This window comes from Phalangium opilio, unplaced genomic scaffold (assembly GCF_054372755.1).
Source record: "Phalangium opilio isolate 3A_F unplaced genomic scaffold, DU_Popi_V2 ptg000087l_1, whole genome shotgun sequence".
In the NCBI taxonomy this organism is placed as follows: Eukaryota; Metazoa; Arthropoda; class Arachnida; order Opiliones; family Phalangiidae; genus Phalangium; species Phalangium opilio.
Genome location: NW_028324192.1, coordinates 938470 through 1010558, shown reverse-complemented (window position 1 = coordinate 1010558; position 72089 = coordinate 938470). Strand labels below are relative to the sequence as shown.

General features: G+C 37.7%; 3 long non-coding RNA genes across 5 annotated transcripts; 1 reads left to right on the top strand and 2 right to left on the bottom strand.

Moving 5' to 3' along the window:
• Positions 1 to 38593: 38593 nt before the first annotated feature.
• On the bottom strand, positions 38594 to 39097 carry LOC149649728 (uncharacterized). Its single transcript, XR_016371607.1, has 4 exons — positions 39074 to 39097; positions 38944 to 39002; positions 38814 to 38887; positions 38594 to 38743 (listed from the first exon to the last, which is right to left on the bottom strand). It is a non-coding gene; the product is annotated as an uncharacterized LOC149649728 (long non-coding RNA).
• A 687-nt stretch (positions 39098 to 39784) lies between these two features.
• On the top strand, positions 39785 to 40567 carry LOC149649727 (uncharacterized). 2 transcript variants are annotated; one of them, XR_016371603.1, is made up of 2 exons: positions 39785 to 40089; positions 40198 to 40567. It is a non-coding gene; the product is annotated as an uncharacterized LOC149649727 (long non-coding RNA). The 2 variants fall into 2 exon arrangements; XR_016371604.1 differs by having other exon boundaries at positions 40194 to 40567.
• A 342-nt stretch (positions 40568 to 40909) lies between these two features.
• Positions 40910 to 41599, bottom strand: LOC149649726 (uncharacterized). Of its 2 annotated transcripts, none has more exons than XR_016371606.1 (2): positions 41347 to 41599; positions 40910 to 41242 (listed from the first exon to the last, which is right to left on the bottom strand). It is a non-coding gene; the product is annotated as an uncharacterized LOC149649726 (long non-coding RNA). The 2 variants fall into 2 exon arrangements; XR_016371605.1 differs by having other exon boundaries at positions 40910 to 41238.
• Positions 41600 to 72089: the final 30490 nt, after the last annotated feature.

The following is a 72089-nucleotide window of genomic DNA, read 5'->3' as shown; positions in this document are numbered from 1 at the left end:
TACCATTATAATTATAATTATATATATCACACTATTTAACACTTGCAACAGCCATATAGGAATCGAAAAATCTTACCCCTAATAATACGCCATTACTTAAAATGATTGAGTGTTTTGTGTCTTTTATTCCATGGTCTTTATAGAGAATCGATTTCAACTCGCTATACTTAAACAGTTCTAGGCTGAAAACATTACAAACAGGAAATTAATTACTAGTGTAAGTAACATAAGAACGGTAAATGTGCCACGCAATAAAGTACGAAAATGGAGGTAATTCTGAGAAAAAAGTCTTTCCCCCCCTTGAACTCTACAATAAAACCTTAGATATTTCGCAATCTTTCTCCTCCAGAAGCGCACAAATTGTAAACTTATCTGTCTAAACCGCACCTTTTCTCCCTTCAAAAGACTTCATCTCTTTCTCCCTCGTCAGGCCCGTCGTTACCTTGCGCAGACTTCTGTTACACAAGTTTGAACAAACTCCTGTTATAGACGTGTCCTTACATGTCTGTAACACTAGTTTGTGCCCACGTTTGTGACACGAGTTTGCGTACAGGTCTGTGACACGAGTTTGCGTACAGGTCTGTGACACTAGTTTGCGTACAGGTCTGTGACACGAGTTTGATCACACGTCTGTGACACTAGTTTGCGTACAGGTCTGTGACACTAGTTCGCGTACAGGTCTGTGACACTAGTTTGCGTACAGGTCTGTGACACGAGTTTGTTCACAGGTCTATGACACTAGATTTTCTACACCTCTATGATGCACAATTTTGCGATCACGTTCATGACACGATTTTGAGTGTGACGTACTTTATGTACGGTCCCAACTTCCTGTCAAGGATTCTTTCCATGGATGAAGTGCACTTATAACAAATATTAACCACTTTCGCGCACTTATAACAAATAGTTTAACCAGTTTCAAAGGCGAGGTAAGTCAATTTTTTTTTATTTCTTTGACTTTTAGATGGTATTTTGAACGGCTAATATTGGGGTAAAGAGGTAAAATATCAGCTAGAATATATCTTACGCTTAAGTCTGGAAGTGTTTTAAATCCCGAACCAGTTTTCCCCATGTTTATAATTACGTTTATTTTAATATTACGTAATCACAATTTTTATTTGTTCAATTTGAATAGTTTTGTATGAAATGCAGTGTGTTTGAACAAGTAAATAAATGAGATCACCATGCATTTCCACATATTTCAAGTACCTGATCTCGCAGTATAAACTAACACTTAAGAACAGTGATTTTATTTAGAAATTCAACTCACGTTACGTTTGGAATATTTGACAAAATGTACGAAAATTGCGTGACCCAATATTGTGAATAAGGAGAAATCTCTTTGTTGTTGTACACAATATGTTTATATTTCTTTTCATCATACTGTTTAAAAAAAACGAAAAAAATATATTTGAAACATAATTGTCAAGTTATTGTAATTATTTTATTAAAAATTAAGGTCTGAAGCCGTCAAATACGAATGTAAGACATCCCCCAGTCATAATCCTCCCCATGATAGCCAAAAAGGACAATCCCCTGCCATATGTGACAATATCCCCCGAGTGGATATCGATGATAAAATATCCCCAGCCACAGGACAAACCGGGTTTAACAACTCTCTTAGACAGGATTTGACACTGACTTTAATGTATAAGGGCAAAAGGAAATTAATAAAAACTGTCATTGTAGACAAAGACCGGAAAGTATAAAAGATAAGTGTAGAAAATTAACTGCCTGAAGTACAGATATTAAAATTTTCACTTTTGAAGACATGATTATAAAACATCAATTATTTAAAAAATTCCTATCTTACTTTTTTTCACCAAAATTACTTCAGTGAAATATTTTAACAAGAAACATGCGAATCATTATAAAAATAGTACGCGTTTACATTTTAGTTTCTATCAAAAATTTACAATTAGGTAGAGAATTTGGCCCTATAAAGAGAATAAAATGGACAGGAAATCGTTGAGACCTGATAAAATAAAAACTGTATGGAAATTTTGCAAAACGTATTCTTCAATCCATCAATTGTAAAGTTTTCGATGTATTAAATATTACGTGCTGTATAGTTCTCAAAGATCACGATCAATCTAAAGATCTTTTCGACACTAATAACTTAACCACAATGAAAAGTCCTAAATGATGCGAATGTTTCTTGTTAAAATGTTTTACTGAAGTAATTTTGGTGAAAAAAGTAAGATGAGAATTTTTTAAAATAATTCGTTTTATGATCATGTCTTCAAAAGTGAAAATCTGAATATCTGTACTTCAGGCAGTTAATTTTCTACACTTATCTTTTACACTTCCCGGTCATTGACTAAAATAACAGTTGCCACGTCAGTCTTCTTTTACACTTCCCGGTCATTGACTAAAATAACAGTTGCCACGTCAGTCTTCATTTTAATTAAAAATGTTTAGAAAACAGGAGAGAAAAAGTCTAAGGGCGTTGCGCGCCTATCGGTAATCCAGCTTAACTACCAGCCGTCGGTAATCCTGCTTAATAACCAGCCGCCGGTAATCTAGCTTAATTAGCAGTTGTCGGTAATCTAGCTTACGCCCATCCGAAGTCGGAAAAGTGCTGTTAACTCATACCATAGAACTAATGTATTTCCTTTACGAGCTCCAATGTGGTAGCGGATCTTGCCTTAATCGCTTTCTATCCACGCTTGTTTTTCGTGTACCCAAGGTTTACTCACAAACACACCCACACACACCCCCACAATCCATCAGCGCAAGGACTAGTTTTGATTATATAAACACACCTAGCGCTTGCGCTGATGGATTGTATGTATGTGCAGAGAGAATTTTACACATAAGGACTGGGAGTGGAAGAGTAGGTTTTCTAGAGTGCCTATAATATTTGACTTTCTGTTCCCGGCGGCTTGACGTCATCTCTGGCGTCTGCTTATGCATTGTTTTTTTTGTCGGTTGAGAGCTATGTCCACGATAATCCTTGGTTCCGAAGCCTGTGAAGGTTTGTACTGTTTTAATTTAACAAACGGTTACTAACCTAATGTTTTAATTTAATTATACACTATATATTTAAACAAATTAAAAATTGATATTTTTTGCTATAACCAATTACTCAATTCGTAATAAACAACAATATTTACATTATTTGACTTAAATTTAGCTTGTTTAATGATCCTAAACGAGTATTATTTCCATCATAATCGTCGATTAATACATACTGATTAATTAAACGCCCTTAGTAGTATAGTTTTCAAAACAAAACTTGCCGATGGAAAGTAGTTAACGCGTTCTAACCTTAAAGCAGACGACAAAAAACATTATCCAATCCGTGACTTTGTATTTCAGCCAATTACTGAAACCTGAACTAGAAACCTCAAAAAGGTAGCCACACTTTTCAAATGCACTGTCAAAGGCTTCGTCTTCCACTCCTTATGTGTAAAATTCTCTCTGGTGTGCGTCTGGGTGTGCATGTGTGTGTTTGTGGCCCCGGGTACACGAAAAACAAGCGTGGATAGAAACCGATTAAGACAAGATCTACTATCACCATGGCGCTCGAAATGTGAAGGAAATTGCGAACCAAAGTACTTTAGCGCTATCATATAAGTTTACAGCAGTTTTCCTGGTTGCGGATAGACGTAAAACAAGCCTGTCGGGACCCTTCCCTTCAGTTTTAATCGGTTTTTAGCCATAAGTTTGAAAGAATTTTTCGATTACGTTCTGTGAGTGTGTATGTTGTGGATGTTAGATAGACGATAAGACCTTCTTATCTAGATGTGGTGAGAACTTAATGTACATGTACCTAAACAGTTGGACCATCTCAGATATTACTTTAGCAAGTCAGAAAAGCGTGTATTCAGATGAATTACAGCTTAATATTTTTGTAAGAGATGAGTACAAGTTGGGAATCCAAAATAAACCTCTCCAAGTCGAGACGCAATTTAGAGGCTATTTTTAAATATTTAAATAAATATAAATGATATTTATTAATTTAATCGTCATTAATTTACCTTAATTCTAGTTAAATCGTTTTAAGGAACTTGATTCCTAAAATCATTTTAAACATAGCTATTGTTGACGTTTGAACTCAAGCGTAAGCCTCTTTAATTTTTTTTGGAAATTTAGGGTATATAAGGCTACTGATTCACAATAATTGATAGGAAAACCCGCAATGACTCTGCAAAGCATATGAAACGCGCCTGCAATGATCCTGCAAAGAATCTGAAATGCACCTGCAATTATCCTACAAAGTATCTGAAACGCACCTGCAATGACCCTACAAAGAATCTGAAATCCACCTGCAATGATCCTGCGATGTATCTGAAACGCGGCTGCAATGATCCTGCAAATCATCTGAAACGCGGCTGCAATTATCCTACAAAGTATCTGAAACGCGCCTGCAATGATCCAAAAAAGTATCTAAAACGCGCCTGCAATTTTCCTACAAAGTATATGAAACGCGCCGGCAATGATCCTGAAAAGTATATAAAACGCGCCTGTAATGGTCCTGAAAATTATATGAAACGCTCCTGCAATTTTCCTACAAAGTATCTGAAACGCGCCTGTGATGATCCTGAAAAGTATCTGAAACGCGTCTGCAATTATCGTAAAAAGTATCCGAAACACGCCTGCAATTATCCTACAAACTTAGAAATTTCTGACTGTAACATGCATACAATATATTTGGAAGGTACAGTACTTGTAATGAGCCTACAAACATCCTGATTTCTTACGGGAGTTACTATTTCCCCTCTGTTTTCTAGCTGTAAGGTAACTATTTTATGACTCTAGAGTAGCTAAATTTTGTATACTGTTGTACTGAGTTTTCCAACGGAAGATATTTTTTCTGCAAAACGTCTAGAATGTTCTGCATTGCTCTCTGGAATCACCTTAATTTTGTCTGAAATTGAACATTTTTCAGGTTTATTCCAGTATTTTTCCATAATATTCCAGTTTATTTGCAATATATTGCAGATTCTAAAAAATCTAATTAACAGCAAAAATGCAGCCGTAAATTTTTGTACGGGCGGCGTTACGCGATCGCTCGGAGTTCCTTTTTTGAAATTATTCTTAAAAACTTAACCTAATTTGAATATTAAAATCAATGGGAGGTATTTCCTGAATTTTTCATTATGCATACTGGTCTCATGATTAGTAGAAGAATCGATAAAAAACACTTTAATTTCCACTTCTCGCTCTCTTTAAGAGTAAACTCGCGTCTTTTGAAGAGGAGAAGCGGTTTGAATATATTTTTATTTGGGCCATGATATCATAATATTTAGAACTCATATTAATTACGTCTAGGTCTTCAGCCCGACTCATTGCAGCCTAGTGAAAATCTCATTCATGATAGCATATGCGCTTCACGAGATCCCTTCAAAGAGACAAGTTCGATTAAGAAATAACTTCAGAGGAGATGGCTTCTATGCTAGGAACGTTCTCCTTTAGCCTCCCGCGTTTAGCGCAAATCTCAGGCCATTGAAAGATTTTTATTTTAGAAGCAGAAATAGGGAACAGAGTAATCTGGGCGCGCGTCGAAGTTCCGGACCCCTTCCTCGGGACGGTGGGATATGAAAGAAGAGGCGGGTCATAGCGACAGAGGTAAAAAGGAATTACGTATTTTTCACTGTCCCAGTCAACAACGTCATAAAAACCTAGTTTAAGTGAGCCAATCTGAAGTTTTTTATTACGTGTTGGAGGGAGGGGCTCTATACTGGGCTCTGAGTCGGACTGAATTAGACGCTAACCGTTCTCTATTCCTACCTCTAAAATTAAATCTATCTCTGTTGAGGCCTAATAATAAAGCCGACCGCAACCAAAGCATAAGCAAAGGCGTATTGCACAACTGACGTTCAAAGCTACCGATGGAAAAGCCTAAAAATTAAATAAAAAAATGAATCCCGGTAACAATGATCACAATTGAAAATAACAGCTAACAGCTAAAACGAACCCGAACGGTTAACACTTGAAGTTGGTCTCTCTGCGCTGCTGGTCTGCTACTCCTTTCGTTTATTTTCAATGGCAAAAATACTAACTTTGGGAGGTATTGGGATATTAGGCCATTTTGTGTTTTAAGACTTTTATTGTGTGGGAAAGAAAACGACCCTGTTTAAAGAAACTTTGGATAATTTTTAATATTTAGTTAAAAGTTGAAATTTATTTATAAAATTTGGACGAAAATTTTCAAATAACAAGACTTCCTTTGAGTTTCAAATTAAAGAATGTTCGTGTGCTTTATTGGATTATTTTATACAAAAAAGACAATCACTTTCAGTTTCAATTGTTGCTTTTATTGGACATCCCCTAGCCGTTAAAGGAAGGATGAATAGGAAAAATAAAGTGATTTTTTGATCGATTTTTCTTATTGTAAGACCATTATATGCACAGTGAAACATCCAGGAAATACAGTCTCCGAATGATTTTAAAATTCAAATTAGGTTCAGATTTTAAAGATTATTTGAAGTAAGCACCACTGACTAATAGCTTAACACCCTGCCTTCCTGTTAACAAAATTTCCGTTGCACGCTCTATATCTCGCGCCACGATAGTCACATCGCAAGCAACTTTTATTAAATCTCGCGATAAATTTCATTCGGCATGAAGCGGCCCGAGAATTTTCTCAATAGGAAGGCAGGGCGTTACGCGATGGGTCGGAGGTCATTATTTCAAATATTCCGTAAAATCTGAACCTAATTGGAGTTTCAAAACCATTCGGAGATATTTCCTGGATGTTTCACTATGCAGAATGGTGTTATAATTAGTAGAAGAATCGATAAAAAATTATTTGATTTTTCATTTCACCCTCGCATTAAACACATTCTTAATCGTATTCTAAAGGACAGACATAAACTCTAATGAAATTAGGAGGTAAAGCATTGTAATATTAAAAATAGAGATGCGCCCTGTTCGCTGGTATTTTTTTCTCCGTATGAGTAACCAGCCCACGTCGTGACCGGTATTAATATTAATAACCTGATAGTTTTTCTTGACTAACTTAAAACATTGTTTTAGTGTATGGTTTCAGGCTCAGCAGGACAATTGTCCAACCCATACGTCCCGACTCGTTGCAATATTTTTGGAGAACGAAGGAATTAACGCTTTGGATTGGCCCGACTTGAACCCGATATAGCGTTTATGTCTGTCATTTAATAAAAGATTAAAAATGTGTTTAAGGGCTACGGGAGGTTAAGTAAAATATTAAGCTACAATTGAAACTGAAAGTGACAGTCTTGTTTGTAATAGATAGTTCAAGAAGGCAGACTGTATTTCCTGGATGTTTCACTATGCAAAATGGTCTTATAATTAGAAGAAGAATCGATAAAAAAGTCACTTTATTGTCCTCTTCATCCTCCCTTTAAGGGCTAGGGGATGTCCAATAAAATATCAAGCATAATTCAAGCTGAAAGTGACTGTCTTGTTTGTATAAAATAGTTCAATAAAGCACACGAGCATTCTTCAATTTGAAACTCGAAGGAAGTCTTGTTATTTGAAAATTTTCGTCCAAATTTTATAAATATTTTTCAACTTTTAACTAGTTATCAATAATGATATTAATAATTATCCAAAATTTCTTTAAAAAGGCTAGTTATCTTTCCTACACAATAAAAGTCTTAAAACACAAAATGGCCTAATATCCCAATACCTCCCAAAGTTAGTATTTTTGCCATAGAAAATAAACGAAAGGAGTAGCAGACCAGCGGCGCAGAGAGGCCAACTTCAAGTGTTTACCGTTCGGGTTCGTTTTAGCTGTTAGCTGTTATTTTCAGTTGTGATCATTCTTACCGGCATTCATTTTTTTCATTTCATTTTTAGGTTTTTCCATCGGTAGCTTTGAACGTTAGTTGTGAAATACGCGTTTGCCCATGCTTTGGTTGTGGTCGGCTTTATTATTAAGCCTCAATAGAGATAGATTTAATTTTAGAAGCAGGATTCGAGAACGGTTAGTGTTTAATTCAGTCCGACTCATTGCCCAGTATAGAGCCCTCCCTCTAACGCGTGATGAAAAGTTTAAATTTTCGTATTTCTCAATTAAACTACGTTTTGCTGACGTTACTGACGGGATCGGCAAAAAATACGTTATTCTTTTTAACCTTTGTCGCTTTGACACGCCTCTTCTTTCTTACCCCTCCTTTCCGTGGAAGGGGGTCCGGGAATTTGACGCGTTCCTAGATTACTCTATTCTCTATTCCCACTTCTAAAATTAAATCTATCCCTGGCCTCACATTTGCGCTAAACGCGGGAGGCTATAGCCAACCTCAGGCTCCGTTTAGCGAAGCTCAATCGCGTAGCGAACATTCCTAGCATAGAAGCCCTCTCCTCTCAAGTCGTTTCTTATTTGGAATAGTCGAATATGTCTATTTGAAGGGATCTCGTGAAGCGCATACGCCATCATGAATGAGATTTTTTCTAGGCTGCAATGAATCGGGCTTAAGACCTAGACGTAATTAATGAGTTCTAAATATTATGATATCATGGCCCAAATAACAAAATTTTCAAACCGCTTCTCCTCTTCAAAAGACGCGAGTTTTCTCTTAAAGGGAGTGGGAAGTGGAAAATAAAGTGATTTTTTTTATTGATTCTTCTACCAGTATGCATAATGAAAAATTCAGGAAATACCTCCCATTGATTTTAATATTCAAATTAGGTTAAGATTTTAAGAATAATTTCAAAAAAGGAACTCCGACCAATCCCGTAACGCCGTGCCTTTTCGTTAACAAAATTTTCGTGGCACACTCCATGTCTCGCGCCACAATTGTCACATCGTGCAAATTTTTTCAAGTCTCGCAATAAATTTATTCAACACGGACCGTGCCAAGAGAAAATTGTTGATAAAAAGGCGGGGCGCTACGCGATTGGTCGGAGATCCCTATTTAAAATTATCCATGAAATTTCAAACTAATTGTCGTTTAAAAATCGTTCGGTTTTATTTCCTGGATGTTTCACGATGCAGATTGGTCTTATAGAAGAATTAATAAAAAATTACTTTATTTTCCACTTCACCATCCCTTTAATGAAAGTCTGATTTGCTTCAAAGTATTGCGCCAAAAGACCAATCATATATATATGCATAAAGTGTCATAACATCTAACGAGCATTATTACGACAAAGATTCGATACTCGATTATGAATTATCGCCAATCTATCCAAGTTTGCCAGATTTTGAATAAAGGCTGATTACTCGTGACCTATTCATCCGAATTGAATTTGGTGAACACTTCTCAAATATGAATCGACCCCAAGGATTCCGAAAATCGCATTTATATCCTCGAGAATCCAATATTTTCAAAGTTGATAATTTTGACATTTCCGGTTTCCGGTATAAGTATGCAAAGGACAACTTTGGAACGGGTATAAAATGAAAGAGAAATGCAAAACCTTTATAACGCACTTTATTCCAGAGCGCTAGCTTGAATAGTTTTTGAAATATAGTAAAATATGTGCGAAAAACGCAACGCGCAAAGACTTTTTTAACAGTCTGTACATCTACGATGAGGCTCTTAGTTTGACCTGCCCTGTTGTAGTAGTAGTAGACGTTTTTAATATTTCTAATTTGTCGTTCGCATCTTTTTCCCAATTACCAATATAAACGCTTATATCCCATTGGATAGAATCCGTTGGGCAGAATTTCATTGGGCAGAATCCCATTCGACCGACAATCCCATTCGATCGATGACGCGGAAGCCCATTCGATCGATGACGCGGAAGCCCATTCGATCGAATCCCATTCGGCCGAAAATCCCATTCGGCCGAAAATCCCATTCGACCGCAAATCCCATTCGGCAGAAATCTCATTCGGCAGAAATCTCATTCGACCGGAAATCCCATTCGACAGATTGGTCATGTGAACGCATCCCATTCGGAATAAATTAATTCGTCTATATCCGATTCCACACACCGAACCTAACTGAACCTAACCTAACCTAACCGAACCGAACCTAACTGAATCCAACCAAACCTAACCTAACCTAACCTAACCTAACCTAACCTCACCTCACCTGACCTAACCTAACCTAACCGAACCTAACCTAACCTAACCTAACCTCACCTCACCTGACCTAACCTAACCTAACCGAACCGAGCCGAACCGAGCCGAACCGAACCGAACCGAACCGAACCTAACCTAACCTAAGCTAACCTAAGCTAACCTAAGCTAACCAAACCTAACCTAACCTAACCTAACCGAACCTAACCTAACCTAATCTAACCTAACCGAACCGAACCGAACCTAACCTAACCTAACCTAACCTAACCCTAACCTAACTTAAGTTAAGCTAAGCTAAGCTAACCTAACCTAACCTAAGCTAAGCTAAGCTAAGCTAACCTAACCTAACCTAACCCAACCGAACCGAACCGAACCTAACCTAACCTAACCTAACCTAACCGAACCGAACCGAACCTAACCTAACCTAACTTAACCTAACCTAACCTAACCTACCCGAACCGAACCTAACCTAACCTAACCCAAACCTAACCTAACCTAAGCTAACCTAACCTAGGCCAACCTAGAAAATAAGAATATTTTGGAAAAGGCCCATGTTTATTTTTCAAGGACCTTAATAAATATAGCATTATAAAATGCGAAATCGCACCAATGGGAAATTCGCTCCAACGAGACTTCTGTCCAATAGGAATGGGAAGTCTGCTCAATGGGAATACGATAAATTGCGAAATCGCGCCAATGGGAAATTCGCTCCAACGAGACTTCTGTCCAACAGGAATGGGAAGTCTGCTCAATGGGAATTAGATCCATTGGGAACAGCCGGCTAGCTTCGGTCAATTAGAACAACTTATTTTTTATTTCGGTCCAATGGAATTTCGTTCTAACGGAATTCTGTACAATGGTTATATACCATATAAACAGATCTTTATTTCGATTACGCCCCAATTTAGTTCATTTTCAGATTTCAGAGAACCTTATTTTGAACAATTTCTCCTTTCTGTATTTGGTTTTGAACAATAATTAGACCATGAAATGTTATGTCAAGAAGTGATATCTAGTTTATTAGGGAGAAGGTATGAGGTGTCTAAGTATTCGCCGGGCGCCATAGTCCCATGCAGCCCCCCTTTCAAAATACCAGGGGGAACGTAAAAGGTAGGGGGCCGGGCGCTATTTCGCTAGCTACACTCTCCTCAGTCGGACAAATACAACTGTAATTTTCCCGTCCTCATTGGCGTCGTCACGCTGACGTGCACCAGTTTTCAAGAACCAACCAGTTGCTGTTGGTCTGGTTGTTGTAATTTAGAGGCGGGGATTAACTCCGGACCTACGTTTGGACTGGAGATAAAGAGCTGGAAATGTGGAGGCCAATTTATACCTTCTCCCTAATAACACTAGATATCGCTTCTTGATATTACATATAAAGCTTCAAATACACTGATTTTAAGGTTATTCGAATGCGAAATATTGTTCAATCGTTTCAATAACATTTGAGCAAGAAAAAACCCTCAATTTTACTCAAATATTTTGCAAAATTTACCGCAAATAATGTTATATTTCTTAAAAAATATTGTGGCATTATATTTGAACTTTACACAAGTGTTAGTATGGGTAACTATTTTTTGTTATACTTTGTAACTAAAACAACGGACCCCACGTTTTTTATGCAAATTATTTAGCGTGTAGGGTCACTTTAACATTATTTTCAAATATGAGATAACTTCATTTTGACCAATTTCGTCATTCTGTATTTGGCTTTGTCCAATAATTAGACCATAAAATATTTTTTGGCCAATAATAGGCTTAATGAAATACTAACCATTGTTTTTACGTTTTGCCACTCTTTAGAGTGGAAAACGTATTGTTCCGATCTCTGTTGGCTGGACGGCTGGCTGGATATGTTGTGACTGGAAATGTTGTGACCTGATGAATTTTGACATAAATATTTCGAATTTTAAATTTCCCGCGAATTTTCAACTCGAAATTCACCCGTAGTTTACGTTACACCTCATAGGTGGCGTAACATATTTAATTTCAATTGAAACTATTTTCCCGTCGGTGCCGGGCCTCGAACCTGCGATGTCCCAATCCATACGAGACGCCAGTGAAGGCGCCCGCGCGTGCTACCACGAAGCTACGCTCGCCTAGTACAAAACCCGAGTTAAGTTAGACTGTAGAGTAGAGAGAGGTAGACGTATGTGGATCCCCACCCACCCACCCTCCCCTTCCCGACGCGCGCCAACCAGCTGCAGCTGGATTTTGTAAGTGGGAGAGGAGAGAGAGTAGAGAGCGTAGCGCGCGTTTGTAAGCGGGAGAGGAGAGAGAGTAGAGAGCGTAGCGCGCGCGAAATATTTTTAGCAATTCATAATTGAAATCTATGAAACATACTCATTTAAAGTTAAATAATTATAATTAGTTAACATGATTATTATAATTTAAAAAATTATATTATTTAAGTAATAAATTTAACGATAGTTGTTGAGAGATTCAATAGAGGGCAACATGAGATGTCATAAATACAGAGTCACCCAAACCCAAATTCATTTCAGTTCGGCTCTGCGTTAACACTGAACCAGCTCCGATTCCCCTTCGTCTTGTGCCGACGTCATTTTGGTAGATATAGGGTCGTCGGTTTAACGTGTTGTTTACCCAGTTTTTAAGAATAAAACGGTTAGAATTTGTTCTTTGAAGAGTTGTAGAAGCTGCTCAAGTAAAACAGATAACGCGCTTCTTTCGAATACCGGGCATTTTAAAAAACCAAGGAGAAGCATCGTACAAATTATCCGCTAAGCGACGTAACCTTTGGTTACAAAAGTTGGGCCTTGGACCTGAGTCCTTAAAAGAACAACCCTTCAATGTTCAATGCATTTCGTCTCGGGTAAGTAGAATGGTTTTATGATAATACCAATTTAGAATAATATTTTAGGTCATGATGTTACATATTAAAATAAAAATTCATTTGATTGGTTGTCCTGTTTGACCATACTCTGACTCACCCAGACTGGTTGATAATAAATATTATTGGTAAGATCAGTTACTCCATACTGATTTTTGTTATATATTATTAGCTTATTTTGAAACTCTTTGGTATTTCGTAATTTAGACTCTACATCTGAAGCTGATGATGTATTGTTAGAAGAAGAGATTTGCTCTGAAGCTGAAAATGAACCAGTGATAGGAAATGTTGGCCAGAGTTTACAGGATGTGTGATATTAGCATGTCAAATTTTTCTGTTGACAAATGTACCCAGACACGGCCAGAATTGAATGTAATGGACCGTAGCACCCAGTTTTATGTTAATGAATTACATTTAAGTTGCGGAAACTATTTTAATCAATATTTTCATAGCTTTTGTCGTCCATATCGGCAGAGTTTATTTGAAGGATTTCTGAAAATATAACCCTTAAAGGACGGCCAAACCTGAACCTAACCAAACCAAACCTTAACCTAACTTAACCTGAACCTAATCAAAATTTTGGAAAAGGGGCAATATTATTTCGGAACTTAAATGAAGATAACAAAATACAATATCTTGGAAAAGGCGTAATATTATTTGGGAAGTAAATGAAGATAAACAACAATATTATGGAAAAGGTGTGATATTATTTGGAAAACTAAAATAATCTAACCAAACCCAACCTATAATATGAAGGGTAAAATATTAAAAAACATGGAAAATATATATTTTAATTAGTTTCCACACCTTAATTTTAACAAATTAGCTTATAATTAACTATGAATAAATGATATTTATTGAAAAAGTTAAAAAACTGTATTTAAAATGCGCGAGCTAAAGTAAAGTTTAGCCCCATACTCACCCAGACTGGTTGCCAACCCCAGAACGTATCAAACAAAAAGTATTTAATTATAATTTGGAATTTCAATTTTAATGAAACCTAGTTTTTAAAATACCCATTGAGAGTCTGTAACTAAACGTTAACGACCTCTAGTCTCTGCCAAGTGATTTAAATTTCAGACCTTCTCTTTGGGTATGGGGGAATTCAATTAGCTAGATCTACTAAGCTTTGTCTATGAAGGGTTTTCCACACTAAGCCTGTGGCTTGTTTAAAGGTGGGTCCCTTTGCAATGGATAGAGGGGTGGTGGCTAGCCCCTATCCCACAGCTAACCTACAGCGCCCTATACTAACTATTACCGTTAACCTCTGCAAGTTTTGATGGAAAGGAGAAACCGGGTTAGACCGCGGAGGAAAACTCCTTTTAACCAGCGGGGAGAGAACTTGCAAACTCTACGCAGAAGGATTTGTTCCCAGATTTTCACCCGGTTTCAAAGTCCGGGATCGAACCAGGATCTTGCTGCGAGGCGAAAGCGCTAACCGCTACGCCACCCCACCTCTTCAAACTGACATCATATTTAAATTAAGTTATCATTCTAAAAACTTAGTTACTCAACTATAAATAAAAGGGTATTGAAGGTTAAAATAACGTTACCATGAATAAATCAAATAAAAATCTACAACTTAAGCTCCTCAAAAAATGAACATTAAGATAATGAGGGAGAATACATAGTTTACAGACTAGTAGGATTCATACTATTTACACAAGGAGGCCTGACTCACTGGGTGAGTTTAAAGCTGGGCCTCCTCGCGTAAATGGTATGAATACTCCTAGTCTGTAAACTATGCAACCTCAGCAAGATCAAATTTTCAAATCTAGCTATATAGCCAGCCATCTATTTTTAGCATTATAATTTAAATTAATTGATCGTGATGATTTAAAGTTAAATAATTATATATTGCTAATGTATTTATTACTTAAGTAATTTTATTTAATTTAAATAGTAAATTTAATGATGGTAATACTAATTAAGGGTTCCATGAGAGGGTAGAATTTTTTTAAAAATTCAGTAATGTTTTCACCAGGGATAAAGGAGGAGCGTGAGGATATTTGTTTTCACGCTTAGAGGATAGGCAACTCCCTATCTCCGACGGCAGCTTATTCGATATATATAATCTGTTCCTGCTTTGGTTGTCAGCACGCGCAAACCCAGATTTCTATGTTGAAGCGGCTTAGTGGCGATCATTAACGTAGCTTTGTGCTTGCAGACAACAGACAAAGGAAATACTGATTTACATTATTTAAAACCTCGACATTTTAAATCGTGAAGATGAGTATTTTTTTGTCTGTTGTCTCGAAATATTTTCGTATGTTGTCAGCACGCAGAACCAAAGCTGTAACACATTAAATATCGAATAAGCTGCCGTCGAAGATAGGGAGTTGCCTATCCACTAAGCGTGAAAAAAAATTTCCTCACGCGCTTCCTTTATCCAGGTTTTTACTTTTGCGCGTTTTAGAGGTTCTGCAAAATATAGGTCCGACCCTCTGGCTGGCTGGCTGAGCGTCCCTTCAACCGCATTTCTAATTCTAAAACTGTTTTAAACCAAAAAAGATAAATGCTTTTATGCATATAAAATAGTTCTTAAATAAACTTTTTTGGCGCAAATATTAGTGCCAAATATTATGAGATTTTTGTAAGGTATAGGCCGGGGTCACCTTACAATAAATTTAGCCAGCCTAGGCAAAACGTTTTATGGCCGGAGCCATCTTGTTTATTCAGTAATTTATAACGTTAATTTTTCTGTCAAACCTATTTAAGCTTTAGAATCGGTAAAAAAATAGGTTAATCTGAAAATTTAAGCAAATATTGGATTTTTAGGCATAAATTTCATATTTCATTTTTAATGTTAAGTTTAAAACTAATTTTGGCCTATTTCTTTCATCCCAACAGATTTACCTACGGATACTTCTCGTGGATAATCTTGACCGTGACGTCAATTAACACCCCAAAGTTCCAAAGTTCAACCGTGACACGTGGCCTACCAACCTTAGTGGGAGATAAATTTAGTGAACTCTACGCTCAGCAGAATATTTTTTATTGATCTTCATTGAAATGCGGTTAAATCGACCGACATGGAAATATTCGTCGGTGATTAAAATTATACATTAGATAGAAATAAAATAGAACGACATAATCCAAACCGTTGGCAATTACTTGAGTGTCAGATATGATAGAGTCATTGAAGTACCGCGACAATATGAAGAAGTAACAGTCTTTAGTTGAGAGAGGAGGTCGATGGGACTAGCGGTTAAATTCTTTCCTATCGATATCTTTCTTATTTGCCTGGTCATTCCGGCCACTTTGGCGGTGACCTTTGAACTGGAAGGTTCCCTAACATCGTACGCGCAATTCCGCAAATAGTACGTGGCCCAAAACGGGACCCTATCCCTGGAAATCCAAACCAAGGACCCTAACGGACTCTTGTTGTACACGGATGACGGTGGTCAAGGTGATTTCTTCGAACTTAAACTTGTTGAGGGCTCGGCGCGACTTCGATACAAGTTGGGCGGACGCGCTGACGTCATCACGGTCCAGAAGAACCTCCAGGACAGTCATTGGCACCGGCTGGAAATCATCCGGAACTCTGAAGAGACCTCGCTTCGCGTCGACGACGAGACGCAGAGCAAAGTGGCCCGAGGGAACTTTGCCTCCTTTGGCGGCGCTAATTACACCGGAAATGGTTTCGTTTACGTCGGCGGTGTCCCCACTTCCTACGGGTCCATGTTGAGTAATCTCTCGCTCTTGTCCGTGTTCTACGAGCCGCATTTTCGGGGTTCAGTTCAGAATTTCGTCTTTGCTAGCGAAGAGAATCAACCTTCACGGAAACAGGACATGATCGGATTCTTGGGTGTCAGAACCAACAAGTTGGACGCCTGCGAACATCACGTTCCTTGTCAACACGGTGGCATTTGCGTCAGTACCGACAGCGGAGCCATTTCCTATTGCCGGGAGGTCGATTATGACGGATCGTATTGCGAAAATGGTAAGCTAAATTTATCTGCTTTCGTTTTTTTCGATATTTTCTTTGATAATTATGATATATCGATCATTTACACGTACAATTCTCATGGTCTATAGTCAAACAACACGGTAATAGTTACGATAAATATCGCCATTATCGTATGCTTTAACAAATGGTATCGCGATACCATATATCGATTAGACAATAGCTACAATACATATTGCCATTATCGATTGCTTTAACAAATGGTATCGCGATACCATATATCGATTAGACAATAGCTACAATACATATTGCCATTATCGATTGCTTTAACAAATGGTATCGCGATACCATTTATCGATTAGACAATAGCTACAATACATATTGCCATTATCGATTGCTTTAACAAATGGTATCGCGATACCATTTATCGATTAGACAATAGCTACAATACATATTGCTATTATCGATTGCTTTAACAAATGGTATCGCGATACCATATATCGATTAGACAATAGCTACAATACATATTGCCATTATCGATTGCTTTAACAAATGGTATCGCTGTAATGAATATCCCGTTTTCGACAGAAATCTGTAATATGAGTTACGATAAATATCGACTTACTAAAATGGTATCGCAATGTTCTATAGCGTTACTGCGCAGATTAAAATGTCGCGATATGCACAGCGATTTTACGCCGCGTTTCACTTGTATATCGCAATCTCGTACGATATGTGCCACGATAATGGATTGACAATAAATGCAGCTCGATAAGACAGGTTGTAAATTATATTTTGTACCGACGTATGGTATCGCAATGTTTTTTATCGTTACTGCGCAAATTAAAATATCGCGATATCCAAAGCGATTTTACGCCGCTTTTCACTTGTATATCGCAATCTCAAACGATATGTGCGGCGATAATGGATAGACCATAAATTCAGCGCAATAAGACAGGCTTTAAATATTCCGCATAGTCGTTTGATATCGTAATCGCGAAAACAGAGAGACATATCGTCGTATAAACCAAGGCCTTTTAGTTCACTGATAATTTGTGTACTTCAAAATAGACCGGAGTGGAAAACGTATTGTTCCGATCTCTGTTGGCTGGACGGCTGGCTGGATATGTTGTGACTGGAAATGTTGTGACCTGATGAATTTTGACATAAATATTTCGAATTTTAAATTTCCCGCGAATTTTCAACTCGAAATTCACCCGTAGTTTACGTTACACCTCATAGGTGGCGTAACATATTTAATTTCAATTGAAACTATTTTCCCGTCGGTGCCGGGCCTCGAACCTGCGATGTCCCAATCCATACGAGACGCCAGTGAAGGCGCCCGCGCGTGCTACCACGAAGCTACGCTCGCCTAGTACAAAACCCGAGTTAAGTTAGACTGTAGAGTAGAGAGAGGTAGACGTATGTGGATCCCCACCCACCCACCCTCCCCTTCCCGACGCGCGCCAACCAGCTGCAGCTGGATTTTGTAAGTGGGAGAGGAGAGAGAGTAGAGAGCGTAGCGCGCGTTTGTAAGCGGGAGAGGAGAGAGAGTAGAGAGCGTAGCGCGCGCGAAATATTTTTAGCAATTCATAATTGAAATCTATGAAACATACTCATTTAAAGTTAAATAATTATAATTAGTTAACATGATTATTATAATTTAAAAAATTATATTATTTAAGTAATAAATTTAACGATAGTTGTTGAGAGATTCAATAGAGGGCAACATGAGATGTCATAAATACAGAGTCACCCAAACCCAAATTCATTTCAGTTCGGCTCTGCGTTAACACTGAACCAGCTCCGATTCCCCTTCGTCTTGTGCCGACGTCATTTTGGTAGATATAGGGTCGTCGGTTTAACGTGTTGTTTACCCAGTTTTTAAGAATAAAACGGTTAGAATTTGTTCTTTGAAGAGTTGTAGAAGCTGCTCAAGTAAAACAGATAACGCGCTTCTTTCGAATACCGGGCATTTTAAAAAACCAAGGAGAAGCATCGTACAAATTATCCGCTAAGCGACGTAACCTTTGGTTACAAAAGTTGGGCCTTGGACCTGAGTCCTTAAAAGAACAACCCTTCAATGTTCAATGCATTTCGTCTCGGGTAAGTAGAATGGTTTTATGATAATACCAATTTAGAATAATATTTTAGGTCATGATGTTACATATTAAAATAAAAATTCATTTGATTGGTTGTCCTGTTTGACCATACTCTGACTCACCCAGACTGGTTGATAATAAATATTATTGGTAAGATCAGTTACTCCATACTGATTTTTGTTATATATTATTAGCTTATTTTGAAACTCTTTGGTATTTCGTAATTTAGACTCTACATCTGAAGCTGATGATGTATTGTTAGAAGAAGAGATTTGCTCTGAAGCTGAAAATGAACCAGTGATAGGAAATGTTGGCCAGAGTTTACAGGATGTGTGATATTAGCATGTCAAATTTTTCTGTTGACAAATGTACCCAGACACGGCCAGAATTGAATGTAATGGACCGTAGCACCCAGTTTTATGTTAATGAATTACATTTAAGTTGCGGAAACTATTTTAATCAATATTTTCATAGCTTTTGTCGTCCATATCGGCAGAGTTTATTTGAAGGATTTCTGAAAATATAACCCTTAAAGGACGGCCAAACCTGAACCTAACCAAACCAAACCTTAACCTAACTTAACCTGAACCTAATCAAAATTTTGGAAAAGGGGCAATATTATTTCGGAACTTAAATGAAGATAACAAAATACAATATCTTGGAAAAGGCGTAATATTATTTGGGAAGTAAATGAAGATAAACAACAATATTATGGAAAAGGTGTGATATTATTTGGAAAACTAAAATAATCTAACCAAACCCAACCTATAATATGAAGGGTAAAATATTAAAAAACATGGAAAATATATATTTTAATTAGTTTCCACACCTTAATTTTAACAAATTAGCTTATAATTAACTATGAATAAATGATATTTATTGAAAAAGTTAAAAAACTGTATTTAAAATGCGCGAGCTAAAGTAAAGTTTAGCCCCATACTCACCCAGACTGGTTGCCAACCCCAGAACGTATCAAACAAAAAGTATTTAATTATAATTTGGAATTTCAATTTTAATGAAACCTAGTTTTTAAAATACCCATTGAGAGTCTGTAACTAAACGTTAACGACCTCTAGTCTCTGCCAAGTGATTTAAATTTCAGACCTTCTCTTTGGGTATGGGGGAATTCAATTAGCTAGATCTACTAAGCTTTGTCTATGAAGGGTTTTCCACACTAAGCCTGTGGCTTGTTTAAAGGTGGGTCCCTTTGCAATGGATAGAGGGGTGGTGGCTAGCCCCTATCCCACAGCTAACCTACAGCGCCCTATACTAACTATTACCGTTAACCTCTGCAAGTTTTGATGGAAAGGAGAAACCGGGTTAGACCGCGGAGGAAAACTCCTTTTAACCAGCGGGGAGAGAACTTGCAAACTCTACGCAGAAGGATTTGTTCCCAGATTTTCACCCGGTTTCAAAGTCCGGGATCGAACCAGGATCTTGCTGCGAGGCGAAAGCGCTAACCGCTACGCCACCCCACCTCTTCAAACTGACATCATATTTAAATTAAGTTATCATTCTAAAAACTTAGTTACTCAACTATAAATAAAAGGGTATTGAAGGTTAAAATAACGTTACCATGAATAAATCAAATAAAAATCTACAACTTAAGCTCCTCAAAAAATGAACATTAAGATAATGAGGGAGAATACATAGTTTACAGACTAGTAGGATTCATACTATTTACACAAGGAGGCCTGACTCACTGGGTGAGTTTAAAGCTGGGCCTCCTCGCGTAAATGGTATGAATACTCCTAGTCTGTAAACTATGCAACCTCAGCAAGATCAAATTTTCAAATCTAGCTATATAGCCAGCCATCTATTTTTAGCATTATAATTTAAATTAATTGATCGTGATGATTTAAAGTTAAATAATTATATATTGCTAATGTATTTATTACTTAAGTAATTTTATTTAATTTAAATAGTAAATTTAATGATGGTAATACTAATTAAGGGTTCCATGAGAGGGTAGAATTTTTTTAAAAATTCAGTAATGTTTTCACCAGGGATAAAGGAGGAGCGTGAGGATATTTGTTTTCACGCTTAGAGGATAGGCAACTCCCTATCTCCGACGGCAGCTTATTCGATATATATAATCTGTTCCTGCTTTGGTTGTCAGCACGCGCAAACCCAGATTTCTATGTTGAAGCGGCTTAGTGGCGATCATTAACGTAGCTTTGTGCTTGCAGACAACAGACAAAGGAAATACTGATTTACATTATTTAAAACCTCGACATTTTAAATCGTGAAGATGAGTATTTTTTTGTCTGTTGTCTCGAAATATTTTCGTATGTTGTCAGCACGCAGAACCAAAGCTGTAACACATTAAATATCGAATAAGCTGCCGTCGAAGATAGGGAGTTGCCTATCCACTAAGCGTGAAAAAAAATTTCCTCACGCGCTTCCTTTATCCAGGTTTTTACTTTTGCGCGTTTTAGAGGTTCTGCAAAATATAGGTCCGACCCTCTGGCTGGCTGGCTGAGCGTCCCTTCAACCGCATTTCTAATTCTAAAACTGTTTTAAACCAAAAAAGATAAATGCTTTTATGCATATAAAATAGTTCTTAAATAAACTTTTTTGGCGCAAATATTAGTGCCAAATATTATGAGATTTTTGTAAGGTATAGGCCGGGGTCACCTTACAATAAATTTAGCCAGCCTAGGCAAAACGTTTTATGGCCGGAGCCATCTTGTTTATTCAGTAATTTATAACGTTAATTTTTCTGTCAAACCTATTTAAGCTTTAGAATCGGTAAAAAAATAGGTTAATCTGAAAATTTAAGCAAATATTGGATTTTTAGGCATAAATTTCATATTTAATTTTTAATGTTAAGTTTAAAACTAATTTTGGCCTATTTCTTTCATCCCAACAGATTTACCTACGGATACTTCTCGTGGATAATCTTGACCGTGACGTCAATTAACACCCCAAAGTTCCAAAGTTCAACCGTGACACGTGGCCTACCAACCTTAGTGGGAGATAAATTTAGTGAACTCTACGCTCAGCAGAATATTTTTTATTGATCTTCATTGAAATGCGGTTAAATCGACCGACATGGAAATATTCGTCGGTGATTAAAATTATACATTAGATAGAAATAAAATAGAACGACATAATCCAAACCGTTGGCAATTACTTGAGTGTCAGATATGATAGAGTCATTGAAGTACCGCGACAATATGAAGAAGTAACAGTCTTTAGTTGAGAGAGGAGGTCGATGGGACTAGCGGTTAAATTCTTTCCTATCGATATCTTTCTTATTTGCCTGGTCATTCCGGCCACTTTGGCGGTGACCTTTGAACTGGAAGGTTCCCTAACATCGTACGCGCAATTCCGCAAATAGTACGTGGCCCAAAACGGGACCCTATCCCTGGAAATCCAAACCAAGGACCCTAACGGACTCTTGTTGTACACGGATGACGGTGGTCAAGGTGATTTCTTCGAACTTAAACTTGTTGAGGGCTCGGCGCGACTTCGATACAAGTTGGGCGGACGCGCTGACGTCATCACGGTCCAGAAGAACCTCCAGGACAGTCATTGGCACCGGCTGGAAATCATCCGGAACTCTGAAGAGACCTCGCTTCGCGTCGACGACGAGACGCAGAGCAAAGTGGCCCGAGGGAACTTTGCCTCCTTTGGCGGCGCTAATTACACCGGAAATGGTTTCGTTTACGTCGGCGGTGTCCCCACTTCCTACGGGTCCATGTTGAGTAATCTCTCGCTCTTGTCCGTGTTCTACGAGCCGCATTTTCGGGGTTCAGTTCAGAATTTCGTCTTTGCTAGCGAAGAGAATCAACCTTCACGGAAACAGGACATGATCGGATTCTTGGGTGTCAGAACCAACAAGTTGGACGCCTGCGAACATCACGTTCCTTGTCAACACGGTGGCATTTGCGTCAGTACCGACAGCGGAGCCATTTCCTATTGCCGGGAGGTCGATTATGACGGATCGTATTGCGAAAATGGTAAGCTAAATTTATCTGCTTTCGTTTTTTTCGATATTTTCTTTGATAATTATGATATATCGATCATTTACACGTACAATTCTCATGGTCTATAGTCAAACAACACGGTAATAGTTACGATAAATATTGCCATTATCGTATGCTTTAACAAATGGTATCGCGATACCATATATCGATTAGACAATAGCTACAATACATATTGCCATTATCGATTGCTTTAACAAATGGTATCGCGATACCATATATCGATTAGACAATAGCTACAATACATATTGCCATTATCGATTGCTTTAACAAATGGTATCGCGATACCATTTATCGATTAGACAATAGCTACAATACATATTGCCATTATCGATTGCTTTAACAAATGGTATCGCGATACCATTTATCGATTAGACAATAGCTACAATACATATTGCTATTATCGATTGCTTTAACAAATGGTATCGCGATACCATATATCGATTAGACAATAGCTACAATACATATTGCCATTATCGATTGCTTTAACAAATGGTATCGCTGTAATGAATATCCCGTTTTCGACAGAAATCTGTAATATGAGTTACGATAAATATCGACTTACTAAAATGGTATCGCAATGTTCTATAGCGTTACTGCGCAGATTAAAATGTCGCGATATGCACAGCGATTTTACGCCGCGTTTCACTTGTATATCGCAATCTCGTACGATATGTGCCACGATAATGGATTGACAATAAATGCAGCTCGATAAGACAGGTTGTAAATTATATTTTGTACCGACGTATGGTATCGCAATGTTTTTTATCGTTACTGCGCAAATTAAAATATCGCGATATCCAAAGCGATTTTACGCCGCTTTTCACTTGTATATCGCAATCTCAAACGATATGTGCGGCGATAATGGATAGACCATAAATTCAGCGCAATAAGACAGGCTTTAAATATTCCGCATAGTCGTTTGATATCGTAATCGCGAAAACAGAGAGACATATCGTCGTATAAACCAAGGCCTTTTAGTTCACTGATAATTTGTGTACTTCAAAATAGACCGGAGCCTCCGAAATGAAATAGGCCTATGCATGTCAAATATTATGTGGGGAATATCCAGTTTGTTAAGGAAAATATTTTCACCACATATGTGTACGAGATGGCGCTCATTTTCCGTTGTGACAGGGGTCTTCCTTAAATTATCGTTGATATTTTAGGGGTCAGTCATAAATTTTTTATGATAGAGAAAAGTTTCATCCTAAAACTAACGTAAATGTTTTTGGGGCTATTCACTTTTTATTGAATCTTTCGGTTAGATTGCATTGATGACAACAAAATAAATTATTTCAATTAAAGTAATTCAGTAAGAGTAATAAAAACGTATACTTACAACCCGCGACCTTGGCCCAAATACTTAAGCAGTCGACAGGGTCACGGGGTGGTTGAACTTTGTTTATTTTACGGTAATATAAGCGCCCCCAAGCGTAAAACCACGGCGATCTAAATTGGTTAAAAAAATATTCTGGCTTCGCGACACGCATGGGCCTAGTTCATTTCGGAGGCTCCGTTCCCACAGGCTAAATTTAACTCATTATTATCCAAATTATTTTTTAAAAATATAATTAGAGGTGACATTGGAAATCAAAAATAGGCTTTTGTATATAAGAAATCTTCCTTGAAACAGCGAAATTGAGTGACGTAAAAGATGGGGGGGGGGTAATTAGGCAAGGCAGTCGGTGTCACGGGTTTCCAGGCATTTCGTGAATATCAAATGCCGCGACAACGAACTAATTAATCACGCGAGGAACGAAAGAAGCGGGGCCTTAATTCCCACGCTAAAAAAAATGGGTCCCGGAAAAAAGTAGTCTGTCGAGGTAGGTGCAAGGTGCAGGGGGGTGGGGATAAGGGTTCCCAATAAGTGATTACCACCATGGCCCCGAAACTAATTAATTGTGCGCGACTTAAAAAGGCAGCTCGTAGGTCCTTCTTGGGACACGAACCGCAAACACACCACCGCTTCACTCCACCTCGCCCCCCTCTCACACACAAACGGTAAAGTGCCAATTCCAACAAAAGTTCATAGGCAAAAACCAAAAGTGTTCTTCGTTGAACTTGCTCACGCCATGCAATTTGAGAAACTCCCTTTAACTTTCAGGACAGTGTTGACCTCCAGCTGCGAATGAATACCTTCACCATGAACCTTCAATCTAGAACTAGGACCAGAAACTGGGAGGTTTTTTATCTGCCTACAATGTCTTGCGCAGTTGCAAGCCAATTTCGCAGGGTACGCGCACCGCGGTACAACGTAAACAAACGTGACGGTTTTGGGAATTGTACAAAACGTATTTTTCCCCATTTGAATTTCCTTGAATCACTTTCACAATTGCCAAACGCGTAAATCTTTATTTTTCCGATTTTTAATTACTTTACTTTTAAATAGATACAAAAAAAATGAACATTGGTCCCAAGGCTTAGCGAGATGAGACCAAGAGGCCATTTTACTTGTTTACATTGTACCGTCTTTCTCCAAGACCTTGTCGTCTGCTAGCTTTTTATTTCTTTATTATTTGGGACAGTATTGCATGAAAACTTTAACAGGGGATCCGCCATTAGGATTCTGGTCCGCTATATAGAAGGTACATTCATACGCCTTCACGACCGTAGCACAGGGAAAAGAGCGTGAATAGGCCCAATATATTAGCACCAAACATTACTTGGACCGGAGCCTCCGGGATGAACTAGGCCCATGCATGTCAAATTTTATGTGGGGAAATATCCAGTTTGTTAGGAAAAATATTTTCACCATAGATGGCGCTCATTTTTCCGTTGTGACAGGGGTCTTCCTTAAATTATCGTTGATATTTTAGGGGTCAGTCATAAAATTTTTATGATAGAGAAAGGTTTCATCCCAAAATTAACGTAAATGTTTTTGGGGCTATTCACTTTTTACTGAATCTTTCGGTTAGATGGTATTGATGACAACAAAATAAATTATTTCAATTAAAATAATTCAGTAAGAGTTATAAAAACGTTTACTTACAATCCGCGACCTTGGCCCAAATACTTAAGCAGTCGACAGGGTCACGGGGTTGAACTTTGTTTATTTTTCGGTCGTATCAGCGCCCCCAAACGGGAAAACACGGCGAACTAAATTAGTTAAAAAAATATTCTCGCTTCGCCACACGCATGGGCCTAGTTCATCCCGGAGGCTCCGGTTGGTTCAGCTAGGGGTTTATAGAAGGGTCTTTCGCTTCTCATTATACATTGTGTCTACAGCTAATGGCTGGGAACTGTAAACGAAGTATACTTTCTGTTTTATCAATGGACTTTTGGTGCAAATTGAAGATTAAGATTTTTCAATTATTATTTCTTCTATTATAGATCTATTTCGTTATCAAAAAGGGACAATGAAATGTGTTCATTTATTTGTGGGGGAAAGTAAAGGCTCTTTCAGACGATCCAACTTTTTGACTCAGCTTGATGGGTCAACTCGAGTTGAATGAACTAGTTGGATCGTGTGAATAGACGCTGGATGAGTTGAGTCACCAAAAAGGTTGGCTAGGAAAAATTGGATCAGTGATCCAATTTTTGCTGACTCAACTTTTTAAGTTCATTTCTCCAGCCAATCAAAATGAATTACAAAAAAAGCCTTTTTCGCGGGTTATTTCGTAAGTGCCAAGGTAGGTGGCGCTTAAAAAGTTCCATTTGGCGGTAAAAGTTTAGTCGTGTGAATAGGAAGGATTTATTTCACTTTTCCCTTCAAAAGTTGGGCCCATCAAGCTGAGTCAAAAAGTTGGATCGTCTGAAAGAGCCTTTAGACCATGAAAAGTAATTGGGTTGTAACTTGAGGAAACTCAATTAGTTGAAGGGATAGTAGCGTTTTAGAAAGTATTACGACGATCCTGTTCTTTCAAATAAGAAGCCTTTGTTGTGTAAATGTCCTACGTTTTGAGAAATATCCATTTTGATATTAGGCGTTTGAATAATCTTTGATAACTTCATTGTTATGACGAAAATATCTTTGAAGCTTGCAAAAATGTGAATTTCCTTTCTACTCTCCTCATTTTAAAAATTTGCGCTATCCAAGTTTATCTCGAAAAATATTATCATGGTAGAATCCATGGATATCTTCGGTCTTCATGCAACGTAAAGATGTACTTAAGAATGCCTGGTACACCAGGAAAAAATCCATTTAAATTAAGTTGTAAACAAAATTATCTGATTTGACCAAATTTTCGGTTTAAACCAGTCGAAAATATAAAGATGCTTCCAAGAAGTGATATCTATAGTTTACTAGGGAGAATGTATAAATTCGCCTCCACATTTCTAACAGCTCTTTATCTCCAGTCCAAACAAACGTATACCCGGAGTTAGTCCCCCCTCTAGATTACAACCAGCATCTCATTGGTTCTTGAAAACTCTTGCACGTCAGCGTGGCGACGCCAATGAGTACGAAAATTACAGTCGTATTTGTCCGACTGAGGAGAGTGTAGCTAGCGAAATAGCCCGGCCCCTACCTTTTACGCCCAACCCCCTTGTATTTTGAAAAAGGGGGACTGGAGGGACTATGGCGCGCCAATACTTAGGCATCTTATACCTTCTCCCTAATAACACTAGATATCACTTCTTGATGCTTCTAGGCTAAGAATACTTACTTGGTTCATCAGGAAAAGCCTATTCAACTTAGTTGCTATAACAAAATTAACAGTTGTCCCTTGATGGTAAAACTAAACGGAGACTCGGACAATGAAGAATAAAAAGGTTGGGAGATTTCTCGTTAATGAATTGCTGGTTGCGCCCGATTTTTTTAGTCAGTTGCTTTTGTTCCTGCACCTTTCCCATTTCCCTTTTTAGGAATCTGACTCTGTTTTTCTGTAGAGTTAATGCTTTTAGCTCGTCTACCCCTCCTTAGTCTCTGTCCTGTCGTGTCTTGCAGTGTGTGTCCTGCTGCATGGGCAAAGGCCCACGTCGCTTTAGCTCTAAAAATCTCTTAGTCTCTATTGTTTTGGAGGCATTTTTTTATTTTAACCTGAAGTTCAATCCAGGCCACCGTGTGACACGCTTCCTATACTAGTTCATAATGCTACTGATAGACTTACAGCTCGAGCTAGTTCGAGAACGAAGGAAGCGAGAATTGACTAGGTGGTTAATTTTGCAGTCCTTGCTATTTAGTCTGCATTACTAAGGCTTTGACCGCGCCTTACCAGTCGTCGCTATACCCCTGAATCTATGACCCACGTCAGCTCATGACAAGCTTATGGCACCTATCTCAAGAACGTATTGTCCAATAGGAAGTCTAAGTGACATCCTCATTGTATACTCTCGCAATAGGTACTGATGCTCTGGCCCCGACACTGTGCGGTCCCCTGTCGATGATTTTCAACGCCAGCTTCGCTCAAGGCACCGTTCCGCAAGCCTGGCGTCTGGCCCACGTCACTCCCATCTACAAGAAGGGTGGTCGCTCCAAGGCCGCCAACTACCGTCCGATTAGCCTTACCAGCGTGGTTTGCAAAGTCTGTGAACGTATCACCAAAACCATCCTTGATGCCCATCTTGCCGCCACGGACTTCGTGCACCCCTCCCAACATGGCTTTCGTGCCTGTCGCTCTTGCGAGACCAACCTGCTGGAGGCATCTCACTCGTGGGCTACTTGGCTCGATGCTGGCGAGCCAGTCGACGTCATCTACCTCGATTTGTCGAAGGCGTTTGACACCATCCCGACGAAGGGCATTACTGAGGGTCTCATCAGTGCAGGCATATCCGGCTCGGCGCTCAGCTGGTTAACCTCGTTCGTGACCGGCCGCATGCAGCGTGTTGTCTTCAAGGGTCAATCTTCCCCGCCTCTGCCCCTGCACAGTGGGGTTCCGCAAGGGTCTGTCCTGGGGCCGCTCCTCTTCGGAGTGTTCATTAACTCGCTCCCCGCTGTAGTCAAAGATTCGCTGGTCTTATTGTTTGCGGACGACTGTAAACTCTCCCGACGGGTCTCTGACTTGGCCGACTGCCTTGCCCTCCAGGCTGACCTAGACGCTGTCCTCGCCTGGGCCACCACCTACGGCCTCCACTTCAACGCCGGGAAGTGCGAAGTCCTGCACCTTGGAACGCGCAACTCACGCCACCAGTTCCATGTTGGCAGTGCCCCCTCCCACCATCGTCGTCTGCCACCGACCTCGGCACCCTGGTCGACGAGGACCTGCTGTTCCGCCGCCACACCTCTAAAATAGTCGGCCGCCTGAACTCGATCTCAGGGCTGGTCAAACGTAACTTTTACTTTCGCTCCCCACGGTTCATGCGTACCATTTACAACTCCCTGGTTCTCCCATCCGTCGACCTTGCGTCGATTATATGGTCTCCTCCGCAGACGGGGCCCAAGACATCGCTCACCAAAGCCCATAATCGCTTCACGAAACTTACCAAGGGCTGTGAGCGCCTACCCCCTGCCCGGCGTGACTCTCGGCTTCGTGTCTTGCCGTCGGTCCTCCGCCATCGCGCTAACGACCTGGTTTACCTGTTCGACCTGTTCCGCGGTGCCGTCGACGCTCCGGTCGCCGAGTACTTCACACTTGCCCCTGAGACGCGTACCCGTGGCCATCGCCTCACACTCCGCAAACCTCGCGCCCGCACTCGTCATCGCCAGCACCAATTCACTGCCCGTGTGGTGGATGACTTGAACACGCTCCCCCCGCCCTCCTCGACTCTCCCGGCCGAAAGTCGTTTTGACTCGCCGTCTCAACCTGGCTCTCTTCCGTCCCCTAACCGCCAGTTCCCGTGTGCCCGTGTGTCTATTAGTGTTTTACTAATTAATTTATTTTGTTGGTTTTTTGTTTTTGTTTTCTGTTTGTTCATATGGTTCCTTTTTATGTATTACTATGCTGTTTTTGTTTTTACCATGGAGGGGGGTTGTACCCAAGCCCTGGCGGCTTCACAACCCTATCCCTCGAGTTGCATTAAATAAATAAAATTAGAGTTTAAACTCTCAAAAAAGTAAGGTTTTCTTTAGATTTGAGATAATTTTTAAATCAGGTCGCTATTCCTTTAAGCGAAACAACGTGATGAATAAATATTTCAGAATGTGATTATAGTCAGAAGTAAGATAAGGCACTAGAAGTAAAGAGCTCTAGCATTGGTGGTAAGAGATCCTGAGGATTTTATTCGCCGTTTCCATCCCTGCGTCTACACTAGACTGAGAAACAAAATTGGTCGAGTTCCAAAAACATTTCCTACCCCCATTCCCCTCAACCTAAAGCCGGGGGTGTACACGGACGAAGCGGGTGCTTGAATCTAGTTCGGCTCCCATCTACCGCCACCCGAGAAAGAGTCTCACGTTTTGGAGGGAAAACTCAGTAACCGCTAACAGAGGGCCAACCGTTGCTGTCTTATCAAGAATATTCACTTTCGCCTTGTGAAGAATTTTAGTAAACTCGATACTTCAAGTCCCCTGTCTTACTTCTGTTATAGTTTATTCGCATCTAAGTTTGAACGTTTCTTTCTCCTTAAATAGGCCAGGACAGATATGCTAAAAAAGGGCTTGACCTAGAACATTTGAACATAAAGATGAAAATTGGTACATGTGTTGTTTTTGACCCAACAAAAAATATACTAAAAGTCCCCTGCTGTAGAGAAAATGGCCGCCGGGAATGCCAGCATCAATGTATTCCACGTTTTTCTTCAAAAATTGGTGCATATTATGAATGTAACCATATAAACATCATAGAAAAATTTCACAGCTCTGTGTTTGATAGTTTGATACTGGAAAATGGCCGCCGTGAATGCTAGGTACAGTTTATTTCATTATGTTGTTGGAAAATTATCAAAATTTATAGATATTATAATGAAAGCTGTGTGAACCTCATAGTAAAATATTGAAGCCATTTATGAGATAGTTTGGCCGCCATGTTGGAAAATGGCCGCCGGGAATGTCATTTAGATACAGTATACTTTTCAAAAATTATGAAAATTGGTAAATTTATTGTTGAAGACCGTTTAAACACCATACTTGAATATTGAAGACGTGCTGCTGATAGTTTGGGCGCCATCTTGGAAAATGAATGCGTGAGATGCCAAATATATTACCGATATATAATTTTTTTCAATATTTCTTTACTGAGTAGATGATTTTCATGAACCTAATAAACACCATAAAAATAACTATTTCCAAGTCTAAGTTATCGACCCCATTTTTAAAAATGGTCACTGAAAGATTACTATCCTAAAATCTAAAACAAAGAAAAGCAAAGCTATATATGATGCAGGAATCAGAGTGGTCTGAATGGGTCTTAGACTTTAGCGACAGCGAACCCATCCCCACTGTTCGGGATTAAATCGTTTCCTAGCTCTTATTGACTTAATATTTTCATTAAAAACTCTCAACGTATTTGTAAGATGTTGATTATCTGTCAGTACTTTAAACCCCACCTTTTCATAACCACATCCAGTTACAGCATGCAAATGAAAGAATTGTCCTATGAACCTTTTTTTCAAATGTCTCTATTTGAGATTCTCTTCTTGGTGTGGTTTTGGTTTCAGATTTAAGACTGAAGACTTTTCAATTTGGGTGTGATAGTGTAGCAAAAGAACCAAGACATTCCGCAACTACAATGGCTTGGAAACGATTTAAACCGAGAAGAGTGGGGATGGGTTCGCGTACCCGAGTCCTAAGTCCCGTTCACGCCACTCAAGACCTAGGTTTAATACTCATTATTTGTAACTGCGGAACCTCTACTACTACTGTGGATGTAGACTATCCGAATTAATTTGCTCAGCATTGCGTGGACATTGTCGCTGTACTAGCTGTGATGATCAGAGCAAAAGGGCTTCTTGTGGCGGAGGGGGCCCGAGTTCGGTGTGCCGGTTCGGGAGTTGCTTGGGTTCGCCCTTGGTTCAGACCGTTCCTTGCCCCGTTCGCCCAGGTGTTGCCTTAATTGGCTCAACCCGCTATTGGCAACCCTCTGAGGGTCGCGAATACATTGTTTCGGTCGTTTGGCACTGATGTGCTTGGAAAGAAATCCTCCGTCCCCTCGAGCCTCTTGCTGCCTTAATCCTTCCCTGTCACCGAGCACCTTCTGGCTGGGCTCGCCGCTGACGGTGTCCAGCTTCTGTCACCAGCTTTCCGATCCCGTGTGCCTTGACGGCGTTTCCGCAGGTTCAATTTGGAATATGATGAGCCCCCAGCTAGGTGCTGCGCCTAATCAAGGCCTCTGACATGCAATTGTTGTGAAAAAAATTCAGGGTGACGAGATGAATATGAACGAACTGTTAGAGATTTGTCTTAAATCTAATCTTTAACAACACGAGAATGTATAAACCCCCATATTAAATTATATACCCTAATCAACATGTAGTGAATTACAGCTTTGAATAACTTTTCTTTCTCTCAGAATTTAGGCTAATAATTTTCGAGTGGCCATTTATAAAGATGGCGTCGATAATATCGACTTGGAGGTGGCTATTGTTTTGGTGTTTATTACGTTAATGAAAATCATCTACTCAATATAGGAATTTCGAAAAGATTTATATGTTTGAAATATATTTAGTATTTCTAGCAGTCATTTTCCAAGATGGCGCCCAAACTATAAGTAGCACGTCTTCAATATTCAATAATGCTGTTTAGACGGTCTTCAACATAATTATTACCAAATTTCATAATTTTTGAAGAATATACTCTATCTAAATGACATTCCCGGTGGCCATTTTCCAACATGGCGGCCAAACTATCTGATGAATAGCTTCAATATTTTACTATGGGGTTAACACAGCTCTGATTATAATATCTGTCAATTTTCATATCTTTCCAACAACATGGTGAAATATACTGTACCTAGCATTCACGGCGGCCATTTTCCAATATGGCGACTAAACTATCAAACACAGAGCTGTAAAATTTTTCTTTGATGCTCATGTGGTTTTAGTCATGTGTACCAATTTTCATAATTTTTGAAGAAGAATGTGGAATACATTGTAGCTGGCATTCCCGGCGGCCATTTTCCAAGATGGCGGCGAATGCTCGCGCTCTATAGCAGGGGACTTTTAGTATATTTTTTGATGGGTCAAAAATAACACATGTACCAATTTTCATCTTTATGTTCAAATGTTCTAGGTCAAACCCTAAAAGCCCTGGGCTAAAAGGGACTCTAAAGAGGTCGGCGGACCGTTGAATTTCTTTTTTTAAAAAACTCACCCTACCCATCCTCCCCTCTCTTGTGATTGGTTGTGATCCGCCCTGCTTCGGCGTTTCCCCAGTTCTGACCCGCGAGAGTCCGAGACCCCCGCTGCGTTTGCTAGAAGGAAAGACTTTCGTTTTGCTCACCCCCCCCCCGGGATTGTGACGTCAATAACGACGTTTTCAAAAAATATTTCCAACGGTCCGCCGACTTCTTTAGAGACCCTTTAAGCATTAACACTTTAATTTTTACAGGATTTGAATAAATCTTATATTGAATGTATTTAATTGCGTTGGTACGGAGGCCAATTCTTCCCAACCATTGAACGAACCAATCTTGACCCTTAATTCAAGTACTCAACTCTTATTTTAGCCGTAAACGTCTCGTTTCAATTTTGCGTTGTATCTAAAATTGTTCTTGGTCTCGTCAGGGATAGATTTATTTTTTTAAGACGGAAAGCACAACGTCTGGCCTTTACTTCAGTCCGACTCATAGCCGAGTATATAGCCCCTTCCTTCAACACGTAACCAAAAAATTAAATTATCTTATTGGCCCACTAAAACTACGTATTGGTGACGTTGCTGACAAGGAGGGCGAAAAATACGTAATTCCTGTTTACCTCTGTCGCTATGACTACGACCCGTCTTGCGTTGTACCATAGCCAACTCGATCACGCGCGTCACGACGCAAGCTGCTTGCGCTATAGCGCAAGCAGCGCAGCGCCCGGCAGCACGGATCGAGTGGGCTATGGTAGTACAGATAAGCGTCTTCACAGGGGTTAAAAATGGAGCCGTCTAAAAGCGAGGGTCCGGCAAATATTCGGGAAATGTTTTTAATAGCAATTAAGAGGGTAGTTAGTGAATTTGGTGCCGGTGTTTAGGATTTGGAGTACATCTGTAAGGGTCAAAAGTGTTCGCTAATTCTTTCTTAAGCCAATCATGTCTACTATTCTCATGATTTTGTAAACGAATTTGATGAAGTTAACCTAGGCTTAGTGAAAGGCCAGGAGTTTTGTGAGCTTAGTGTTTGGTTAAAACCTGTTCGTGTTGTAATATCTACGAAAACTTTCGATTTCATTACTCAATTCTAACTCACTTTTAATTTTCTTGGGTCGTCCCCGTTTTTTTTTTGTCAATTAAACAATGTTCTTTCAAAAATTACAATCCGAGCCCATTCCAACTTGGCAGACAAAGGGGCAGACGACGTTTATTTGACCCGGATATACATACAACGCCATAACGAAAATAAGACCCGCCTCTTCTTTCATACCCCTCCGTCACGGGTAAGGGGGTTGTGGACTTGGACGCGCACCCGAATAACCCTGTTACCCATTCCGTCTTAAAAAACAAGACGGCCCAAGGGCTCGTAATAGTAGCCATATCGTACGAGTGAATAGCCCCTCTATACCCTACCCTAATGAGTGGATAACCCCTCTATACCTTACCCTAATGAGTGAATAGCGCTATCTTTTTCAATGCTTAAATGATTTACCGTGCATAAAATCAGAGTGAATAGCCCCTCGATTCCCTACTCTAAACAGTGATTAAATTATGACCGTATAAATTTATTTAGGCTGTAATTCTAATATTCCGGCGAATCGAAGAACAGATAGTTTTTAGTGATAATCCCCTCGATGAGTTTACAACATAGACTTATGCCGATGCACACTTATCGCATCTTATAAATTTCTAACAAGGACTTATGCCCAGAAACTTTTGAAAGAGAAAGTTTAGTTATAGTGATTACGCATTTTAGTGATTATCCCCTCGAATTACCATTAGCAATGCTAAAATTATCAAACGCATAACGCTCATTTAACACTATGTTAGCTCTATCTAAACCCACATTTGAATTAACCGCCAAAACGTTCCAGTCAAACATAACATAGATGACGATAGCTACCGAACGAGAACGAAACACATGAGAAGCGCGGTAGGAAATGGGGAAAATCGTTATCTATTTAATTAGCACATACATAAAAAGAAAATAAATATAAAAACCCCAAACATACAAATTCATAAGTATCCGACCCCACAGATAAAAATTCAAAAGTATTCGACCCCACAGATTAAGAGGTACCCCACCCCACATCACCCCGACACTTTAGAGATAAAAATAAATAATAAAAAACTCGGAGTTTCTATCATGTCTCTATGGTTCAGTTGGTAGAATGTCTGCCTGTTGCGCCAGCGTCCCGGGTTCCATTCCCGGGTCTGACCTGAAAAAATTTTAATTAAAATTAAATCTCTAACCGAGCCCAGTTGCCCCAATGGGTGAGTTGTGTTAATATCAAGTTCCTTTTAAGCTAAAATCTGACGATAACGAAAGCGAAAACTCCGGCCACAAGTACTACTACTACTACTACTACTACTACTACCACTACTACTACGGCTCGGGTCAAACTAAGAGCCTATCGTATACTACGATATGGCTAAAAATGTCTTCGTGGACAAAGACTTGAAAAAGTAAATGATAAGAAAACAAAATGGAATGACCGAAGTAACAGATATTAAACTTTTTCTTTAAAGACATGATTATAAAACATCAATTATTTGAAAAAAAAATACTTATCTTCGTTTTTTTCACCAAAATTACATTTGCATTGTTTTCGAAAGACAGATTATTCATTCTATATATCCTTTGTGGTATTAACAGTTTTCGAATGAAAAGGATTAGAATAAATATCCGAGTATGGATATGGGTTATTTTTAAAGGTTTCTCTTTTCGAACTATAAGGCAAAACGTTGTTTAAAACGACTAAATTCAACCGAAGGAAGAAATTTAATCTTTCATCATGATTGACATTTTAAACGTCGCTTTAGGGTGCTTTGGTTTTGCGCCTGCATTTATACGACCACGATTCAATTTGGGTCCCATTTTTTTGGGTCGATGAATTAAAATGATTTATAAATGAATCATTAAAATCTGGATAAAAGACATTATGAACAAAAAACCTTTGGTATTTTATTGAGTGCGTGAGAACTGTTTTAAAAGTTGTGATTGAATTAGTTTGGTATGACTTCAACTCGCTATGAGGAACACATTGTAGAGCAAACGTATAACACGAAACACGTAAATGGACACCGACAAATGGTGGGCTGCGTATTAATTTCACTATTGGGCTTAGTTTCCAGTATTAAAACGTATTGTAGTTCAAATTAAAAGCTGCAATCCTTTTAAAAATCACTAACGAGGAACTGTTTCTATCATGGTCTACACTGGAAATCTAGCTGTAAATATAAACGATGTCGCATGTTTCTGTTATATAGTAAATCTTTGACACGAACCATTTTGAAAAGAATGGAAAATGTAATGATACAAAATTTTTGGGCAAATGTAATTTTGGTGAAAAAAACGAAGATAAGTATTTTTTTTCAAATAATTGATGTTTAATAATCATGTCTTTAAAGAAAAAGTTTAATATCTGTTACTTCGGTCATTCCATTTTGTTTTCTTATCATTTACTTTTTCAAGTCTTTGTCCACGAAGACATTTTTTATTAATATCTGTTCCTTCAGTCTTCATTTTAATTAAGATTGTTAAGAAACTGTGGCATTTTCAAAATCTCCACTAAGCACAAACATAAATATAGGGGAGCGTAAGCATAAGGGACCTAATATTGCTAGTTAGTTACTAATGCTTTCAGGTACCAGTTAATCAGTTATCACCAATGAGATTAATTTATCACTGAAAACATGAAATTTTCATAATAAAATTATTTTGGCCTTTCCTTATCCCCTAGCTTTGAGCATTAAAATATTTAAAATAACTCTGAGGATTATCTAGAATAATTTCTACTGATATTTCAAATTCAGAAGAATCAGAGTCATCGTTTTGAGCCTTTCAGATGACTGGCTTGGACTTATGTTGCTGGTATTTGGTTTTCGTTGTAGCAGTGTAACCAGGGATAAGGGAATTGAGATGGATTGCAAATGATGATGGGCGACCTACGGCACCGTATCTCTCCTAATGTACCTCGCGCACGCCCCTACCCTTCGGTAGGCGATTGCTAAGTGCTGCCGCGCAGCGCCATTTTATTTGTATGAGAGCTAGCTTCTAATTTTAAGATAGAGGGGGCACCCTTTCATCCAGTACGAGTGTACGACCCTACCTAACCGCTGAGGATGCTGGGAGGACTACGGTGCAGTAGGTGGGGGTACACAGGCAACGCTATAGGTATGGGGGTTTCCAATACAAAGTGTAACCAAAGAGAATATAGGGGAGGAGTGGAAAGAGGGGAAAATCTTGTTGCTCTTTTCTACCGCGCATCTTCAATGCGCAGTACCGAGGCATTTCCGTTTGAGACATTTAACGGTATCGTAGGTGGCGCGACTGATTCGGAAAATCCCTCGTACCACTAGTATAATTTAGGGGCAACAATGTAATTTAGCCTTGTGGAGCGGGGATCTTCAACTCCTCCCCTATATTCTCTTTGGTGTAACTAAGACAAAGTTTCTTCCTGCAAGCATAGCCCACTCGATCCGCGCTCATGGACGCAAGCTGCTCGCGCTATATAATAATATTTGACCACGTCGTCTGCTAAACTTAGGAATTGGACAATTAAACTTTTTGAGTTAATGTCTGGACTCTGGTTACCCTTGCATTTTCTTAGTGGTTCCGTGGTTTTATTTTTAAACTGGTCATTTGCCCTGTATCATTATTGTGTAAGAGACAGCCTGGCAGCCCCGTATTTGTTTACCCTGCCCATAGCCCACTAGATCACGCGTAACACTACGCAAGATGCAGAGCAGCGTCCGTGAGCATGGATCGAGTGGGCTATGCCCTGCCTGGCCAAGTCAGCTGACTTAGGTGAAATATTTATTACTTTTATCATGAATTCATTTACTAACATGAATGTCTTTCCGGCTTACCATACATCGCCTCTTACTCGGCAGTAGGAGGAGCCTATTTCAAAAAAAGATGTGGCGAACGGGAAGTAGCGAATAGCGATCAGCTGTTATATTTAAAGCAGACGGCGCGTTTTAACAGTAAGCATAGGCTTAGCAACGAAACTCGCGTGTTATAGGTTTATCGTGGTTTTAGGTGTTATATTTTGGTATTTTGTTTATTAATTTTGATGTTATCAAAGATTTAGAGTATGGCAGGATTACATTTTGTTGCCATTTTAAAATACTATCATGTTATGAGTTAAATGTTAACAACTAAATTACGTGAGTAAAACGACAACCCGATACAGGTAGATTAACCAGTATCCCAAAGAACTGTCTGCTTAATAATAAACGGTAAGACACGCCCGAAAGAAGAAGAATTTCCGGTATGGTTCCTATTGGATATAAAATTTACGTCACACCAGTGGCGCGAAAATTTGGCTCCTCCTATCGCTTTTTGAGAGTGGACTACAGGGGAATGCTTAACATAGACATTCATGTTAGTAAATGAATTCATGCTTTTACGCGACTTAATTCTAGACATTCTTGAACGAATCATCTTGTGAAAATTTTATAAGACAGGCTTCTGGCGCTGGGTTTTTTCTGAGCCAAATTTGCTTTTTAAATTTAAAAAAAAATTAATTTCAACCGTTTTTCCTCTCTTCAGAAATTACTAATGATAGTGTGTTACATATTTATCCAAAATTTATATTAATTAATTAACACACTGTACATCTTTTTAATTTGTAATTTTGCGCTTGGAAGAGGCTGAATTAAAAATATTGATTTGATGACAGGAATTAGTGATAGTGTGATTGAATCTATCATTTTTTTTTGCCAGCAAAAAACGTATCTTCGTGGCGGTAACCCTTGTCTAGAAACCAGGGAATGAACCCTTCTGCGTAGTTTGAATTAATCTACTTTACACATCAAAAATGTATCTAATTTAAACAAAAACCTTTATTCTAAATTATAGCGGTTATAAATAGTAATTAAAAACGTAACTGTTACCTAATAAAAATGATTGCAAGAGCCGGGATAAAAAACTGGTTTGTCAGCAGGGTTTAGTGATCGTGTGATTTAATCTATCAATTATTTTACGACTAATTTAAACAAACAAAATGATCTACGCAGTGGTTACCGTTGGCCGCTTGCATCAGATATAATCTCTGATTCTCTGTAGCGTTTATCGTTGGCAATCTGGCCAATGTTTATTGTTTTCTTAGGTAACGTTAGAATGAGCGCAAAATAATTAATAATTCAATTGTTACCTAGTACAAATGATTGGAAGGACCTGAATTAAAAATATTGGATGATTTGGTGACAGGGTTTAGTGACAGTGTGATTGAATCTATCATTTATTTTACCAGTAAAAAACGTATCTTCGTAGCGGTAACCGTTGCCTGACGGCACCAGTCGAGAAACCAGGGAACTTTTTTTTTCTTTTTTTCTTTTTCTGGTTTTTTGTGGAGCTAGGGCGCAGGCCATAGCAGCTCCTTGAGGCATATTTAAAATTTGACTATAATAGTACCAAGGAAACAGGGACATATTTGGTAGGTATGGGCCAGATTGAAAAATTAAAGTATACATCAGAGTTAAGAACGAACCCTTGTGCGTAGTTTGCATTGATCTACTTTAAACAACAAAAATTTATTTAATTTAAACAAATTACCTAATTAGCGGCTATCGTTGACCGATGGCACCAGATGAAACACCTTAAAACGAACGCAACACGGCCAATTGGTCTCTAGTCTACAATAGTACAATCAGCCTGTCCTGTCTTGAACTTTTGACCGAGGCTTAGTGAAATCAGTGAATTTAAAAATTATCGGCTGAATCTTAACTTTAAATTCTATTGTATTAAAATATAATGAAGTTTAACTTACGAGAATAAAATAAAATTGGGACTGATTAACCCCTTCTTTTAGATGAAAAGTGGAAAAATTCGCCTTAAGCTCGTCCATAAACAGAGTGGACGACGCATTTAGTAAACAAAAAACTTCGCTCTATCAGCGGTAAAACAGCGTAAGTCCAACCATGGCCAACTTAGATACTCGACAAGCTCGCCAATGAGGCCAGCCAAGTTTGATCGCCCTCTATGTTAACGAGCGTATGAGAAAAAACCTGAAAAAAATATGAAGCCGGGACAAAAAGAGACGAGCTAAAATTTTTTTATAATGTTAATCCTATGGGGCATGGTCCCGAGAGTGCATTCTATCAGCAATTAAGAGTCCTTTTTAAAATGTTTCCAATTTTTGTCAACTCTGGGTATTTTATGAGGCGTGAAGTAAGTTTTGAGCTTCATTTTGAACCTAATTTCATAATTTTACATAAATTATTTCGCTTTCAATAAATTATTGTTCCTAAGCCTTGGTCATGTTTTTGTTTAAGCAAGCCGGGACAACTCGGGACGAGCTAAAATAAGATTCTAATGCTATTCCTATGGAAAATGGTTTCGAAACTGGATTCTACCTTTAATTAGGAGTCGTTTTCAAAATGTTCCCGATTTTTATCAACTCTGGGGATTTTATAAGGCGTGAATCATATTTTGGGCTTCATTTTGAACCTAATTTAAAAACTTTATATCCATTGTTTCACTCCCAATAATTTTCTAAACTTGGACCTTGGCTCGTCTCTGTGTTATTTTAAAATATTACACTACGGAATTGTTTGTTTTATGGAATAAGATTTAATATTATATTAAATGTATGTATTGTGGATGTTAAATAGTGCATTGCATTTAAATAAACAATGTTTAAACTGAATGTTTGTCATATGACTCGTAGTTAGAATTTCAAAACTTTACGACTAATGGGTTTATTCGTGAGGTCTTTGGTAACATTTAAATTTTTTGGGAAATGTTATGCCATTTTCTGGATGTGTTGCTGATTGCCGCAGTCTTCAAGCTTGAGAAGTAACAGAGACTTTACTTTTGGCAGGATTCTTATTTTGGCAAGTCTGGTATTGTAGCTTCAACATAATTTTGAAGGTTCGCTACAAAAGTTCTGCTTGGGTACCGAAGATTTCCTTTAGAAGCTTGACAAGTATTTATATTATTAAATTACACATAAGATGAATTTTTGTGATAAAATAAAACGGCAAAAAAATTATTTTTCAAATTTATTGAGTTTTGACATTGCAATATTTACAAATTCAAATTTCGCGGGAAATGAAGCCAGGCTTCATAATTACTTGCCTTCAAATTGAAGTTCAAGTTTAGAAAATTATTGGGAGTGAAACAATGGATATAAAGTTTTTAAATTAGGTTCAAAATGAAGCCCAAAATATGATTCACGCCTTATAAAATCCCCAGAGTTGATAAAAATCGGGAACATTTTGAAAACGACTCCTAATTAAAGGTAGAATCCAGTTTCGAAACCATTTTCCATAGGAATAGCATTAGAATCTTATTTTAGCTCGTCCCGAGTTGTCCCGGCTTGCTTAAACAAAAACATGACCAAGGCTTAGGAACAATAATTTATTGAAAGCGAAATAATTTATGTAAAATTATGAAATTAGGTTCAAAATGAAGCTCAAAACTTACTTCACGCCTCATAAAATACCCAGAGTTGACAAAAATTGGAAACATTTTAAAAAGGACTCTTAATTGCTGATAGAATGCACTCTCGGGACCATGCCCCATAGGATTAACATTATAAAAAAATTTTAGCTCGTCTCTTTTTGTCCCGGCTTCATATTTTTTTCAGGTTTTTTCTCATACGCTCGTTAACATAGAGGGCGATCAAACTTGGCTGGCCTCATTGGCGAGCTTGTCGAGTATCTAAGTTGGCCGTGGTCCAACAGTACGTTTCTCTATGATTTTAGCTAGGATTATACCACGTAAGTCCAACAGAATAAAAGGTCGTAAGTTTAAGTATGTGCTTAAAAGTACAAAAAGTAATACTTAATATTAATTGTTTTCAGTAAAACTTCGAAAGGCACCAGAAAAATGTTCAACCTTTCATTTAAAACCATTTTCAGACCTATCGAATAAATAGTCTTCAAAAAATGGTCGAGACCATTTGGCTATCACAGCAAACATTTCCCGTGTTATTCCTGTGGGAAAATTTCCCTTTTTTTGCCAAAATGTCTGAATTTTTTTATTGAAATGAAAACCACCCTTAGCAACTTTATTTTCTATAATAAAAACTAATGGAGGGATTTCTTTGAAATTTTAACCACATATTAAGGGTCCGAATTTTAGTTCAGTGGAATTTTTTCAAAGCAGTAACCATGATAGGAAAAAAGTTACATCGAATCAAAAAACCACCCTTATACATTAAACGCAGTATGAGGTCTTATCTAAGAGAGCAACCGCTCTCTCAGAATACGAGAAACTCAAGGTCCACTAAGTTGGGTTAAGCAAAAACTGCATATTATCAAACCCAGAATAAGAGAATGTTTTTATGAATGGTTATACTTGAGTTACTCGCTAATGGATATCGCAAAAGGTTACAAAAACTTTATTATTATAATGTTTGTAAAAAGGCGCTATCTTCCTCCCTGAATTATTTAGTATTCTTTCTTAAGGGAAAATCTAAATGTAATACCATTTTAAAAGAGTTCTTTCAAGTAAATGAAATGTTTGATTTGTTTCGTTTCTATAGTAACCATTTCTGAGAACATTTGCCTCGCATTTTCTTGATTAGCATAGTTATGCACACTGTCGATATTTTAAATTATGTTACTGCACCAGTATTTAAGATTGAGTTTTAAGAATTATTTAACTTGATCGAAAAAATCCATCAGCCCTTTTTTATCTTTTGGTAAGTTCAGGGCATGATGGAACGTACAAACAACATGTCCACAACTGCAATCATTGTGTTTTGCACTTTTACGATTTAAATCGACACTTAGGTTAAATCTAGATGTATCTTTTTCGACTCAATGTAACCAATAATAATAAAAATAATTTTGTGGCAGGCAAATAATTTGCTTGAGTTCATGTGAGGGTTTATTCCAACGACAGGAACAAAATTGATATTTGTGGTGGTGTAACTAAAGTTTTTAGGGCTTCGGAATGTTCACACTCTTTTTAAAGTTGTCGTTCGGGCAACATTGAAAACGAGGAGCTACTTTCAACAGTAGAGTACAATGGTCGGAAATGTTGTTCGATCAATTTAACAATAAATTTACACCACTATGGAATCCATATTTCTGAATGTACTGTACATGTACATGTACGCGGAGATCGGCTAGGGTTACGAGAAACGTCTAGCGTTCTAGCCTCCCAATGGTGGTGCCAACTCCAAAAGGTTCACGCAATTGCAGGTTTTCTTTTCATTTATTGTGAATCAATCGCCTTGTATACCCTAAATTTCCAAAAGTTGTTAAAGAGGCATACGCTTGAATTGAAACAACAACAATAGCTATGTTTAAAATGATTTCAGGAATAAAGTTTCTTAAAACGATTTTACTAGAAATAAGGTAAATTAATGACGACTAAAACAATTAAAATCAATTATATTTATTTAATAATGTAAGAAAAACCTCTTAATTGTGCTTCGACAGGAGAGGTTTATTTTGGTTTCCCAACTTGTTCTTTTTGCGCTCTTTCGAGCTGAAGGCGACGTGTACTGATTGCGCAACATCGACCTTCTTACAAGAGGGCAGTGCGCAGTGCGAGTTTGCGGCAATTCGGATGGTAAGCAAATATCCTAGTTTTTCAGCACCCCCTTTCTGCCGTTGTGGGTTGTAAGATTCGCAGTTGTCGGTCTAAAAGGCGAGTACAATTCCATTCCTTTTCTAATCCTCCCAGCTGTAGTAAGATGAGACTAGAAGTACTGAGCTAACAAAATTTTTCACTTGGCGAAAGTGAATATTCTTGATAACACACCAACGGTTGGCCCTCTTTTAGCGGTTTCTGAATTTTCCCTCCTAAACGTGAGACGCTCGTGGCGGTAGACAGTCGAACTAGATTCAAGTACCCGCGTCTATGTTCCGCGGCTTTAGGTTGAGAGGAAGGGGGTAGGAATTTTTTTGGAACTCGACCAATTTTTTTTCTCTAGTTTTAGGCGCGATGGAAGCGGCATGAAATCCTCAAATTTGTTCACTAGTCCCAGGATCGACTACCAATGCTAGAGCTCTTTACTTCTAGTCTCATCTTACTTCTGCTCCCAGGTATAGGATCATTTACTTGAACGTGTTGCACACGCTAGAGGTTTATTTAAATTTTTCCAATATTTTAATAAAATTAAAAGTCCAGGCATACCTTAAGGAAAAAATTTCATTAGCCTTTGTTTTAAGGTTATAATATTAAAAATTCATAGAGAGAGCTTTCTAATGAAATTAAAGGTTGAGGAATCCATGTAAAACTCGGACACACTTCATTTTCGCGAACGGGACTACGGTGTTAAGATAGATCTTGAGAATTATACCGATACTTATATCGAATTAAGGCTTTGCCTAAAGCATTTTTAGACATTTTCGGTGAATTTAAATTATAGTACCTATTGTATTAATAGCATTTAATGTTCCGTAAAGAATAGCATATCATTGATGGCTTTCTAGTTCCGATCGATTCAAAACCATTATCAAAGTAAGTGATTCACGGCTCAAAAACATATCCAGAAGTAAGATATGGGACTAGAAGTAAAAGGTGCTCTAGCATTGTTAAGAACAAATTTGAAGATTTCATGACTCTTCCATCGCTCCCACACTAAAGAGAAAAAAAATTGGTAGAGTTCCAAAAATATATCCTACCCCCTTCCCCTCAACCTGAAGCCGCGGAACACGAACGCCGCTGCTTGAATCTAGTTCGGCCGTCTACCACCGCGAGCGTTTCACGTTTTGGAGGGAAAACTCAGAAACCGCTACCAGAGGGCCAACTGTTGGTGTGTAATCAAGAATATTCATTTTCGCGAAGTCAAGAATTTGGTTACCTCGATACTTCTTGTCCATTATCTTACTTCTGATATAACGTATGCAGAACACAAAATTATATTTTCTAGTGTTGCTTTGAACGACCGGATTGGGTAAATGGTGTTAAACTATTTAAGTTACTGAATCGGATGATTTCCTTAGGAAGGAATTATCATTCAGAAATAAGGGTTCAAACAACACGGATAGTAGTAGTTATAATTTGAGATGGCTGATACCCGGCTTAACCAGATATCAATCGATACCGTTGCAAACGGGAAGCGATACCGTTCGATTCCGTTGCAAGCAGGAACCGATACCGATGTTTTTAGGCGGACAGTGCCATTTTCATATGTATTAAAATTTCTAACTCAATAATTGATGTATAAACGTTTATTAATAATACTCTAGTGCTCGAAACATTATTTAAAGGAAAAGTTCAAGAATCATAACATTGTGCCTTAAAAGAAAAAATGTAAAAAACCAATGATCTCTTATAACAATATAATTAGCATTTAATTAGTCTTTAAAACGAGGGCTACTACGCCATCCGCCATTGATTTAGTGGCGTCTGCTAAATCGAACCTCTTATGCGAGTAATTGAGTGGGCTATGCCCTACCGTTAAAAAGGAAGGGTTTTTAAATTTCTGGCCGACATTTAAAAAGAAGGCCACAAACCGAACCTAAAAGACCATTCAGCCCATCTATAGGTTAAAGGAAACCAGTGTACTAAATATTTGCGAAATCGGTTGAAACGCGCGGACTTTGTGCATAGGGAAGATTTTTTACATTTCTGGGCACCATTTATAAAGATGGCGGCGGATTGGAAAATCTTTCTTAGTTTGCGACTACTACTAATGAATAAGGTTCATGCAAAGTTTCAGCCTTCTAGGGCAAGTGGTTTGGGCTGGGCATTGAATATCAGTCAGTCAGTCAGTCAGGACTTTGATTTATATAGATAAAGATTATTATTATTATTATTAATATTTTTCCTTTTGTATTTAGAACAAGGCTGTTCCTTTAACGTATAATGTTTTGTTTCCAGAACTTTTCCTTTTAAACTCTGAATACAAATTATTATCTGAAGATGAAGATTCCCTTTGAAGCGATAAAATATATCATCGACTATTTAGGCGTTAGGTAATAAAATGGCCGGAAAAGCTTAAAAATTATTTTAAATTAATATATTAAACAAATATTTTTAATTTCAAAAAGAAACTTATTTTGTTTATGCGGGTGCAAGCCGGCTGCTGATGTCTATAGATTCGTTGTAAGTACTTTAAAAAATGTGGTTTGACCAAAGTTCCTCTTAAAGGGAGGGTGAAGTGGAAAATCAATGATTATTTTAGATTCTTCTTCTAATTATAAGACCAGTCTGAATAGTGAAACATTCAGGAAATACCTCCGAATGATTTCAATAGGTTCAGATTTTAAGGATAATTTGAAATTAGGACCTCCGACCCATCCTATAACGTCCTGCCTTTTTGTTAACAAAATTCTCCTGGCACGCTCCATGCCAAGAGAAATTTTACGCGCGATTTGATAAAATTTGCGGGCGATGTGAAAATCGTGGCGCTAGACATGGAGCGTGCCACGAGAATTTTGTTAACAACATGCTGCCCCCGCAGAAAGGACACTCGTGCGGGATATGTAAGATAATAAAAAAGTGAAACAATAGAGGCTAAAAAGCGAGCTTGAGATAAAAATTTCTTTACTAGACGCCATACCTCCAGTTCTGAGCGAGACTAATAAATATTAACTTAACAGTAGAACTCGTAGCAGACAGCTAAAGTCTTTAGAAGGAAAGTCATCCTCTAGTACCATGCCTAAACCACCTCTAGCACCATGCCTAAACCACCTCTACCACCATGCCTAACCCACCTCTAGCACCATGCCTAAACCACCTCTACCACCATGCCTAACCCACCTCTAGCACCATGCTAAAGCACCTCTAGCACCATGCCTAAACCACCTCTAGCACCACGCCTAAACCATGTCGCCAAGCTTTGCCAAAGCTATGCTAGAGAGACCTTGAAAAGTCGGAACAATACTCTTGCGAGGGGGGATTCTCCCCCGCACGAGTAAAAATTCAGGGTGTAATGCGATTGGTCGGAGGTCTTAAATTAAAATTATCCTTAAAATCTTAACCTAAGTTGAATTTTAAAATCAGTCGGAAGTATTTCCTGAATGTTTCACTGTGCAGAATGATCCGATGGGTCCGACATTCCCAAAAAAAAGTGTACGGGATTTCGTGATTTCGTGATATTCGTGATTTCTTCTTTGATGTCGCGATTTCGCCAAAAATTTCCGGATTTCTTCTTTGATTTCGTCAAAAAGTTTCTTCTTTGATATCGCGTTTTTGCCAATGATATCGTGATTTCTTCGTTCATTTCGCGATTTTGACAATGATTTCGTGATTTCTTCGTTCATTTCACGACTTCGCCACAGATTTCGGAATTTCATCTTTGGTTTCGTAATTTCGTGATTTCTTCAAAGATTTCATGATTTTGTGTTAAAGATTTCGCAATTTTGCGTGAAGCGTACGGGATTTCGTGTAAATGTCGGACCCCTCGGAATGATCTTATAATCAGAAGAATCGATGAAAAATGACTTTATTTTCCACTTCACCCTCTCTTTAACAAGATGACCCAAGGGCTGGGCTCATAATATTGGCCGCATCGTATGATCGTAACGTACGTAAATTAGAACAACAAGATGGACCCGAAAAATGTTTGCCCGGTCTGTTAAAATTTATGTCTTATACTTATACCGAAGAACCAGGATTATAGAACAAAAATTTACCCGATGTTAGCCTCTACCCAAAAACTAATGTCATGGCTCCTAATTTAATCTTTAAAAATTACGATCGAAAAATCTGAAAAAGGCGGGACTGTGCCATGGTAACTACTACAACAACAGGGCAGGTCAATCTAATAGCCTCATCGTAGATATCCATCATACGATGTGGCTAAAAATGTCACTTTTAGTTGTTTCGTGTAATACAAGACTCGAGAAATTTGTCCTCGTGTATTATATAAGCGTTAGTATACTAAGTTTAAGAATATTTGTTTAGGCAAAGTCGGAATTGAAAGATACCTCAATACTTAATAACACTGAGACATGTAAAGAATTAAATATAAAGGGGTATGCCAACCTCTCGAGTAACGTAAGTGCAAGGAAATTAATAATTAGAAATTGCTATATTTTCTAAATGTTTTATTTACAAGAAAATTAATTTTTACTCAGATTTTACACATTGGGAGAACAGCTTTTGCTACTGGTAAAATGTTGGAAAGAGTTTCTAAGAATCGTCAAACAAGTCACTTGCCAATTTTCTTTGACTCCGAAGAAGCCATTGTTATTTCTAATCCAGTCTTAAAAGAAACTACGAGTCTACAGTTCCTAACGATCGACTGGAAAGTAAGTAAATTTTAAGGTTGCTATGTATTTGTTCTGTATCGGTATGATCAAGTTACTCTATAATTTCGCATCCGAAACATAGAAAATAAGTTTTAGGGATAGCCCATAATTATATAAACCTTAACTTTCCTTAAAGTATCACTAATGTGGCAATGGATAATTTTAAAATCCTCGGTTTTGTAAGAAATTCATTTTATTAAGCCCTCCCCCAAATTTCAAACCCTAGCGTCGCTCGCTGCTGATCTAGGCAAAAAAATTGTTAAGCAGTCCTCCTCTCGCATCGGAGAGCTAGTAATATATACCTATCTCCCCTAATTGTATTATCTTTTTCGTGTCATTTTATTTACGTGAAATTTATTTTAAAACAGGCAAGTCTTCTTCTGCTCTCCGCAATTTTATTTTTCTGTCTTTTGCTGTGGAAAACCAAGGACAAGATTGCGATAAAAACGAAAAGAATATATTATATATCGGATTTAATTCTCTTGCTTATGGAAGTGATTTCGGTTTTTTTCTTAAAATGTAATACATTTCATTTTAATTTCAATGTAATTGTTTTCGAGATTTAACTCTGCAATATGTTATTCCAGCTTTCGATACAACATCGAAAAACTGGATATGGAAATTCTTATGCGGCTCTTGGCTACTCGGAGCTCTTCTTCTGAGCTACAAAATGTCAGGATACATGAAAACTAATTTCACTCTCAAAGAATATTTGGTTTTTGATAGCTTAAATGATGTTTTTAACATGACGACTAAACGGGTACATCTCAGTATTTATGGCTTCGTCTCTGAGACTGTTTTCTTTTGCAACATGGAGTTACCAGTGAGATAAAAAAACTCGAATACGCTACAATTGGGGCATTTGTCTAACTTTTTAAACGAGTTATCGCAAGTGATAAATATCGTCTAAAGAGTTGGTGTCAACCTCGTGCCTTCTATGAGAGCGCAATTTTTAAATAGGTGATTAGTCATAGGTGTCATCAAACCTTGAACGAAAATCGGCGGATGTCTCGCGAATTGCCCTCGTGCTAATAAAAAACAAGGTGGCCATGTTAAAATTTTACCATCTTTAGTTATAAAGCAAGCGATAACTTATCGAGCAGTTTAACCCTTTCGATAAGTTATAACTCTCGTGAAAATTGAAAACGATAAAATTTTAACTTGACCACCTTGTTTTTTATTAGCACGAAGGGAATTCGTCAGGTTTGATGACACCAGGAATGTATGGAGGAGTTGGAATGGCTAAGGTCAAATCCTAATCGGCGTGAAATGATCTTGGAAACAACTGGCGTGGCTTAATTTACGCTAGTGTTTTCATAGCCTGACGTAAAAATCGTATTTACAACTTAAATTATTTTCATTCAATCATTGGCTGCCAAAAAACTTGTTTCTCCAACCTCTACCCTAGGTCCTCTGCCTAGGCTGAGAGAATCGGATATGAACGCGAACGGCGACGAATCAGCGCATTTAACTTTAAAAAAATCTAAAAGGTCACTTCTGCCAAGCCTTTTTTAACGAGTCATGACATTTTTCGCCTTCGGTAGACAGATAAACAAACGAAGGGGGAGGAGCTACAATTCTAAAAAAAAGGACTCGCCTTATGTTTCCACCATCAAGGGTACAACGAGAGCCCCCTTAGCCATTCCAGCCCCTCCATACATTCCTGATGACACCTATGACTAATCACTCATTTAGATATCGCGCTCTCATAGAGCGCACGAGGTTGACATCAAGCCTGCCCCCAATGTGTGTTAATGTTCAATATTCTAGCCCACGGATGCGTGCCAGTATATCGATCCACAAAGCATAATATGCAGGTCAAGGATAATAACAGAAGACGTCATTGAATTCTATAACTGCAAGTACGATCCGGACATCGAGAATAAGGCATGGTTCAGCTTAACTACCAGGACAGAAATTTACCAATTAATGGCGTATGTGTACAATTGCAAGGGGATGCAAAAAATGGAAATTCACATTGGAGCACAAAGTTACCGGAGCGAATATTTTTTCATTTACATTAAGTCCTTCCGAGTCAGACAAGACATTAAGGAATTAGCAATCAGATCGTAAGTCTTTCTCTCGCAAATTGACTTACTTGTTTTTCTGGTATTATGAGGTTTAACAACACTATTGTAACACGTAGATAATAAAAACTTCGACATATTACTTTCGTTATACTCCATATGGTTGTTAATTTTCTGCAAATAGGAAAAATAAATAACCATGGGAAAGGCTTTGAATCTTTGAATTCCCAGTTTTTTAATTGATAAAAAATAATTTCGACTTTAGGCATTTACTTTACACTATAGAATAATATTTTAATTTAATTAATTGAATCTATTCAATTTCAACTCCAATTGGAGTCTAAAGTAAAAGTAAAACTGTTTCTCATTCCACTCCAATTCTTCGGAATTCACTAGGACAAGGTCCACGACGAGTTCACAATATACCAAATAATTTGGAAATAAAAACAACCCTACCGACTTACAACCCTAGTTTTTGGATTAAAGATCATATAAAGAGTGAAACATTAAGTCTTTAACTTCTTAATCCGCAGGGTCATGAATATTATGGAACGCAACTTAGTTCACTATAAATTAATTCCGAAGAAAATTATCACTGAGATGTCAAAATGGAGAAGACCTCCGGACGAAACATTACCATTGATAGTCAAAGTTATCAGTGGATCTTTTTTCTTGTGGCTAATAGGATTGGCAATTTCATCGTTCGTATTCATTGGGGAAATGTTTTTGATAAACAAAGAGTATTATTAAGAACAAGTGGATCTGAAGGTAACCGACTGCGATGATGATATCTAATGTTTCATATTCACCAGTAAACACAAGGATACAAACAATGGGAATCAAATAGTTTGCATTGTAAGCATAAGTTAATTAATGTGTATTAGAATCTATTAATCCAACTAACAGCAGAATATATGTATATTTAAATTTAAAGAACCCATTTTAGAATGTATTTAACTATAATAAATTTAACCATGAATACAGTTAATGAACTATTAAGAATCATTTAATTGATGATAAACACTTACCCCTAATAGTAACAATTACTAATCAAAATATTTAAAGCAAAAGAACACAGAATCTGTAAAAGTTAATTTTATAAAGTGAAGGATTTAATGAAATATATCCAATTCTGAATAATCGTTTAAAATTTACGTTACGCCATCAGTTCTCACAAATACAAGAAACTGAAGGTTAACTAAGTAGGCTTAAAGTGTTAGTGCCACGTTTTTTGAAAAGTGGCTAATTTTCGTTTTAAAACATCAATTGGGTTATAATAACAGTAGATCCAAGGCAAAAGGTCTTATAGAAATTTATTCATTTTGTAATATGAAAAAGAACATTGATATTTCACATAATTGGAAGCACACACGGTAAATACAGCATAAAAACCTAGGGCTAACCCGGTTAGGCTATGTTTTTAGCATAAAACGGAGCAGACTATACAGTAACACAGGATTCCAAAACAAATGAGAGCTGGAAATCAGCCTTTTTAATAATCTTTCAAGAGGAAAGACACTATATGAGACTATAATTACATAGAGTAACTAAAATAGGGTAATGGCAGCCCTCTGCCTTCGACTGTATTAAGCTCTATGGGGAAATAACATGGGGTGCCATTAGTCTATACAACTTAAGCCTTGGCCGAAAAGAACGTCGAAAAGCTTACTTTAAATGATATAAAAACTTCTATTAACTGTAATTATTTACCTGAATTACTTTTCTAGACGAAAATTCGACCTGATAACGACGTATTTCTTATAAAGGGTGCTACAGTTAATTAGAAAATACATATAAAGGTGCTCAAGCTCGGATGAAATACCAAAGTAATTTGTTAGCGTCTACTGCTAAGAAATTAGGAAAATATGCAAGAAAGCCAACATTTGCAATATGTCAACGTAACTTGTTAGCACCCACAAAAATAGGCCCTTCTAGTTGTCAACGAGAACGAAATGTAGAATTAGGTTTAAGCGTCCTATAAGGTTAGGCTGACTTCTGACCCAAAGTTAATTTTTTGACGTACTATCTTAATTAGTTAAATTACAAAAATTAGAAGTCATTAATTAAAAATCGAAACAGGTAAGTTTCCCATTTAATAAATGCTTGTTAATTTAGAAGTATTCCGAAAACTAACTTCGCTATACTTTTTCCGTATGGCCTATGACAATTTCCTCAAAAAAACAAAAAATTTTTAATGCTTTTTCTATGGGACGCTAACCCTAAAAGGTGTGACTTTTTGTTTAACATTACGGAAGGGTGTCATGTCATATCTACAAGGGCCTACCGGCCCTGTAGAATAAAAAAATAGGACTTGCGGAGTCGAGCGTGCCCGTGCTCACGCGCGCTCGAATCGTGACGTCACCAGGGGTATATGGAGTATTCAACTGTCAAAATAGTTTTAAAAAATTCTTCGAGCAGGTTCCGAAAGCCGGGGTTTTAATAATATTTGAAAAATTATAATGCATTATATAACAAGACGGCCCAAGGGCTCGTAATAGTAGCCATATCGTACGAGTGAATAACCCCTCTATACCCTACCCTAATGAGTGGATAACTCCTCTATACCTTACCCTAATGAGTGAATAGCGCTATCTTTTTCTATGCTTAATTGATTTACCGTGCATAAAATCAGAGTGAATAGCCCCTCGATTCCCTACTCTAAACAGTGATTAAATTATAACCGTATAAATCTACTTATGCTGTAATTCTAATATTCCAGCGAATCGAAGAACAGATAGTTTTTAGTGATAATCCCCTCGATGAGTTTACAACATAGACTTATGCCGATGCACACTTATCGCATCTTATAAATTTCTAACAAGGACTTATGCCCAGAAACTTTTGAAAGAGAAAGTTAAGTTATAGTGATTACGCATTTTAGTGATTATCCCCTTAGCAATTATTACCTTTAGCAATGCTAAAATGATCAAAAGCATAACGCTCATTTAGCACTATGTTAGCTGTATCTAAACCCACATTTGAATTAACCGCCAAAACGTTCCAGTCAAACATAACATAGATGACGATAGCTACCGAACGAGAACGAAACACATGAGGAGCGGTAGGAAACGGGGAAAATCGTTATCTATTTAATTAGCACATACATAAAAAAAATAAATATAAAAACCCCAAACATACAAATTCATAAGTATCCGACCCCACAGATAAAAATTCAAAAGTATCCGACCCCACAGATTAAGAGGTACCCCACCCCACATCAGCCCGATATTCTAGAGATAAAATAAATAATAAAAAACTCGGGGTTTCTATCAAGTCTCTATGGCTCGATGGTAGAATGTTTGTCTGCTACACCAGCAACCCGGGTTCGATTCCCGGCTGCGATCCGAAAAAAATTTTAATTAAAATTAAATCTCTAACCGAGCCCAGTTACCCCTATGGGTGGGTTGTGGTAATGTGGAGTTCTTTTTAAGCCAAAAAATAACGATAACGAAAGCGAAAACTCCGGCCACATGTACTACTACTACTACTACTATTACTACTACGGCTCGGGTCAAACTAAGAGCCTATCGTATACTACCAAAAGCGGATTATGCTTCACACATAAAGTACGTAAGTCCCACTTTTCCATAGCTTTGGCCATGGATTTCATGACATTCCCGAAGTAAAAACTAAGCAGACGAAAAAAAAAGCTTTTAACCAATCATAAGCTCCTAACCGTAGATAACCGCTTTAATGCCAGACCAATCGGCGACGGCTATTACTATTTTCTTGCATGGGACCTCGACTCGACCTCGCCGTCGACATAACCGGAAAGCTCGGAAGGCAAAATACCGTAATCGTTCGTTAGTCGTTATGTTATATTGAACGTTTTAAAGCTCAAGTTTCGAAAATTTTCGAGTCATTTAATAAGTCTTCAACTAAATTTTATAAGATATTTTTTTTAATTTCAACAGAAAAATAGCTCTTCGAATAATAGTAGACTTGAAAACTTCACTAAGCCTTGGCTAGGTATCAGCGGAATCCCAATTCCCGAGCCGCCGGCGGCTAAGCTCGCCGTAGCCGCGAGAATAGAAGACATTCCTCGTAAAAAACAGATACACGGCGTCTTAAAAGTCCAAGTGAAAGCTACCTAGATTGATAAAATCTTCGTGCCTTACTCCCAAATAATCTTTCATATTGTGAATAGTTTTAACTAAAGAATATTTCAGACACTCTACTCAATATTTATAGTAGTTCCCGAATTTCAACAGAAAAATAGCTCTGCGAATTATAGTAGACTCGACGAAAACTACACTAAGCCTTGGCTAGGTATCAGCGGAATCCCAATTCCCGAGCCGCCGGCGGCTAAGCTCGCCGTAGCCGCGAGAATAGAAGACATTCCTCGTAAAAAACAGATACACGGCGTCTTAAAAGTCCAAGTAAAAGCTACCTAGATTGATAAAATCTTCGTGCCTTACTCCCAAATAATCTTTCATATTGTGAATAGTTTTAACTAAAGAATATTTCAGACACTCTACTCAATATTTATAGTAGTTCCCTAATTTCAACAGAAAAATAGCTCTGCGAATTATAGTAGACTCGACGAAAACTACACTAAGCCTTGGCTAGGTATCAGCGGAATCCCAATTCCCGAGCCGCCGGCGGCTAAGCTCGCCGTAGCCGCGAGAATAGAAGACATTCCTCGTAAAAAACAGATACACGGCGTCTTAAAAGTCCAAGTGAAAGCTACCTAGATTGATAAAATCTTCGTGCCTTACTCCCAAATAATCTTTCATATTGTGAATAGTTTTAACTAAAGAATATTTCAGACACTCTACTCAATATTTATAGTAGTTCCCTAATTTCAACAGAAAAATAGCTCTGCGAATTATAGTAGACTCGACGAAAACTACACTAAGCCTTGGCTAGGTATCAGCGGAATCCCAATTCCCGAGCCGCCGGCGGCTAAGCTCGCCGTAGCCGCGAGAATAGAAGACATTCCTCGTAAAAAACAGATACACGGCGTCTTAAAAGTCCAAGTAAAAGCTACCTAGATTGATAAAATCTTCGTGCCTTACTCCCAAATAATCTTTCATATTGTGAATAGTTTTAACTAAAGAATATTTCAGACACTCTACTCAATATTTATAGTAGTTCCCTAATTTCAACAGAAAAATAGCTCTGCGAATTATAGTAGACTCGACGAAAACTACACTAAGCCTTGGCTAGGTATCAGCGGAATCCCAATTCCCGAGCCGCCGGCGGCTAAGCTCGCCGTAGCCGCGAGAATAGAAGACATTCCTCGTAAAAAACAGATACACGGCGTCTTAAAAGTCCAAGTAAAAGCTACCTAGATTGATAAAATCTTCGTGCCTTACTCCCAAATAATCTTTCATATTGTGAATAGTTTTAACTAAAGAATATTTCAGACACTCTACTCAATATTTATAGTAGTTCCCTAATTTCAACAGAAAAATAGCTCTGCGAATTATAGTAGACTCGACGAAAACTACACTAAGCCTTGGCTAGGTAACAGCGGTATCCCGAATTCCCGATTCCCGAGCCGCCGGCGGCTGAGCTCGCCGTAACCGCGAGAACAGAAAACATTCCTCGTAAAAAACAGATACACGGCGTCTTAAATAGTCCAAGCAAAAGCTACCCAGATTGATAAGATCTTTGTTCTTTACTCCCAAATAATCTTTGGTATTGTGAATAGTTTTATCTAAAGAATATTTTAGACACCCCATTCAGTCTTTATAGTAGTTCCCTAATTTACGTACCAGGTAAATTGGTTCTTAAGGCGGAAGGATCGCAAGGATCAGAAAGAGCCGCGTTACCGAATTTTGTTCCTCCGCGTAAGGGGAGGTTCTTTCCTAGGAGCTTAGAGAATATCGTGTAGCTCTCCCAGGCACCTGTTACGTACTTCATGTGTAAAGCCTAATCGGCTTCTGATACTACGATATGGCTAAAAAGATATTCCGAATCAGAAAGATTCAATCTTTCAGATGGGAATAAAACCTTTTAGTTTTAAAAATAGCGATTTTTGGTGACTCTAACACTTTTAGCAAAACTGCATATTAATAATTATGATACAAACCCATGAATAAGAGAATGTTTTTATGAATGGTTATACTGGTGTTACTCACTAATGTATATCGCAAAAGGTCACAAAAACTTAATCATTATAATATTTGTAAAAAGACTTCGTCTTTGCCCCTGAATTATTTAGTATTCTTTCTTAAGGATAAATCGAAATACAATACCATTTTAAAAGAGTTCATTTAAGTAAACGAAATGTTTTGATTTGTTTCGTTTCTATAGTAACCATTTCTGAGAACATTACCCTCGCATTTTCTTGTTTAGCTTGGCAAGAAACACTGGCAATATTTTGAATTATGATACTGCCCCAGTATTTAAGAATGCATTCTATGAATTCTTTAACTTAATCGAAAATATCCACCTCGAACCCATCAGATATTTATTTTTTTGTTCATTTTTGGTTCAGGCCAATGATGGAAATTACTACCAACATGTCTTTCTTGACATGCGTGTCTTTTTGACTGAATGTAACCAATAATAATAAAAATACTTCTGTGTCAATCAAATAATTTGAAGTCAACGGCAATTGCTTGAGTTCATGTCCCAAAGATTTTATTCCAACGAAAGGATCAAAAATAGATAAATTTTAATGATTACGAATTTTCCATTTAAAGGCACACTTGATTTTAAATTAGTCGAAAACATGGAAAACACGTAATTTGAAACAAACATTGACAGAATATCAAACAATCCATCGCGTAATGCACTCGTTAATGTCAATGTAACAGTTTAAAATAAGACCCTTTAACCATGAAGTTACATCTCAAGTTTTATGAACCAATAGAGAAATAATTGGACGAAATTAATTTGTGCTTAATGTGAAACATTTTAAAGTTTAATTACTCTTACAAATAAAATCAAATTCTCACAAACCATAACAGCTTCAGTGCAGTGTTTTCATCCATAATTTACCAATTTTTTTCTGGTCTAATTAGGACCTGTCACGTTAAAGCCACATTTATATGTTGTCAAGCTTTCAAAATGTATTATTTTGAATTTCACCAAGGGAAAATAAAACAAACCCACTCGTTGCTGAATAAACTCCAATTACAAAATCTTTAGTTAATACGTAGGATTTACAAGTTCGCAAATGTAGCATTGGAGACGATCGTCTGATTTTGTAACAAAGATACGACTGAAGCGAGACGTTCTCGAGTCTTTTGCAACTTCGCAAACAACGTTTTCTCTAAGATATTCCGTACTGGACAGCGATAATAAATTCCTCTTGCATCACATTCAGTCTTGCGAGTGCGAACGAAACCATAAACGAAATTGTCAAATAGAATATAAATTGTGACGGCAAATAACACATTGACGCAACATCGCCTATACCGATAAAATCATTGGTATTAAAACTTAACAAGCAGCGTCATCAAATAAATTAAACAAAACCTTCAATTCAAAGGAAAATTAATTTGAATTTTACCGTTCTCTTATTTTTTCAGTTAACAAAAAAATATATATGTTAAAGGGGCTCGAAGCGTTTTGTTTCTTTTCTCATGTATTTTTTAACATTTTTATAGCATTTCACCTTCCCGTCTTTAGTTGGCTAAAACTTTGATTCAGAGTTCTGCACGGTCCGGCCCGAGGCCCAGCCTACCACATTTGAAAAATTTATCGGACCGGGCCGGGTCGGGCTTTTCAAATTATGGAAATTGAGGGGCCGGGCCAGGCTTTTGCTCATTTTTCAAAATTGGGCCGGGCCGAACTTGATTTTCTTTTAATCCAAAATTCAAAAGCTTCAAGAACAAATGTGACGTTGTGACGAACATTTATCAAAAGAATTCAAAAACACGACGCTAAAGTATATATGAATTCAATTCATTGTTGTTGTGTAAAAAATGTAAAAATTACAATTGCACTACTTGTAACGGGCCGGGCCGGGCCTGATGAATTTATAAAATGTGTCGGGCCAGGCCGGGCTTGGTTAATGCATGTAACGGAACGAGGCGGGCCGGAAAACCAACTATATACTCGAACCCGGGCCGGGTTTTGGACTTTTTCAAAATGATAAATCCCTGGCCTGAAAATTTCGGCCCGTGCAGGTCTCTGCTTTGACTAATGAGACCTGTCGGATTTCACCTGAAAATTAGGAAAATACAAAGAAGCTTTTCTAGAATTAAATTCGAAAATTTTAGTTTCATTGTTGCTTAGATTCATGACAATAACTGACACATCTGATCACGGGTTCGTGTCCCTTAAAACATCTCGTAGCCCTTCCGTAATTGTTGCTAGACCTTACCCATTCTGTACACGTCGTATAACCTAGGAACCTCTATGAAGAATGCAACCATCCAGTCGAATACCCAGAACATGTAAAGTATACCGAAGGCATCCTCTACTCTCTTTACTAGAACTAAGAGCTCCGTGTGTCTTCGAGCCAAGTTGATCAGTTGTTCATCGCTGTCGGGTTTCAACTTCATAAAAATGTTCTTAAACATGTTTAGTTTATCGTGTAACACATCGCAAACCGAAATGACGAAAACATTTACAAGTACAAGGACGCTTGTCATGAAGACGAAGAAATTTGTGTCGAAAAAGGCGATCGTTCTACCGAGCCATTCCACGTTCTGAATGTAAATACTTCCATAAAAGTACCACAGTGAGTATTCTTCCATTGTTAGTAGATTAATAACTCCATTCGAATGCATGGCCGCGCGATAGATGTAGAATAATAATACCATGATAACGAGTTTAAGGCAATTTTTGAAGCTTCCTGCATGGAATTATAAATTATTTACATACCAGCAAAATCGGATTTATGTAAGAAGAACGTTGAACATAGCAAATTCCCTACCCGTCCTCGACTACTATGAATGACTTGATGGGAGTGGCTTATAATTTAAAAACTCGCGCTCGCCATCTATCGGCCTTATTCTCTATTTACTGTGTAAAACAAGTAAATAATATTTTAGTACAAAGCGAGAAAACCACATACTCAAAGAAATTACTATTTAAAGAAACATCAATTAGAAAACCCTAGCTGATCGCCGCGTACATCTTAACCCTAACGATGATAACGGAGTAGAAACCAATATTGATTTCTGTGAACTGCGAACGCGGTCCGGATATCGCGAACACGTTTGCTCGGATGCAGTGACACGCACAGACACACACACCCAGATATGTCCAGTGTAATTGCTCTCCATGACTTCATCGTCACTCGAAGAGGTAAAAATATATATAAATACCTTTATTAGTACTAGAGTTACGTTTATATAGTGATTGATGACGAACTTGAAGATTGAAATCACAGACAGACTTAACACATTGAATTATTTCATCTTCGTTAATAACAAGAAAATTGAAGGTAAAGAGACACACGGTAACTCGCGTGAATTCGGATATGTTGACAAAAACTCGGACAACTTATGCAGGTACATGCTATACCAAATGGCGGATCCAAATATGTAGAGAAGGTACAAAAACGTGGTCAAAAGAAGGATTAACGTTCTTTTCGGTTGGCGTGAAAAAATTAACAACACTTTATACTTCGACTCGTTTCTCGTCGATTCCAATGGTTTTGGTAGTAATCCAATAATCTTCAATACAAATTTTATCGGATTCAATACTCTGTAATTACTTGAGGAGATCATCGTTCATTCTTCCCATTCAGTGTTCCAGGACGTCTATGAAAAATGGCGTTAACCATAGGTGAAATATGAATTTCTAACAATAGGTGAAATGTCGATTTTTAACCATAGGTGAAATATGAATTTTTAACAATAGGTGAAATGTCGATTTTTAACCATAGGTGAAGTGTTAATTTTTAACCAAAGGTGAAATATTAATTTTTAATAGTAGGTGAAGCGTTAATTTTTAATAGTAGGTGAAGCGTTAATTTTTAACCATAGGTGAAATGTGAATTTTTAACCATGGGTGAAATATGAATTTTTAACCGTATTTGAAATGTGAATTTTTAACCGTATTTGAAATGTGAATTTTTAACCGTATTTGAAATGTGAATTTTTAACCATAGGTGAAGTGTGAATTTTTAACCATTGGTGAAATGTGTATTTTTAAACATAGGTGAGATGTGAATTTTTAACCATAGGTGAAATGTGAATTTTTAATCATAGGTGAAATGTGAATTTTTAACCGTATTTGAAATGTGAATTTTTAACCCTAGGTGAAATATGAATTTTAACCGTATTTGAAATGTGAATTTTTAACAGTATTTGAAATGTGCATTTTTAACAGTATTGGAAATGTGCATTTTTAACCGTATTTGAAAAGTGAATTTTTAACCATAGGTGAAATGTGAATTTTTAAACATAGGTGAAATGTGAATTTTTAACCATAGGTGAAATGTGAATTTTTAACCATAGGTGAAATGTGAATTTTTAACCATAGGCGAAATGTGAATTTTTAACCATAGGTGAAATGTGAATTTTTAACCATAGGTGAAATGTGAATTTTTAACCACAGGTGAAATGTGAATTTTTAACCATAGGTGAAATGTGAATTTTTAACCATAGGTGAAATGTGAATTTTTAACCATAGGTGAAATGTGAATTTTTAACCATAGGTGAAATGTGAATTTTTAACCATAGGTGAAATGTGAATTTTTAAAAATGGTAATTTAAGAAATAACGCGTGGTCTCGATTAATTGAACCACTTAAAGCAAAGCATGTATCTATTTTATCTGAAATGGAGTTCTTAAGACTAAAATATAAAGCCTTACTTTTAGCGCTTCTGTTTTGCTCAAAATATTTTGCAGCTAGTTAGAATTCAAGCAAGAAAAGTAATACTCATTTATTAATGGCTTGTGCCGAAGGTAAGATTAATTTCAGGCGAAATAATGAGATAACAAATAATAGCTCGAGCGTAAGTCCTCGTTTAACCAAGATAAAAATCAATAATTGCTCACGATATAAACTAAGTCAAATGGGCTTTTGGCATTTGGAAGCTAGCCACCCAACAGGTATATTAAAAAAATGTAGTAGTATCACCAAGAGTAGCAAATTGCTATATAAAACCATAAATTTATAATCCACCATTAAGTTTCTATGTCTGAACGGGATCTACAAGGGCCTGTCTGTTCCCATGCAGCCTATAATTGGTCTCACCCAAACCTGGTATTATTAAACTATACGACACGCTATCCCCGTGTAAGGTTTCCCTTTAGTGTACTTTTAGAATGAAACATTGGAATTGAATAAAAAAAATCTCTCCTCGACTGCCGGCAAGGTTTTCATCCTCAAAATCGTGTATACAAAAACACCATGGCTTAAAAACTTCTTCGTCTTTTTCTTTCGAAATGTAAAAACATCAGTAGCGTGAAGGGTGGGAAAGTACCGCGTGATCCGTGTAAAAAACACAGGTAGAAGCTAGAGGGAATTTTCTTAGCCACGAGTAGCGCTTCCAGGGAAAGAAAAATCTCTCGTTGAGGCCGATCGTTTCGAAACGCTGAGGTAAAGGAAAGATATTACAAGATGCAATCACCATTCGTGACCTCCTTCATGCTCCCATCCATGATGCTCGTGACCTTCACCACCATCCGACTCATGATGCTCGTGACCTTCACCGCCATCTGATCCGTGGCCTTCATGCTCCCAACCGTGATGTTCATGGCCTCCATCACCTCCGCCACCACCAGTGTGACCACCATCGTCGTGTTCGTGATGATGCTCTTTCTTGTGATGCTCACCGTCTTCCCAGTGCTTTTTGTGATGTCCTCCGTGTTTCTTATGTTCGTGATGTCCATGATAGTGCTTTCCTCCTTTGTGGTGTTCATCGCCATGGTTTTTCTTCCAGTGTCCGTGTCCATGCTTGCCATGTTTGTCAGCGTGGTGTTTGTGAGCGTGATGCTTCTTTCCGTGATCCTTCTTTTCGTGCTTGCCACCTTCGTGTTTCCAGTGCTTCTTGAACTCCTTGTGATGTTTCTTATAATCTCCATCCTTGAAGATATCGTGGTACTTTTTATGGTCTCCGTGTTCTTCCTTGTGGTAGGATTTCTTGAACCCGTGCTTCTTGTGGCCCTTATCCTTATGGTGATGCTTGCCTACTTTACCCTTTTCGTGGCCACCTCCGTGCCAATGCTTCTTGTGATGATGCCCATGGTGTTCGTGTCCGTGTTTCTTGTGCGCTTCTTCGTGTCCACCGTGTTTTTTGAAATGATGGCCACCTTTCGCGTCGTGATGATGTCCACCGTATTTCTTGTGGTGTCCGTGATGATGGGCTCCTTTCTTGTGTCCACCTTCGTGGTGTCCGTGTTCCTCACCATGCCCCTCTTTCTTGTGATGGTGGCCTTCACTTTCGTGACCGTGACCGTGTCCACCGTGATGGTGCCATCCGGATTCCGCCGCATCGAGTTCTTTGTAGTCGTAGAGCAGCGCTTCTCAAACTGTGGTCCGTTGACCGGCACCGGTCCGCGGGCATGCGGCTGCCGGTCCGCAGGCAAGCGCCGGCAGAATCTGCCTTTCCCTGGTATTAATGGCCTTTTCTCTGTTTCAACTCCCTCTTTATATTAGTAAAGATAAAAAAGACCAAGGTCGTATTTACCTTCTTGAATTTTTATCTTAACGGATCACGTGCGCCGAGTTAAGTGCGCGCGAGTTAGAGTTCGGACTGTTCCATTATAGTTACCTTCCCTCTACCCTTTCTGACCTAACCCCTTTAGTTAAAGTTGAATTGGCCGCGGTTTTTTTTTTTGGAAGAACCCCGCTAGGTGTCACCAAGTGCAGACTAATGAGAGGCGTGCCCGAGAAATATCTTTTTCATAAGATCTCTGCGACCCAACGTGCATTATTTTAGCATATTTAGCTTACTCAATATTTGAAATTTAAGCGTTTTCCGTTATATCTGTACTAATTTTGATACCGTAAGTACCCGTTCTGTTAAAAAATATATAGTTTCAAATAAAACTGAACATCAATTTTGTTGTTGGAAAATAGTTCACAGTTTTTGGTAGGGGATGGCGAAAAGAGGCCTCCTGGCTCATCCTTCCCATTAAGTTGTAATCTCATAACATTGGTTTTCACGCGTATATAAATAAACTACTAATGTATTTACCATTTTTTCATTCATTAAACTTGGAAAATTTCAATTTATAGCAAACAAAAAATATATCTGGTCCGTCAAACATAGTTGAAAAAAAAACCGGTCCGCAATGTTAAAAAGTTTGAGAAGCGCTGTCGTAGAGAACGTGAGCGGATTCGGCTACATCAAGTTCCGTTGTTTCATTTCGGGGTACATCGGGAAATGCGTACGAAAGTACGAAACAGAGAATCACCAAGCCCTGAAAAAGTCAAGTGACTGCTATACGATACATTGAAAACTATTGGAAATATGTTTCAATATCTACTTACCAAATGGGCTTTAACGACTGTCATTTCCACCTTTGATTCCAGCCAATTCCAAATCCTTTGAATGTATTTCCTTCACAGGATTGTTGAGGTGTGATAAAATGTGTTAGCTGACCTATCCTTAAATACTCGAATAATCGGAACATACTTACCTAATTCTACAAGTTTTTATTCACTATGGCAAAAAATCATCGAACAATTAAAATACCAGCATTTTCATCAAAATTAAAAACTTGTGAAAATTATACTCGAAGGAACGTTAGAGAGAGGATTGAAAGTAACACGGAAACATGTGGCTGTGTTCAGTGAGCCTCATCAATCGATTATTTATAACGGAGATGAGTGTTCGATACACTGTTAGAAAAAAGGTGTTTCATGGGTGTTCTGAAATACCTTGAGGTGTTTATAAACTCTTTTTAGAGTTTTTTTTAACTGAGATCTCAGACCACCTACCCATGGACAGGCATGAGGATAGGGAGCTAGGTTAGCAAAGTGTAACGCCTGACGAAAGCGCCGCGGCGGCGGCTACTGGAAATTCATCTCCACAAACAGATAACAGACTCACGGGAAAATATTAATTCTCGCTCGCTCGAGAACAGTACCCTAATAGGCGTCAATAGATGCCTAAAATCTTATAAATGTGAGAAAGTGAGAAAACCTTTGTCATTCGTATATTTTTAGTTCATCTCATTAAAGCTTTTTAAACGTTATATTTATAATAGCTTAGTATAACTCTGGGTTACTTTATAAGACGAATATAATACTAACCCTTGGTCAAAAAAATGGAATTTTGTCTCTTTAAATGATCACGTGTCACTTGTGGAGATATATTACGGCCCGCCGACACATGAGGGCGCGTGCTATGCGTTTCAATTTGAAAACTGCCGTTTAACACGGGGATGCCTGTCCATGGGTAGGTGGTCTGAGCTGAGATGGTGTTTTATCCGTAAAAAGGTGCTAGTTGACTCTTTTAAGGTATTTTTTATGGAAATGGTGATTCACTGGTACGTATAAACACCTTTAGGTGTTAATTGACCCTTATCAATTTTTTTTTTAAATCGGAAATGGTGTTTTTAATATAAATCTGTTTGAATGGTGCGAATAAACACCTTTGGGCTTTATTTAACACTGTTTAGCTGATATGGTGTTTTTTTAAGTGAAAGGTTTTTGATATGACCTTAGATTGAAATCACCTATTAATTCAACCTGCATAGTGAAGCATCCTAAAAATATCCCAAAGATTTTAAAAATTGCTTTGGACTACCTTATACCAATAATTTGAGGGAATTCATACTTATAATGATTTTTCAATCATTGGAAAATAATTCTCGAAGAGTTCAATATGCTGGAATGTCTTGGAATTAGAGTTATTCATAAAAAATTACTTTAATTTCCCCTTGTCATAGGTTTTTATCTCTCCAAGTGACGATGACGTCACGAAGAGGTATTACACTGGACGTATCTGTGTGTCTGAGATGAAACAGAACTTTATAGCTACACAATTACTATAAAAATCGTAATGCCGAAAAATATTTAAAATATTTCCATTTAATATTCTGCAAAAAGAAAATGTTATCGTTTTGTAAGATATCTTTTCATCCTACTCGCTTTATATTAACTTTGATATGCGTGTAGCGTTTCGATTCAGATGGAATCTTCATTACTCGTTCTATATAAACTCTCACTTCTGTCATTCCAAAGAAAGAAGTTTATCTTAAATAATTAAATAAATATAAGTGATATTAATTATTTTAATAGTCAGTATTTTACGTTAATTATAGTTAAGTCGGTTTAAGAAACTTAATTCCTAAAATAATTTTAAACAAAGCTATCTTTAACGTTATACTTCTAGGGAACACCTATATCAGAACTTTTTTAAATTAAGGGTATAAAAGGTGATTGATTCACACTAAGAGATAAGAAAATGCTCAATTGCGTGAACCTTTGGTGGAAGCTCTACCATTCGGAGGCTAGACATTTCTCGTAATCCTAACCGCTCGCCGCGTGTGGCGTATGTGGTGTACACGAAAGGCTATTGCATGGTGTTGTTGTTAGAAGCCATTAAATACCGGTTGGCATTGGGTGAAACAATTGGTGGTTAGACAGTAGATGAAGGTGTAACGGATGGTTAATAATTGACGTTAAATAAGTTGGATATAGCAACGAAGTAACATTTTTCGAATTTCTGTATACTGCGAACGCGGTCCGGAAATTGCGAACACGTTTGCTTCGATTTGCCAACTGCGAACGCGGTGACAGACAGACCCACAGACACGTCCAGTCACTCGGAGAGAGGTAAAAATTCAACTTCATAACTCTATCGCCACACTTTTTTCTAATGGTATATACCACATACACGCTAATCTGTACTTATTGTCTTCTGACAACACCATCATATAGTCTTCTGTGTATACCACATACACGCCAAACTGAAACATTGGCTTCTACTCCATTAACATCGTTGGGATTAAGATGTACGCGCGATCGGCTTAAATTACGAGAAACGACAAGCCTCCCAATGGCAGGGCTTCGACCAAAGGTTCACGCAATAGCGCTTATTCCTACCATTTGTCAATCAATCGCCTTATATACCCTAAATTTCCAAAATTTGTGAAAACGGTTTACGCTAGAAGTCAAACGTCAACAATAGCTATGTTTAAAATCATTTTAAGAAAAACGTTTCTTTAAACCACTTAACTAGAATTAAGGTTAAATATTGACGATTAAAAAAATTAATATCATTTATATTTATTTGATTATTTAAGATAAGATAATCTTCTATCTTCGGAACGACACAAGTGAAAGTTTATATAGAAAAAGTAATGAAGATTGCATCTGAGCCGAAACACTACACGCATTTCAAAGTTAATATAAAGCGAGTAGGATAAAATTATCTCTTACAAAACCATAACATTTTCTTATTGTAGAATATTAAATGAAAATATGTTAAGTATGTTTCGGCATCACGATTCTTTAAGTGGTTTTGTAGCTATAAAGCTCTGTTTCATTTCAATATTCCAAGAAGATCTTTTATATTAATATATCAAATTTGGTGTTTACTTTTTAATTCAGCTTTACAACATTTATATACAGTGTAAACATGAAATTAAACTTTCCTAGTTACACTGAATGTACTTCTATATATTTTGGTAAGCGTTGTTCGGATTGGTTCCTTGAATTCGTGTGGCTTTGAGGAGGTCTTGACGGTTCACAGTGAGCCGAAAATTAAATACACATTTGAATTATTTAAATCAGGTCCTTAAATAGAACTATTGAGGATATACAGTAATGGTTAAACGTAACCATTTCACACGCATATCAATTCTTATACGGTTGAATAGGGCTTACAGCAGAAAAAACGTTTACCATTAATCCACTGTATTTGAGCCACTATTTTGAAAGACTAATCTATGGTAACTCATGTGTTCTGAAAAAATAAATTTCAAAAAACACCTTTTACAGAGTCTAATGACACCTTTCTGGTATAATTATAAACCTCTATTAAGGGTTTTGTTTTAAACCTAACAGGAATTAAAAAGCACCAAAGTCATTGGAATTTAAAAATACCACATTAGTCTCAAAAAGACCTTTTTTTAAGGGTTTATAAACACTTTTTCTGGTATTAATATGCACCTCTATTCAAAGCGATTAAAACACCTAACAGGATTTTAAAAGCACCTTCAGAGAAGGTATTATTTTGCACCGTTTTGAGAGGTGCGTATTGACATCCTCTCGAATGGTGCTTTTAAACACCAATAGAGGTGCTCCTGGGGATGCATTAGGAAACACCTCTTAATGTTTCAAACAGTTCCATTTTTTTTAACAGTGTATGCTGGGCTTCTCATGTCGCCTTTTCTGCTAACCGTGCCAAACGTTTGTGTGGATTAATTCGTAGAACGACTGGCTACTCCAGGGCGTCCCTAACCCTCTACCGCTCGATGTGTCTACCTGTTTTGGAGTTTGCATCCCCGGTTTGGAATCCTTACCTGAAGAAAGATATTTCTACCTTAGAAGGTGTTCAACGGCGTTTCACAAGCTTCGTTCTGAAGTCTCCCAAATCGCATAAAATAAATCATATACCATATGTAGACAGGCTGCGCACCTTACATCTTTTGCCATTGTCCGTTCGTCGTGATGTTTGCGATATGGTTACACTTGTCCGCCTGGCCACTTCACCTACCTTCCGCCTACACGAGTTTATGACCTTTAATCAGAGACACGCTGTTCCGAGGTTCTCAATAAAATATGCGCGATGCCTTGCCTTGAAGAACTCATTCTTCTACAGAAGCGCTAGTGCCTGGAACGCGTTACCTGAAAACCTCAGATCAGACGCTACTCATTCATCGATTTTACAGTTTCGGTCTTTAATTTCGAAATTTTTGGTAGATGCCTGGGTCTATGATTTTCCTTCAAATTAATTAACTTCCATTCATTTCATCTTTTGTATATTTATATCTGTGTATTAAGTGTTTTTGTATTGCAAAAAGAGAAAGGGTGTGATAGTGAAAGGCAAATGTTACTGGCTCGAAGGTGATAGAACGAGTTGGGTCAAAGCCGAAGGCAAATGCAACAGATTGAATCCCAACGCTCACTTGGCTAAAGTTAACACGAAGGAGATTAAAGACAAACTCCAGGTTCTAATTGGAAATACAAGGCACGCCCATGTTCATATCGCGTCAAGCGATTTAAATAAGGAAGGCGACTGGCGATACTTGGACGGAACCAGGGTTACTAAAGAGCAATTCCAAGAAATGTGGTGTAGAAATATGGTAGGAGAATTCGACAAGATATAACGAATTTCAAGATTTCGGCGCGATGCGTGGTGACGAAAATAAAAATTGGAACGATTGGAGCAACCATGACCCTAATTCGCACGACTTGACTGATACGCAGTGCCACAGAATTCTTCGATTTTTTTGCGAAATATCGATGAAAGAGGGTTCGAAAGAGCCCAAGCGTGCAACCTTCAAAGAATGTGAACTCTGAGCACAACCCTGCTGAAGTTAGTAAGCAGAATTTGGGGAAAATGCTTTGAAGTCATACTAAGAAACAAATTGTTGATGCAATAAAAATAAAGTCTTAAGCAATCAATATCTCTTGATTTGAAAATCATATTCCTCAGGTTGCGTTCGTTAATTTATATGAACGAGATAACACTCAGGGTCCAGAGAAACAGTTCCTATTTAGGCCATCTTGCTTGCCAAAATTGCCAGCTTTATTCTAAAAATCGCACACTTGTTTCAATCAGGGATAGATTTAATTTTAGAAGTAGGAATGGGGAAAGGTTATTATTTACTTCAGTAAGACTCATAGCCAAGTAAAAAGCCCCTCCCTCCAACACGTAACCAAAAGTTTAAATTATCTTATTGGTTCACTTAAACTACGTTTTGAAGACGTTGCTGACGGGGACTGCGAAAAATACGTAATTCTTTACCCGCCTCTTCTTTCATAATGTCCCGTGAGGGGGTACGGGACTTTGACACGTGCCCAGATTACTCTGTTCTCCATTCCAACTTCTAAAATTAAATCTATCCTTGGCTGTACTTTTTCAGTATCGGTTATCTCAATTCCCAAAAATGATGTGTGGCAACACTTCATTTGGAAACCAAAAAAAAAAATCAAGTGGGTTCTAGCACATTCTGCTACTCTATGTATCCACTTAAAACCAAAGATGTCATCGATATTACGAGTTAGAGGCAGACCAACTACGATATTAGTCGGATTGCGACGACTTCAACAAGCAAGCATCTTCATCTCTTTCCTCGTCGAGTATCTAGCTTTGGATCTTGGCAGGAATTTAAAAGGACTGTAAAGTTTGAGACCCCCGCTGCGTTTGCTAGAAGGAAAGACTTTCGATTTGTTTACCCCCCCCCGAGGGGGGAATGTGACGTCAATAACGACTTTTTCAACCAAAACAATCATACAGTCCGTTGGGACCTTTAGAGATCCTTTAAGTCAAACATTTGGGAAGCTGTTTTCCCACGCTTTGTGAAACCAGATATAAACAAAAAAGTTATGTTCATAATTTCTGTGCTTTTAAATTTAAAATTGAAACTTGCGAATTTTTGAATTTGTACCTTCGTAACTACAATGTGCTTATGAAAATTGAACTTCAATGTTCTAGCAGCGCTCCCAGATCAAAATAATTAACGTGAATCAACCACCGATATATTTATTAATTAAAATTGGCTTTTAGTATCGCTTTAGGGTTCTCTGGTAAAACAACTATGGCCAAAGACAGGTATATTGATTCAGTTGAAACAACATTATTAGTTCAGAATTGTGTGCATTTAAAATGGCCGAGCCAAGTTTGACCTACTTAACTCGGAAAAATAAGAACTATGTCTTTAATCAATATTTTTAATGAACCTACCATATGAAATGCAATGTTAAGTTTCTATTTCATGCGTGATATTCTATAGAATCGTTCATACGGAAAACGAGTCACGAAACCAATACAAGTTTTACTACTTTAATTTGCCTTCGCGTTTTTCTGTAAAAAACGCAATCAACCCAATAGTAATTATACTCAGCTAATCATGCTATATCATGAATACTAAAAGTAATCAGTATTTAGTCAGTTTGGGAACCGAGGACTTTGAACTGTTCTTATTCATTGTATGATGAATGCTCGCTGCCTTTAGCCGCTATGTTGGAAGAAATTCACCATTTGAAAGCAGTACGGAATGAGAATTAAAATCTGGAAGAAACTTTAATAACAAATTTTTACTCGGTCCTTTTTTTGGTGCTTAAATTAATTGAAAGAAATATTGCTACTAAATTGAGATTATGGTGAAGCTAAAATCATTGTGAAAGTACGTTTAAACCGGGTTCAAAGCACAACATAAAAAACTAAATATTTTTCAACTAATTAAATAACTGGGTATCAGCGTGTTACTCGTTCGTTTTTAAATAACCACACTGAGTAAAAATCCACTATAAAAGTCATCAGAGGTAAGTAAATTACGTAACACCGCAATTTCTACAATAGTTATATAGTCATTACCATCGTTTTCCAATCGTTCATGTCGCAGATTTTTGTAATTTCGGTGCTCAAAACTTTTGCGAATGCTTTAGAATGAAGACACATCTATAATTTTACTTATCTATAAATGTGAATGTTTACTTTCTGTTTAAAACAGTACCCGATTGTTCCAAGACAACCATTTTCCCTCATTAAATGTAATCAAGAAGGGATTTACTAAAAGAAGGCATAAGCCGCGAGATTTTACGATTTTAGTCTTACGCCGGTGTCAGTGGACCCCTTTCATGTCCGTCATTGCCCTGCGCTTTCCCATTGGATCCCGTGGAGATAGGTCATACAGACATGAATGACGTATTCCGTTTTATAATTATTTCTAAATCGAATCAAGTGTACTAATGATTTCGTGAGTTCTAAAAACCAAACCAAGGCTTAACGAAAAGGTAAAAGAGATAGATGGTAGAAAACAGAGTAAGATAAAATATTAAGTCCCGCATCCGTTTCCAAAATGAAGGGGGTATTGTCGACTATCACGCGAGCACCGGACGCTAATTTATGCCTTCTTATAGTATATTCCTTCTAGATGTAACTAAGTAGGTGAGAAAAATCTGATTTGTCCGCAAAACATTTGGAGAATGGAAGGTCTGAGCCGACATTGGAAAAAAGCAACATTCATCGGATTATACTTAGGCACAAGTACTTCGGCAAAACTTAAAATTTAAAAGTTTTTCTTTAGCAATATTTCAATTTCAACAGAAAGGAAAAAACCATGATTTTCAGATATCTTCACTTTAGCTGGTTGATATTTTTATAAAAAAAGTACCCCATGCTCTTCTTCAGTGTTAAAGCTACATATAAGACAAATTTCATCCAAATCTGTTCCGCACGTTAATCTTGAAAACGTAACAGACAGAAAGAATGACTCAGTTTCTGTTGAATTTCTAATATTTTATGAATTGACATATTTACATCATGATGATGAACCGAAATTCCTGTCTTTAATGTGGATGCCACGATTATCACGTCGCGCGCGAATATTTGACTATGCAGGCTGGTCTTATAATTAGTAGAAGAATCGATAAAAAATAACTTGATTTTCTACTTTACCCTCCCTTTAAAATGGCATAGTATGTTTACTAACTCAAATACCGCAAAATGCCATTGATTTCGTTTCTTAGATGCTTTTTAGCCCATGTTTTAGATATCGCTTAATGTTATCAATATATATATTTTTGTTTTTTTTTCAGGAAAAGGTTCCTTGAGGAGTCAATTAAAATTTTCCTGCAAAAGATAATGGAAGAATTATATAATCCGAGAAATCCCTACAACTTGACTTTTGCATTTCCACATGAGGTAAAAACAAGTTGGGAAACCAATTTCAACCTGTCCGAGTCGAGACGCAATTGAGAGATTTTTCTTAAATAATTAAATAAATATAATTGATATTAGTTATTTTAATCGTCACTTATTTAGCTTAATTCTGGTTAAATCGTTTTAAGAAACTTTATTCCTAAAATCATTTTAAACATAGCTATTGTTGACGTTTGAATTCAAGCATATGCCTCTTTTAACAATTTTTGAAAATTAAGGGTATATAACGCGATTGATTCACAATAAATGATAAGAAAAGCCCCAATTGCGTGAACCTTTTGT